This window comes from Cornus florida, unplaced genomic scaffold (genome assembly GCF_030987335.1).
Source record: "Cornus florida cultivar Cherokee Brave unplaced genomic scaffold, ASM3098733v1 CherokeeBrave_3.0.0_Hap2_Chr07, whole genome shotgun sequence".
Classification (NCBI taxonomy): domain Eukaryota; kingdom Viridiplantae; phylum Streptophyta; class Magnoliopsida; order Cornales; family Cornaceae; genus Cornus; species Cornus florida.
In genome coordinates this window covers 27736779-27808867 of record NW_026775577.1, presented here as the reverse complement: position 1 = coordinate 27808867, position 72089 = coordinate 27736779, and the positions used below count along the sequence as shown (strand labels likewise).

Below are 72089 nucleotides of genomic sequence, written 5' to 3'. Positions count from 1 at the left end.
TTATGGACTTGTCGCTATCAAATACACTCCACACAAATATAAAATGCCTACAACCACTTAACTAAAAATGTCCAATGATAAGTAGGGTCGAATCACGCATTCAAGTGAGTTTTTGTTTCCGGACAAGAGATTTTAAAACATTGATTTTGGAGTGTGTTATTAACTAGAAATGAATATGGGAAAACAAATATTTAAAGCAATATTAGAATAAGAAAATTCATGTTTATAAATTGAGAGCAAGAAAATGATGAGTAATATGACAACAATGCATTAATTGAGAAGAAAATTACAATTAAAATAAGCAAGAAAAACTCTCTACGAGTCTATTCTATCTATCTCTATCTTTACATACTCTGTTTTGTGCAAAAGGGTGACCTATTTATAGCCGGATGTACAACACAAGTGGTGTGTGGAACCACTTGCCTATTCCAACTTCTCCCATCATAGGAAATTCCTTTTCATTGCCTAATCTGACATGTTGCTTCCTTACATGTAATGACCTGGTCATTTCCTTCCTTTCCTTTTCCTCAGATTTTATGGATAATTTTTTTTTTTTTTTTCCGTTGAAATTTCCTTTCTGAGTTCGATTTCTCGTCACTTAGTGTCGTCTCGAGTGCTCGAAAATGGTTTCTGAGACTCTTTTTATTGGATTGACAACTTCATTAAAGGACTGCGTCATTTCCACATTTTTCATTTTTTGACACTATTCATTTTGCATTTTGGGTCACTTATTCAGTTATCCTTTTGTGTAGGGACCTTTGTGCAATTAATGAAAGTTAATTGCAAAATATCTCTTTGGGGCTTGGATCCTCGTAGGGGATTCATTTTCATATTTTGTCGAGTCGTGTACTCTTAGAATTGTCTTGCGGTCGAACCCTATAGTTTTCGAGTTTCGGCCCCAGTTAGCACCAAACTTATTTGAGGCATATCTCTCTACTCGGGACTCAGTTTTCGACGTCGTTTCTTCCGTTGTTCATATTTTCTCATTTTGGTTCTTTTTCGTTCACGGAGTTTTTCCGTTTGAGCGCGTCTGCTCAAATTTCACTTTTCTGAATCAAGTGGGACCCGTTCAGGATGCTTTTAGGGTTTTTCTATAAATAGGGATCTCTAAAATGAAAAATGAGATATTTTCATCTCTTTCCCCTCTCTTGGCCGGATTCCATGGCAACCAAGGGCTGCCACATTCTCTCTCCTCTTTTGAACCTCTTTCCTTTAGTAAAAAGTGGTGATGCCTTAATGTTTATTGTTCGCCTTGACGAGGCCTTCGATTCCAACCGATTGGAATCCCATTTTGGCCATTTTTTGAGTTCAGGTTTGAAACCAAGTTTGGATTTTGGTGTGACCTCCTTAGTGTTTAATGATCACCTTGTTGTCCCCGACAAAACCCCGAAATTTCGTCAGATTCGGAACAGTTTCATTTCGGTGGAGATTTGAGATTTTCATCTCAAATTGAGGTAGGAGATGTCTTAAGTTTATATTAATGTTGTATTGATTATTTTATAAACATATAAAACTTGTGAGCATGCCTTTGTTTAAGATCTAGAATTTAATTTAATTATTTTATATGTTTAAGATTTAATTCTCATGATGGTATGTACCTTATAATTAAATTATGACATGTTAGTAAGTTAGGCTTTGATATATTTATTAACATGTATTAAATTGGAAGCATTTGAATAAGAATTGCAACTTTTATTTAATATTTATATTTTATGAAAAATTAATTCATATAATTGTATCAAGCATGAAATCAACTTGTAATATGATATTAAAGTAGGCCTTGGTGAGTTCTTTAACCTATATTAATTTGAGGACATTTGGAATTATTTAAAAATCTGGAGAAAATTAATTAATTAGCTTAATTAATTTTATTTTAAGTATTGTAGTCATTTAAATGGATATTAGGTATGATATATGTGAAGACCATGTTATGGCCTTTAACTTATATTAATTTGAGCCTATTTGGAATTGATTTGAAATCTAGAGATTTTTTTATGTTAGGTTGATAACCTCTTGAAACTTAGTATGTTTCATTACTGTGTGAGCATATTACTAATTAGATGTTGAATTAGTATTTGTAGCATCTTAAAATGGTAATTAGACTTAGCATGATATATGATATCATTTTCTTGCAAAGCTTGTTTAAATATATCTTGTGTAGGCATATAACTTGCTTACAATATTAAAATTGATTTGAAAACTTGATACAAAATTGTAACTTATTTAGTACTTGTGGCTTAGGATGGTAATTTGGTTCAATTGTTGTAAGATGTTCTTGTTTTGTATATAAATTGCATATTGAGAACTTGACATATCATATGCAACTTAGACTTGAATTCTAGGACATGGTTTGTGTGGATTCAACCTTGTTTGTGCATGAAGGATGATTTTTATGCATTATATGATTTTGTATAAGCTTGTTTTAACTTATTGATTTTACATAAGTTTTGAACTTATTTATTTTTGGAAACTTGTAAGGATATGAAAAGGTGATGGCTAGGGTTTGGCTTAGTACGGAGACAAGAATCTTCTAAATCATAAGTGTGCACTAGGTAGTACCTTGTGGGTCGTAATTACCCGGAATAACTTGTATGGTCTTGTGGCCACATATCTTAGTCTTTCCACTATTTGATTTTGCATTTAAATTTCAAGTTGTTAGTCATGGATTACTTGTAACTTGAGAATTGATGCTTATCTTGGGTATTTGAATCCTATTTAGTATACTTGAACTTGTATACTTGCTACGTGAGTTTAAATTTCATTTAGTATGTTTGTGCCATATATACTTGTCTTATGTGTATTTTGTTTAGCTTAGTATACTTGTGCTTGTATACTTGATTTATGAGTACTCTACATCTATCGAATACTTGTGTAGGCATGTTAGATATTGCTTATCTTGTTTAACATGATTTAAGGTACTTGAACATATATGCTTGTATGTCGTGTATCATGTTTTAATACGGTTTAGTGTACTTAAACATATATACTTGTATGCCGTAGTTCATTTCAATTGCATGAGTAGCTTAGGATGATCCCTGAGTCTCACTTATAACATAGACGTTAGGTAGCATGATCCTTTTGAATTGCTTCATGTAAAGGTAATAACCTTGTAAAAAGTTAGGTCTATGCATGGTCATTCCCTACGACTAACTTGTTTACTCACCCCAAAGTTATCGGGTTATTTTCAAGTACGGATGCCTTGGTTTGGGATGCTCAACATCCCTAGGTTGTTTCGGTGAATTGAAGTTCTTTAAATGTTTTCTTGTTCACATGCAAGTGTTAGCATGTTTGATTTTTACTTTTAAAGTTGTATTGTATAATTAGGCCAAAATGTCATTTTTGCCTTGAAACTTGTAATGTGTACCTAAGTACACCTTTTGACGCTTATTTTGTATGTATGACATGAGGCCGAGGGCCATTAATTTTAAAAGTTCACAATTTTGTTTTTAAACTGTTTCAGATCATTGGAATGCATGTATAGCCTTAGGTTGGACCTAGCACTTCACCATGCATTACAACAGCAGCTTTTGTTGCTTTCTGTCTCGTCGTTCGGCTGATTAGTGCTTTCTGTTTCGTCACTCGGCTGATTGTTGCTTTCTATTTCGTCGTTCCGTAGTCAGAACGCCTGACCATGTAGGTCAGAATGATCGACCTTTGAAGAGCGCCGAACGCGCGCTCAACGTGGAAGAGCGCCGAACGCAAGCTCAATGTTGAAGAGTGCTGAATGGGCGCTCGATACTTTTGCTTTAGACAAACGCTCATCCATGCCTCAGAACCTATCTTTTCTTTTGCTTTGATCATCTTTCGCTTCTACATTTCGAATCTGTTTTCGGGTCATCTTTTGGTCATGACGCACCGAGTTAACAAACCTTAGGCCGTCACATTACACGCCATGACTCTTCACTCTTACCACTTCTATATCAACCACTTCTTCATCTTTTCTTCCTACCTTCTGACTACTTCTTCACCTTTGCTGACTTTTTACTACTACAAATTTGGGTTCTTGCCACAAAATTTTTTGCCACGCATAAAATTTTGTGGCCAAAAGTATCTTTTGGCCACAAAATTAACTTCTTGTGGCTAAATATCAGTATTTTCCATGGAGTAAATTTTTCGTGACAAATACTAGGTTCTTGCCATGAATATTAGGGACGACCTAAAAATTTGTGGTAAAATGTCAATTTTGCCACAACGAATTAGGGACGACATACAAAGTTGTGGCAAAATGCTATTTGTGCCATGAATTTTTGTATGTTTTGTTTTGCCACGTATATATTTTCGTGGCAAAGCGCTTTACAATTTGCCACGATTTTATTCTCGTGGCAAAAATATTTTTTTGGCACGAAGTTTTTTTCTCGTAGCTAAAAGATAGATTCTACCACAAATTATTAGTCATGGCTATGATATGCTCTATTGCCACGTAATTATTTTCGTGGCAAATCTATTAGTAATTCGCAATGATGTTTTATTCGTGGCAAATAGTATCTTTTGCCATGAATTTTCAATCCTTGTGGTGAAATGCCATTTTTTCAACGAATTTGTTTTCGTGGCAATTAGGAATTATTTTGCCACGTAATTTATATTTTTGTTGACTATTATTAATTATTTATTTATTTAGTTTTTGTAATTCCTTAAATAAGGGGCCTTAAACACCAAATCCCTAAGCAAATTAATTAATTGTTAATAAAACTTCAAAATGACATTTCCTTTAAATTTGACCCTTTTTAAATACCACTCATTGTCATACAGAAAAGATTAAAAAAAAAAAAAAAAACCATACCAAACATTCTTATATTGAATTTAAATTAATCATTACATATATATATAAATCCATAAAGCAATATTTTTAAGTAATTAAAAATTAAAGATATAATAAAAAAATATAGATTATATATCAAATCTTGAATAAATTTATAACTACAAATTTTACTTCTATTTAGTAAGTGTATAAATAAAAGATTTAGTAATTTAGGAATTAAATGGAATAAAAGATCTTAAAAGTACGTAAGACTTGATTATATTTTTTTCTTTTAATTGCTAGTAATTTCATGATTTTAATTTTTAGTCCTTAATCAAGGTAAAAGGGCATAGGTTGGGCGCTTGGCATGACACTAGATTAAGGTATGAGTCTGACTTTGATACCAACTATAACGAGCCGAGTACGTGCTTCGCGATCTGACCCAAAAGTTTAAACTATTAGATGGAGCTAACATCCAGCCCATATATACCCATTTACTTTCTCATCTGGATCCAATGTGGAACAAAGCTCCCTTTGTAACATTATACTATAACATGTCGAGTGCTTTGTATTCTGACCAAAAAACTTAAGCAATTAGATATGGCTAACACTCAGCCCATATGTACCAATTTATTTCAGTTTTCTAATAGATAATGAATAAACTTAAATTGGTGTCACTGAGAAGAAGACTTAAGGTACATATTCCATTAGACATGTGACAGCCCTAGTTTTTAGGCCAATACATCAGTGATGAACCGAAAGGATGATCCGATAACGGATCCGAATACGGAAGTGAAAACAGAAAACATGACTCTAAAAAGTTAAAGTGACCTTCCATGAGGTCATGGAACTCAACAAGAACTGATGCGGAAGTAAAAGATCGAAAATATGACAAATAAGCTCCCAGGGGCAAAATAGTCATTTCTAAAAACTATAGATTCGGGTGCCACCGAGCACACCACTAGAAGGACAACGAAAAACTAATCAAGATGGACTCAAGAATCGCATGATTCGGAGTCCGGACGAAGGAGAAATGGCCTGACAAAGAAAAACGAGCACTTAAGGCTAAAAGGGTAAACTGGTAATTATTCAGGAAGATCCGGGTGCAACCAAACACACCGTTGGAAAGACAGCGAAAAATTAGTCAAGTTCAAAAAAAAAAATTCACTTGAATCGGAGTCCGGACGAAGGAGAAAAGCCCAAAAGAAGAATTGACGTCGCGGCGGCCCGACGAAGGGCCATGACAGCCCCATGCGCACGCCCATGCGCGTGCCCATACACGCCGCACGCGCGCTTGGTGCACACATGGCTGGCAGCAGCCCATAAGGCTGCTGTATGGTTTTTTTTTTTTTTTTTTTAGAAAAATCCGGAACAGATGCTGAATTTGGAGGCCTAGATGATTTTTTTTGCAAAAATACAAAGAAGAAACCCCCCTCAAAATTGAGTTTTCTACGTGACATGGGTGAGAATTCAAAAAAAAACTCACAATAAAAATACCACCGATGCAAAATCCGATCCCCCAACGGGCAAAAAGGCAAAGATGAGCAAGAAAAGGGAAATTTGAAAACCAAAATTAACAAATGATTTCAAATTACCGTTTAGCCCTTGGCCACACTTCATACATTATTAATGAGACCCTATGAAAGAATAAAAATGGAATTCCCACACCCGATGCAAGCAAAGTGAAGCAATGACTCGGCATTTTTTAATTTTTTTATAATATTTCATGAAGTTAAAAGTTACATAGGATACAAATTAGATGTCATTGGCCTATGGCCTCATTTCATACATGTTAAATACATTGTAAAGAGTGTACTTATGTACACATTACAAAAATAAAATCAAATTTACACATTTTGACATATAAAGCTATAAATGGCATTTCAAGCCAACATTTACAAGAAATGAGAACTTTAAGTCTACAAATCATCCAAGCATGATGTGAATCCCGAATCTTGATCCCGGTACCTAAAAAATGTCGCCACTACGTGGGTGAGTAACATAAAGCTACTCGTAGGAGATGAGCATGTATCGACCTAGCGTTTTACAATTATATCACCTTAAGGTGAAACATGTCAAAAGGGCTCATGCCACCTAACGTCTATGTCAAGTGAGACTCGGGGATCATCCTAAGCTACTCATGCAATTTAAAGTGAACAACGACATACAAGTATACATGCTCAAGTATACTAAACAATGTTAAACATGTTATACAACATACAAGCATACATTTCCAAGTATACTAAACCACATTAAGACAAGTCATGCAATGTCTAAGCATATTTACACAAGTATGCATTTTATATGAAAATAATCAAGTATATCGACACAAGTATACTAAGCTAAGAGAGATACGCCTAAAACAAGTATAAAAACACAAGCATCCTAAATGAAATCTAAACTCACAGAGCAAGCATACAAGTTCAAGTACACTATATGAGATCTAAATGCACAAAACAAGTATACAGTTTCAAGTATACTAAGTAAGATTCAAATATCCAAAACAAGCATTAATTCTCAAGCTACAAGTAATCCATGATTAATAACTTGAAATTGAATGCAAAATCAAAGTAGAAAGACTAGGACATGTGGTCACTAGACCAAGCAAGTGTTTCTGGGTAATTACGACCCACAAGGCACTACCTAGTGCGCACATGCATAAGTTATTCCGGGCAATTACGACCCACAAGGTACTACCTAGTGCGCACTTATGACTTAGAAGACTCTTGTCTCCGTACTAGAGCCAAACCATAGCCATCACGTGGAATATGTCCTTATAAACTTTCCAAAATCAATAAGTCCAAAACTTATACAAAAATCAATAAGTTAGACCAAACTTATACCAAATCCACTAATGCATAAAGCCATCTTTCATGCACAAATAAGGTTGAATCCACACAAACCATGTCCTAGAATTCAAATCTAGATAGCATATGACATGTCAAGTCTCCAATATGCAATTTATACACCAAAACAATAATATTTTACAACAATTGAATCATATTACCACACTAAGCCACAAGTACTAAATAAGTCCCAATTTAGTAACTAGCTTCCAAGGTAAACAATTGTAATATTCTAACAAGCTATACACTCACACAAGATATATCTAAACAAGCTATGCAATTCAATGATATTCTATATCATGTTAAGTCCAATTACCATTTCAAGATGTCTCAAGTACTAATTCTACATCAAATTAGTAACATGCTCACAAGGTAATTAAACAGACTACATTTCAAGGGATTATCAACCTATTACCTCCAATATCAATTTAAGTGACCAACACACTTAAAATAAAATTAATTAAGCTCATTAATTAATTTTCTCTAGATTTTCAAACATATCTAAATGTGCTCAATTTAATATATGTTAAAGAACTCACCAAGGCCTACTTTAATATCACATTACAAGTTCATTCCATGCTTGATACAACTAGGTGAATTAAACTTTCACAAAAGATAAATATTAAATAAAATTTGCAATTCTTATTCAAATGACCCCAATTTAATATATATCAACCACCATACCAAGGCCTAAATTTCTAGCATGCCACAATTTAATTCTAAGTTACCTAGTATCATGAGAATTAAATCTTAAACAAAGAAAATAATTAAATTAAACTTTAAAAACTTGAACAACGCATGCTCACAAGTTGTATATGCTTATAAAACAACCAATACAACAATAATATAAACCTAAGACACCCCCTACCTCAATTTGGGATGAAAATCTCAAAAGCCATCAAAACGAAACGGCTCTGAATCCTACAATACTTCGGGGTTTCGTCGGGGACAACGCTATGAACGATAAACTCCAAAGAGGACCCATGAAAATCACAACTTGAGTTCAAAACCAAACTCAAAGTTTGGCCAGAAATGGGTTCTAATAAGGGTGAAAGAAGCGCGTAGTCAACACGAACACAAAACGCAAAGGCCCTACTATGTTCTGACAAAGAAATGAAGTTCAAATGAGGAGAGAGAAGGTGGCAGCCTCCCTTGGTCTGCCATGGAAGCTTCAGGTCGTGCAAGAGAGTAGGGAAGATGAAAAAATAAAATATCTCATCCCCCTTTTATAGAAATCTCAAAAAGTGCCCCGAACGGGGCCCCGCCAGGTTCGGAAAAGTGAAATTTGAGCAAACGCACTCAAATGATGAAACTCTGTGAACGAAAAAGATTCAAAATGAGAAAATAAGAATAACGGAAGAAACGGCGTAAAAAACCAAGTCTCGATCGGAAAGTTATGCCCCAAACAAGTTTGGCGCAAACCGGAGCCAAAAACCCTGAAATTGGAAAACATCGACCAGAAGGGACTTCTAAGAGTTTACGACTCAACAAAAAGTGAAAATGAATCCCATACGAGGATCCAGCCTCAAAACAAGATAATTTGCAACAACTTTCATTAATTGCACAATGGCCTCCACAAAAAAGGGTTAACTGCAAAACTGCCCCAGAATGAAAATATCGTCCAAGATATTTTCTTAGATACCCCTGAAATAAAATATCTTCAAAAGATATTTACGAAAAACACCCCAAGAAAAGAAATTAATTTCTAAAAATTATGCATCCATGCCCCTATGGACACCGGGAGCAACCAGAATATTTTCCTACAAAAGTAAAGATAAGTATTTCGTGGAAACCACTCACAATAAAGATACGTGAAGTCAAAAACCAACTCCGAGTACAAAAAGTGAGATTTTGCCAACAAAGTGACAAATGGGGAAAAGACGAAATAGGGAAAAGGACGAAATAGGAATAAGGACAAAAAGTGAATAGTGTTGAAAAACGAAAATTGTGGAAATGACTCGGTCCTCAAAGGAAATTGTCAATCCACGGGAAAGAGTCTCAGAAACCATTTTCGAGCACTGAAGACGACACTAAGTGACGAAAAACCATCCACAGAAAAGAAAAGACAACAGAAAAAATTTATCCGCAAAATTTGAAGAAAAAGGAAAAGGAAGAAAATAACCGGGTCATTACAACCTTCCCACCTTAAAGGGATTTCGTCCCCGAAATCTAGCCCTAACAAAACAAAAGGCGAAACTAGGATAACTACGGAGTACATCTCTGAGTACCCCACGACATGCTACGAGAGCAATTCCAAAACTAGAAGACAACACGCAAACCAATGCCATTCGCACCCATGTGCTTACAACAGGACAACCTCTCAAAAGAAAGCCGCACGACAAGTCAAAGGTCACTCACAGAACCCAACGTCAGACAAAGGAATGGAAGACAACAACCGTAAGCATTTCTCCTGATGAACCATCATACCGATCCAAAAATAACCCCCAAAAGAACTCCAAGATAATCACGTATCAAATTAAGGTACAGAACAAAGACAACATGGCAGTACGAATAGCGACCAGAACCCGCCCACGACGTACTCAAATGTGTATTAGCAACGATAGTACCTAGTGCCCCCCCATACTTACTCGTCAGTAAGGTAGCATCGACGGCAACTAGCACTCGCCCACAACACACAACTTTGTACGGTAGCATGACACTATAAGGCACTTGTTCATAACCTGCCCCCCACTAGGTCTACCCATGAAACCTTTTGATACCAATGACATCAATGTCGTGAATCATCATTACCAAAAGTACTACGGAAACCAGGCATCTTGTGAGAGTTGGGGTAGCAAATCCCAAAGCTCTGACAATAATGTCACAGGTATCGCTACGCTTAAGGCCTTAAATCCTCAATACCATAGAACCAACAACTCCAATGTCTTAAAATTCCAGATATCATCCTAAAACAGATCAACTACAAAACCACACCAAAATCAAACATCGGATTAAAATCCCTATCACGGATGACTAAATCCCCGAAATACAAGTCCACTAAGCGGTACACACATCAAGTCCTGACAACCAAAGTCACAAAATGAATCTCTCAAAACCGTGCTTGGCATTACCAAGCTAAATCAAAATCCTTTAATTTCAATGCACAATCAATCATTGGAACAACAATTCCTCAAAATTACGCCTAGCCATAACTAGGACGAGAAAACTCCATAAACAAGCCAAATCCAATAGCGATCTTTCAAAACCTCTCCTAAGAGTCAACCACATCCAGGTCTCCAAAAACCAAAGCAAGTCTCCAAAAGACATTCTCAAAAGAGCATCGAGCTCACCTCATGAATCAACCAAATCCTCAATCAAATGGACACAAGTCACCGAAAATGATCTCACACAAATCAATTCATTTTGAGCACCACAACCCCATCTCTGAAAGAAAGACAATAAGGTCAAAGACTTCACCCCCCCCCCCCATGGAAGTAAGTCGACCAAAATCCACCAAATCCTCACCAAGGACTCAAAACGACAACAATGATCCTCACGGACCAACCAACCCCAAATAGTGCATAAGGCAACGAAGAGAAGAGACTCACTCCTTGTGAAGTCCCAAACACAAACCAAGAAAAGGTGAGAACCCTATCTCCCCCCCCCCCCCCAAGTGTCAACACGACGAACACGAAAAGGAAACATTCTTCCTACCTTAAAGAAATGGACAGCTTAAGACAAAACAAATGTGACAACAACCTATCTCAAAACAACGTGAGCCCTTACCACACTGGTAAAACTCTAACAATCCATCTCCAAATCTAAAGGTGACATTACAAGTGACACTAACGGTGTAATGCTCTCACCAACCCTAAACGTCAATCAATCAACTTGATCCCAAAAGCGTCATCACGCAAGGAGAACTCAAAGAAACCGGCAACTATTGACATACCAATAACAACCAAATCAATCACTATGATTGATCCCCAACACAACATCATCATCATCGATTAAAAGGATAACGCCTATCAAAACAAAAGCCAAAGCTGATTCCAGCCGAACTGCGCTCGTAGCTAGCCAGCACGGTAGCATGACAGTGCCATGCACCCGCCCACAACGTACACCGTCTACGAAAATTGCAATCTCAGAGGAACCTTCCAAAACAACCAAGGTGCCCAAAAGGTCCAAAACCTAATTATGGCCCAAAATCAACAAATCCAGTACTACGGTTGTGCCTAATGGCTCACCCCACGAGAGCTTAAACAAAAGGTGACTCTCCACCTATCCAAAGTTAACTCTAGGTCAACAACAACCCAAACTACAATGAAACTGTGACTACAATCACCATCAACCTCAACTCGTGCCTCAATGACCAATCCCGTGTCATGCCAAATATGCAACACAATCATGCATATACAAATCTAATCTAGCATAGATCATATGTTATGCTCTTTACATTAAAACCAAAACAAGCAGCATAGCACATATAGCACGTAAGCACATAAACATGTTATCATGAAGCATATTGACGAGGCCGGTTGTGAACGCCAAAATAATGTAGTGAATGTGCGGTTCAAGAAAAGCCTTTTGGGTCAAATTTAAATTTATAAAAACCACTACCAACACTACTACTAACGTAGCAAAAGTGAGTAGGGATCGTCCCAAGGGACTGTGAGGATCGAGCAATGTCATGGAATCACAATTAGGGCTAGTAGGTCGAGTGATCAAACAATTGGTTGGTTGGTTGATTAAAGAGCAACTAAATTAAACTAAGTAATAGCAAAAAAGTGCAATTAAGAGTAAGTAAGTAAGAAAGAGAGAGAAAGAGATCTTGGGGTTTAGAGATCACCACCAAACAATGCATTTCTATATCATTGACAAGTGATTAATGAAGGCAAATAGTGGGTTGCAATATTGGTGTGAGGGTATTTGGTTGATTCAACAAGCAAGGATGACTAGTTAAGCATGTATTGTCTAAACATCATGTGAAAGGCACAATATATCTAAGTTATGAAGCATATATTGTCTAAACAACATGTGAAAGACACAATAAATCAAAACAAGTCATTAATCCTTTCATTAAGCTCACAATCCAAATACAACACAATGATAGTGACATATGCTAATTGCATTCAAAAGCTTGGATCATCAAACAACAAGCATAGATTGTCCTCCCATTTAACACTACACTATAACTACACTACATCTACACTACTAGCATGAAAAGAAACTAGGGAAGAGGCACAATCCATCAAGAGATAAGCATGAACCATCAAGAGAATCACAAAAGCATTCTTTTAAGCACAATGTTTTGACAATCTTTAAATCTATAGCATCAATACACATAGACATGCATCAATAACACAAAATCTAGAGATAAGCACATGAACATCTATTCTAGCATGCATAGACATATGGATAGAATGAAATGACCAATTGGAAGCATTAAACTACATAAATCATTGAATAAACAAGATTTATATATATCAAAGTGTCAAAACATCAATTACAACACTAATCCCTCAATAATACACAAGATTAAGATATAGAAAGCATGCTTGGGGCTAACTCTAGCCCCAAGAGGATGTCTAGCCACTCATGGTGATAATGGTCCAACCCTCAAGGGCTAATTCCATTGTTGAAATCTGCTCCTTGTTGATGAAGAGTCTCCAATGGTGTCTCTAGCCTCCTCCTCCCCTGAGCTTCCTCTCCAAGAGATGATATGAATATATTGTCTCCTCCCCATCCTTTGTAAAAGCAATCCTTATCCTTATATAGGTAGGTCAAAATGACACCCAAAATGAGCTGGGGTCGTGCACCCAATATTCCCTAATGATTGGATAAAGGACAACTTTCAATGAGATGGTATTTTAACTTTTCCGCACTGGAGGAAGTTCGATCGATCGAACTTTGAACTTGGATTGATCGAAAGTAAGTGAGATCGATCGAACTTAGGCTGGATCGATCCAACTGGCTGAGCTTTTTGGAAAAAGACAAATCCGAGATATTTATGGGAGATATTTATGGGAAAAGGACAAAAGTGGTTAGTGGGTGAACAGCTATGGATAAGATCAATCATTTGGATAAGGACAATGGTGTTCGATCGATCGAAGAATGATGTTGGATCGATCGAACTTTTGGAACTTTATGCTTTTGGGTCAAGGCTTGGATCTATCTTGAAGTGCTGAGATCGATCAATGTTGGATCGATCGAATTTTGCTGCTTTGCTTCATTTTGCTTCTTTCTTTCTCTACTTTGCTCATTTCTTTGATTAATCCCAGAATTGCTTCAATTAAGCTCTTATTTGGCTGAGTTAGCTTATTTTCGGGATAAGTGCCTGAAAATGGAAATAATACGAAATCAATCTAAAATGGTAAAGTAAGATAGATAAAGGTACTATAATGCCCAAGCTTAAGGGGTTTAAATACGCACTTTTCAGTGCTTATCACACCCTCAAACTTAAATATTGCTAGTCTCTAGTAATGAATTAGAAAGAAAATGAATGAAATAAACAACTATACAAGTATGAATCTAGAAAATAATAAATGGATAACACCACTTTCGTAGGGAACACGATTGCGTTTAGCATATGCAACAAGCCTTTTAAACCCCTAGGTTATCCCTAGTGGATGAGTGAAGTCTCGTGAGGGCTTCCAGAAATGGTACCCACAAACATTAAGCTCATTCTTTCAAAAGAGGCACCAGTATTGCAAACAAGTCTTGGGAGAAAACTACCTCAAATATGCAATGTTTCAAACATTTCTAAGCAATTTCCCAAAATTTCAACATCAAGCAAGCAAGTATGGTCCTCCACACATCAAGAAAATGATTATGCAAATCAAAACAACTCTAGAATCCTTTTGAGTGGACCGGCATCAAGTGTGTTGCTATCTAAGCTAACTAAAAAATTAATCACATCCTTACCCTCAAATTAGCACACAAATCTAGTACCGATCATCAAGACAAAAAGTGGACCTTTTATTAAAACTTTATTGTTCTAGGTGCGCTTATTATTTTCACTCATTCATTTTCATTTTTTTATTTATATTTTTTTTTATTGAGGATCAAAGATGGAAGTATAGTGCAATGTGTTGATCCATTAAGCATCCTAGCGATTCATGAGGTCGAGCGTTGGGTCAATGACACCCAAACCAGACGGCTTTAGGGGACTAGGTGTTCAAACACCCCTATGGACTTACAAGCTTAAATCAACTAGGTTACAAATTAAGACAACCTCCATCTAATCATTTCCCCACTTCTCACCTTTTTGGGAGAAGTCCTCACTTTTTTTTTTATTGCTTTTGCAACCCCTTTTTTTTTTTTTTAATACAATTATTAACTTAGAGTTTGGGCCCTCCACCTTTCGGCACGAGAAGTTCAGTGCTTGATGAGGCTAGAATCCCGGCTACTTAGTGAAAAGGGGTTATTATCTATCTTTATCAAGAATGAAAGCTTTCAATGCACTACTAGCTCAATTGGGATATAACCAATTCAATAATTAACAAAGCTTGTACCCCACAAATGAATGCTAGTGTGCGCCGGTGTTAGTGTAGAAGACTAGAGTGAATCTTAAAACAATCACAAAATTAAAATGATGTGGACCACAAATGCAAGCAAGATATCAATCTTTCAAAAAAGTTACTCCAAAATGGCTTCCATAAGGTATACAAGGAGTATTGGCCTCTAAAGTCAAGCAATTTTTAAATTTTAAGCAATATAGTCCTCAAAAGATCAAAATCATAGCTAGATATGGACCAATCATAGAAATATCCCTCAAATACACAAGTCATGCTAAAAATTTGAATTTAAAACTAACACTGTAGAGCACCATTCCCCCCAAACTTAAATTGCACAATGTCCTCAATGTGCAAAGAGAATAAAAGAAAGAGTATACTAGTGCAACTAAGCTAGAATAATCGGGACTGAAGTATCCGAAGTGGGTGGCATTGCCCCCCCCAAACTTGGGATGAACTGTGGCCCTGAAAATTGGCACTTGGATAAACTTATCAGATAACAAAATTGGATAATCAGTGCACAGTGGACATGCAAGTGTAAATGGGATAAATAGATAAAGAAATGGGAGAGATATAAAGGTGGTCCTGGAAATTGGGTAGCACTCTCTCACTGAAGTTACTGTGATGCACCTGATGGAGTCAAACATACATATATGAGAATACAATCATATGACATCTATAGCAAAAATAGATATATAAAATAGAGAAAGTGCAGGTACAACAAAAATATCAAAGCCGACAAACCGGCTGTAAAAATAATACAGTGACAATAATAAAGTATCAAAAGGAGAGAGGGATCATAAGATAGAAACGACTGGGAGCTCAGGAAGATGAGGTAGGACGAGCAGGTCTGGCTCTGCAAATGTCTCTGAATAAATCTCTGAACATGGTCGCGACATCTATGCGGAAGGCAGCAAACTCAGCTCTGTGGGCTGTGAGGTCAGCTCAGATGGTAACAACAGCATCCTCGAGCATCTGTAGACATACTCCAAAGCCGGGGGTCATATCTGGAGTCTCAGGCATAGATGAATCAGAAAAAAGCTCCTGAGTCTGCTCCTGCTCATGAATGGGCGACTTGGCTGGAGAGTCCTGCTCTGCATCGTCTGCAGAACGCTCTAAGTCGATGTCTAAATGCTCGGCAGCTGGATCGACTGGTGCGTCGTCCGCTGCGGAATGTGCTGCTGCTGTCCCTGCCAGTGCCTCTGCCGGGGCCTGTGCTGTCGCCTCCTCCTCTAACTCCAGCTCTGCAGCCGCTAGTACGGCATGGACCTGCAGGCGAGTGATAATAGTTCTGTAGCTCTTGTCCCAGTCCTTCTTGAGGAAGTGACAAGAACCTCTCTAAGGGTGCTCCTGCGGGTGGATGGGATAGCGCTGGTCAATGAGAATCTGGGTGATGAGGTGGCTGAATGGAAGAGACTTGGACCTTCCGGGCGCCTCCTTGCTGACGTACTCATCGTAGAGCTTCCTCATCACGCTCCAGATAAGCGCAGGAATAGACAACCAGTGGCTTATATAGAAGGTGTATAAGGCTGCTAGATAGTCGCCCCGCCTCTGAATCTTATGTCCCACCATGTATATATTTCGGTAGAGCACCGAATCTGAAACCACAGGTCATTCGGCAAGAATGTCCGGGTGGCGAAGGTCTCACCACCTGCATGGTGACCTGTGAGAAAAATCACCATATCGGCGTAAGAAGGCCTGTGGAACCTGGGATATGTCTCCTGTAGCTCGGCCAAGCACCGATGTGGACAACTAGTCGAACGGGCCAGAGTATCCACTGTAATGGTGATCTCATGGCTATCGATAGAGGTGATGAGCTCGGTTGTAGTACGCGGCGACGGTCGGAGGTTCTGGTAGAACAACCGTACCAGTCGCGGGTAGATCGGCTCTGCGACTGGGGCAAGAATAGCTGAGAGGCCCCGCTGGATGATGTCCTGATAGGCAGATCGAGTCAGCACCGATCTGGAGAAGAATGCGGTGTCAAATGCTAACTCATGCTCGATAGTCATGTGTGCATATCAAGGCGTGAGTCTGTCACGCTGTAGATGAGCTGGCTGAATAGGTGGAGCCGGCTGAGTTGGTTGCGATGGTAATGGAGTGAATGCTGGATGAGTCGGCGACTGGGGTGGAGTAGGGTGTAATGGCTCCTTTGTATGAGAGGGCTGCGCAGTCTCCCCAGTCCGCTGTCGGACTTTCCTCTGTGTGTGCTCGGGGCTAGGATCCCAGACATGAGATGGACTGGCCCCGTCATCAAGTCTGCGGCTGGAGCCGCGACGGTGTCTACGTGCTACCGTTTTAAAGCGAGCCATAGTCCGCAAATAGAAATTCAAAAGTTAGTGCCAGCATATATAAAATATAAAGCACAATATAAAAACATGTATGTCAAATAAGATAGACAAAACAAAATATTGCATGATTCTATGCAAGTGGCAGAATATGAAACATGCTAAACAATGTGAGTATGAAATGCATCCAATGTGGAATATCACAAGCATTGGGCATATATAAGGTAGCATGAACATAAGATAAGATGAATGAAGTGTGTATATGAGATCTGTGAAATTCGATCGATCAGAAAAAGAATTGAGATCGATCACAAAAGTTGGATCGATCGAAGGTTGGGTTGGATTGATCAAAGATTGAGTTGGATCAATCACAAAATTTGGATCGATCGAAAATTAGTTGGATTGATCACAAATCTTAGATCAATCGTAAATTTGTTCGATCGATCGAACAGTGCGACGATGAAACCTAACAGTCACAGATCTGTGACTTTTGAAGCATGGGGCCCACACGAATGAGTTCGTAGGCCCTCCAATAACATAAATCAAGCCTAAATGCACTCCAAACGTGTCCCAAACACCCAAATCTAACAAAATCTTGAAAATCTATGCACACATATACACACACACTTATATATATATAGACATGGATGCTAAAGCATTGAGAATGAAAGATTCAACATGAGAGCAACATAATTACGATATTTGAAACAATTATTGATGCATGAGAGTTCAAATCTAAGGAAGGATGTCTCGGATCTTACCTTAAGAGAGCGAGAGAATGGAGGATGAATTGAGATGATCTCAGATGAAGAGGATGGAGATGGACTGAGATTCGAGATGCTTAGATCTCGCCGGAGGAGTTGCCCGAGCTAGGAGAGATGATTCACAATGAAGAGGGACGAGAGGCTAAGGTTTGGTAAGTGATGAGTGAGATTGATCCAAATTATCGATCTTAAGACCATTGGATCTGTTTTTTAAAAACATTTCCGGACTAGTTCGATCGATCGAAGATGAGTTGTGATCGATCGAACTTTGATGAACTCCTTTCAAAGTATTTTTGGATTTTGGGTTTTTTTTTAATTAAAAACTAAATAAATTAAAATATTTTTGAATTTTTGAAAACTTGTTGAAAACTAAAACAAAATAAAATGAGAGTAAAAATAGAATAAAATAAAAATGAAAATATTTTTGGATTTTTGAAAAGTTGAAAAGTCAAATTAAAGTTAAAATAATGAAATGAAGATATGTGATCGATCGAAACAAGCCTACGATCGATCAGACAGAGAGCAACAATATGCAGGTTTTTGGTTCAAAAAAAATTGGCTAAGTGTTGGAACATGAGATCGATCGAACTGGAAAGTTGGATCGATCGAAGAACTTTTAGATCGATCTTGGAATGTTTCGAACGATCAGACAGAGAGCTGAAATATGCAGGTTGATGTAGGCTCAAAATTTTTCTAAGTGTTGAGTCATGAGATCTATCGAACTTGGAAGTTGGATCGATCGAAGGTCTCTTGATCGATCTTGGAGTTGGTTCGAACGATGGGACAGAGAGGTGATTTGGATGCAAGTTTCTGTAGATCGAAAATTTTTCTAAGTGTTGGATGCAGAAAAAAGTTCGATCGATCGAACTCAAGTTTGAGATCGATCGAACTTTGCAGAATGCTCAATAATGACATGAAAGCTTATGCAATCCTCACCAAAGTTCCTTGAAATGTATATGAACCAAAAACAAGTATCTAGACTTCGAAAGAAATGAAATGAAAGATAGAAATGGGGGAGGAATAGGGTTTTGACACCCTACGAATGCTTTTGCTAGTCTTTAATGTCTTTAGCAAGACATTGGGCTCTTTTATCCCGGATCAAAGATCTTATAATACATCCCCTCCTTGTTGGGCTGATAGATTCTTTGAACTCCGCCCAATAAATGGTTCTTTGAAGAACTTGTTGGATTAAGCTTAAGGGAAGTCTTTGGTCCCTTGTCTATGCAATTACAACCTTTGGGCTTCCATGCCCTTTCAAAGCAAGAGTTTAAAACAAGACTTTTAGAATGCAAGGTTGAAGATGATCCTTTGGAAGTTTTGGTTTTACACAAAAGCTCATTTCCTTGGCATTGAAGATCATGACATTCATCTACAACATTGACTTCTCCTTCATATTTGTCAAATGAATTGGGTGTAGGATTAAAGATATTCAACTTCACCTTCATGTGGCCAAATGAAATCTTCATTATCCCTGTCCTACAATTGATGTTGGCATTAGCGGTTGCCAAAAAAGGACGGCCAAGGATAACGGGAATTTGGCTCTTAGGATTGGGAACCGGTTCCGTGTCTATAACAATCAAATCAATCGAGAAGAAGAATTTGTCAATCCTTATCAAAACATCCTCAATTATACCCTTGAGCTTCTTAATGGATCGGTCGGCAAGTTGTAAAACTACCGACGTCGGTTTCAATTCACCTAAGCCCAATTTGACTTAAATTGAGTATGGAAGAAGATTAACACTTGCTCCTAAGTCAAGAAGCGCCCGATTAATGATATGATCACCAATAATGCATGATGTAGTGGGTGAAATGGGGTCCTTAAACTTTGGAAGAGTGTTATGTTGCAAAATTGAGCTTACTTGCTCGGTCAAAACCACTTTTCTTGGTGCTTGGCTCTTGTTCTTTTGCTTTTGGGTGCACAAGTCTTTCAAGAATTTGGCATAAGCCAGAATTTGCTTGATTGTATCCAATAGTGGAAGATTAACTTTCACTTGCCTAAACATTTCCATGATTTCATTGGTTTTTGCCTTTTGCTTGTCTTTTGAAATTGATCCTTTTACCGGAAATGGAACCTTTGGTTCAAACACTTTTTCAAAATTTTCTTTTGAACGCTCTTCAACACAAGAAGTTTTCAAATCATTTTTCAATAAAACCTTTTCAACATCCTTTTTCAAAACTTCTTTTTCAAACACATCTTTTAAGACTTTCTCATCTCCAAGGTCATGTATATGCAATGAAGGAGGAATGGGATGTGAAACGGGATAGGTGACAACTTAAGGTTGTACCAGTTCACTCTCTTCATTAGACATTCCAACTTGATTATTCACAATCCTACCACTCCGCAAGGTAGTCACCGTATTAACGTGTTCAATGACGTGGCCTTCAGATGAAGAATGGGTTTCCACAACACATTTTTGTTTAGGTGGAGCATTTATAGGCATCTTTCCCTTCTCTTTTGCATTGAGAGTGCTTGCTATTTGCCTTACTTGGGTTTCTAGCTTTGCAATAGATTGAACGTGAGAATGAAGTAATTGAGTGTTAGCCTCTAAAGTACCCAAAGCATTCAAAACTTTCTTTTCAAAGGCGGGACTTCTAGTATTACCTTGGGAATAGGATTGGTTGGGAAAATGAGAATTAGCAAATTGATTCCCTTATGATTGATAGGGTCTATAACCTTGAGATCCTTGGTTTTGAAGTGGAGGTGGAATGTACTTCCCTTGAAAACCGCCTTGGGAAGGGTTTGAGCCCTCTCCTTGGCTTTTCCAAGAGAAATTCGGATGATTCCTCTAACTTGGATTATAATGAGTATCATAAAGATTGTTCCCTTGGTTCACAATAGCCGCATTAACTTGTTCATTAGGTTCAATTTGCACTTGTCCTTGAAGACAATGAGAAGTAAAATGAAGAACACTAGAACAAGTCATACATTTTTCATTTGATGCATGATGAGAATGGTTAGGGAAAGAAGATACTTGGTTCGTCGAGTTTTGGTTAATCAAAAATTGATCAAACCTTTGAGATAAAGACTTCATTTCGGCGGCTATTTCATTTGAATGTTCGACTTGATGTAAGCCAACACTCTTCCTACCTTGTGAATTTCTACCATTCTTGGATGATAGTGTTCTTTGCAAAGAATTTTCACTCATACTTTCATAGAGATGCCACACATCATCCTCATGCCTATCAATGTATATGCCACCCATCGAAGCATCAACCATACCCTTATAGTTGTCCGATAAGCTCTTAAAAAAATATTGAACTAATTGCCATTTGGGCATGTCATGATGTGGACACTTCCTCAGCAATTCATTAAAGCGTTCCCATGCCTTATGAAACGTTTCTCCATCCCCATGTGAAAATTCTCGAATTGAGGTCCTCATGGCATTGGTCTTAGAAACCGGATAGTACTTTTTCAAGAACTCTTGTTGCATTTCTGCCCAAGAAGTGATTGAAAAAGGCCTAAGGTTGTTGAACCAATATTTTTCCTTATCTTTTAAGGTGAATGGAAAAAGTTTGAGTCTTAAAACCTCTTCTGGCATGTCCGTATATTTTATGGTGGAACATACTTCAAGAAACTCATCCAAATGCTTGTAAGGTTCTTCACTTGGAAGTCCATGATAGTTAGGAAGCATTTGAATGGTTTATGGCTTAATTTCATAATGATATGCTCTAAATTGAGGCAATTGGATGCATGTAGGTGCATTGTATTCATTAGGCACATAGTGATCTCTTAAAGCAAGAGGTGGATTAGTTACTTGAGGTGCAACATGAACACTTTAGTTTTGAATTCCTTGATTGTTGATGGGAGGTTGTGGAGCATACATTGGCCTTGGCATTCCATATGGAACTTGGCCTTGTTGTTGTGGTGGTTGGTGAATGAATGGCCTAGGCATGCCTAATGGTACTTGTATGTTCTCATTGTGCACATTGGGATGAAGGATACCTTGTTGGTTTATGTGACCAATGTCCTCAACATGATTATCATTATGGTCATCCATTGAAAGATTGGCTCTATTTGAACTTCCTCTTCCCCTAGGATTTCTAACGATAGATTCAAGATACAAATCAAGAGGGGCAAGAGTTGGTCTTAATGAACGACACCCATGCATGCACAATACAAAACACAACAAACACAAAGAATGACAAACACTATGCCTTCACAACAATGCAATTAGACTTCTTCCACAAACATTAAATTCATACTCCCATACTTTAACTCAATGATGCAAGACAATAAAAAATAAGCCTCCACACAGGCCGACGATTTAACTAAGGGATTGAGTAAAGAAAATCTCACAAAGGACCTTTAGCACTTCAACTCCAAATTTTAAAGCTTAGCTTAGCAAATTTTTTTTTTAAGTTTTTAGCATTTTTCCTTTCTTTGCTTAGCTCCTTTGCTTGGATGCTCATTTGCTAGCCTCTTGCTCAATGCACCTTATTAAGTAAGAACAACACAATAAGTAACCAAAAAGAAAAATAAAAATAAAGTAAAAACATGATCAAAAAAGTACTAATCCTAATCAATTCCACAAATCTGATATTGCCAAATCTAATCAACAATCCCCGGTAATGGCGCCAAAATTTGACGAGGCCGGTTGTGAACGCCAAAATAATGTAGTAAATGTGCGGTTCAAGAAAAAGCTTTTTAGGTCAAATTTAAATTTATAAAAACCACTACCAACACTACTACTAACGTAGCAAGAGTGAGTAGGGATCATCCCAAGGGACTGTGAGGATCGAGCAATGTCGTGGAATCACAATTAGGGCTAGTAGGTCGAGTGATCAAACAATTGGTTGGTTGGTTGATTAAAGAGCAACTAAATTAAACTAAGTAATAGCAAAAGAGTGCAATTAAGAGTAAGTAAGTAAGAGAGAGAGGGAAAGAGATCTTGGGGTTTAGAGATCACCACCAAGCAATGCATTTCTATATCATTGACAAGTGATTAATGAAGGCAAATTGTGGGTTGCAATATTGGTGTGAGTGTATTTGGTTGATTCAACAAGCAATGATGACTAGTTAAGCATGTATTGTCTAAACATCATGTGAAAGGCACAATATATCTAAGCTATGAAGCATATATTGTCTAAACAACATATGAAAGGCACAATAAATCAAAGCAAGTCATTAATCCTTTCATTAAGCTCACAATCCAAATACAACACAAGGATAGAGACATATGCTAATTGGATTCAAAAGCTTGGATCATCAAACAACAAGCATAGATTATCTTCCCATTTAACACTGCACTACAACTACACTACTAGCATGAAAATAAACTAGGGGAGAGGCACAATCCATTAAGAGATAAGCATGAACCATCAAGAGAATCACAAAAGCATTCTTTTAAGCACAATGTTTTGACAATTTCTAAATCTATAGCATCAATACACATAGACATGCAGCAATAACACAAAATCTAGAGATAAGCACATGAACATCTATTCTAGCATGCATAGACATATGGATAGAATGAAATGACTAATTGGAAGCATTAAACCACATAAACAAGTTGAATGACTTACGAATGATTAATTTATTATATAAAGGAATGGATTAATTAAAATGTTAAGTCTTACTTATATTCAAGTCAGGTCAGCTGAACAAGTTGAATGACTTATGGAGGATTTTCATACTAGATAGGATGGTTACTAGGTTATATATATATAAGTATGGTGCCATGATATGAGTTTGAGTCTCAGGATCAGTGGTTAGGGCGCGTATATCGTTAGGGATGTGTAGCTAAATATAGTGTAGTTATATATCCTGGTAGGTCTAGGTACTCATGTCCACTATATGTGCGTTTTGCATGTTGCTTACTATTCAGATTGAGACAACCCTATAGTTTAGTGAGGTTCCTTTAGTGTGTATTTATATATATACGGACTACTAGTTATTGTTGGATTGACTAGGATGTATACGTATATCGAATCTCTGCTTGGACTGTAGTAGAGTAGAACTTGTTTGTGGGCCTGACCCACCATTTTTTTTCAGGTGTTCATCAGGAGTAGAGGTTGTTCATGCTGAGCAGGGATCAGTCTACTTCACTCTTCCGGATTTTTTACATAGGAGTTTTTTTTACATTTCAATTTTCTGATGTAGACAGTTATTGCTATCACTTGTTCAGATGGGATTATCTAGGGGTCCACATGGTGTGGATTCCCGAGTTGTATATTTTTGGAGGATTAGTTGTATCAGAAGAGTTTATTAATTAATAGAAATTTATTCTGAGTTTTATTATTGAATTATTATTTAGTTTCTTTTCAGCATTTTATTTATTCTTCTTTATTCTTTTTGTAATCTGTGTTCGTTTATTGCTGATTTGTTTTTTATATCCCCGGGCGTTCAGGCGTGGGCCTGGCCAACCCGTATTCGGAAATCTGGAGGTATTACAAATGGTATCAGAGCCTGACCTAGCCAGAAGTGTGGCGACGGGGACGTTGGGCCTCCAAGTGGGGTGGATTGTGATGACCTTATGGGTGGGTGTACTGTGGGCGGGTGCGAGAGACACTGTTAGGCTACCATACTGGCTAGTTACGGGTGCACAGTCCCACATCGCCTGGGTAGAGGAAATGTGAAGTGCTTATATGTTAGTGTGTCATCTCTAATTTGTATGAGGCCTTTTAAGGTGAAGCCCAAGAGCAAACCCATGCGGGCTAAGGCCCAAAACGGACAATATCATACCATGTGGTGGAGTGGGTCATTACAAAACTGTGATACCCTCGGATTTTCGAATGCGGGTTGGCCAGGCTCACGCCCGAATGCCCGGGGATATCAAAAACAAATCGGCAATAAACGAACACAAATTACAAAAGAATAAAGAATAATAAATAAAATACTGAAAAGAAACTAAATGATAATTCAATAATAAAACTTCAGAATAAATTTCTATTAATTAATAAACTCTTTTGATACAACTAATCCTCCAAAAATATATAATTTGGGAATCCATACCTTGTGGACCCCTAGATAATCCCATCTGAACAAGTGACAGCAATAACTGTCTACATCAGAAAACTGAAACGTAAAAGAAACTCCTATGTAGAAAATCCGGAAGAGTGAAGTAGATTGATCCCTACTTAGCACGAACAACCTCTACTAATGATGAACACCTGAAAAATAATGGTGGGTCAGGCCCACAAACAAGTTCTACTCTACTACAGTCCAAGCAGAGATTCGATACACGTATACATCCTAGTCAATCCAACAATAACTAGTAGTTTGTATATATATAAATACACACTAAAGGAACTTCACTAGACTATAGAGTTGTCTCAACCTGAATAGTAGGCAACATGCAAAACGCACATATAGTGGGCATGAGTATCTAGACCTACCAGGGTATACAATTACACTATATTTAGCTACACATCCCTAGCGATATACGCGCCCTAACCACTGATCCTGAGACTCAAGCTCATATCATGGCACCATACTTATATATATATAACCTAGTAACCATCTTATCTAGTATCAATTAATCCTCCATAAGTCATTCAACTTGTTCAGCTGACCTGACTTGAATATAAGTAGGACTTAACATTTTAGTTAATCCATTCCCTTATATAATAAATTAATCCTTCGTAAGTCATTCAACTTGTTTAGCTGACCTGACTTGAATATAAGTAAGATTTAACATTTTAGTTAATCCATTTCCTTATATAAAATAGGTAGGACTTAACTGATAAGTTAATCCGTCCCTAGAATGCCACTGTCCCATACCGGTGCATTGAATCACACAATTCAACAATTGATGTAACGATTAAGGAAATACATCAAACAATCCAGAAATAACTATGATAATATGATATCAAGTTATCACAAAATAGGAATGACTTATTATTTATTTAAGTTTCCTATATCATATGTCCTACACAAACTGAATCTTATACATGAGAATATTTTATTATACCGTCAAATAAGTATTCTCCATATCCAATTCATCCTACACATTTAATCTCAATTGCTAAAACATTTTAAAAGACTAAATCCATTCGTTTTTTTAAAACATTCAAAATAGCAAGTATCATTATGATTGAGTTTATTTAAATTTATTTAAACCCAAACCTAGTTCCTATTTAAAGTTCAGGAATCCTAGGCATGTTTCTACGTTTCATCATTCCACAAATATGAAAAATATATAATTTAAACATGTAAAAATGCACACTAGAAATTAAATCAAAATCATGCATTTATCAATTCATAACACAAGAACAGATATGAACCAAATTCATAAAACCTATATTCTAATCCAATTAAACATGCATAATTATTTGGTTTTATGTGTTTAATAAATCCTGAAATTTCCTAGGCATGTACAGAAATACGAATCAAAGGGAAAGAGATAGAAGAAGAACTTGCCTTAAACTTTCGGATCGAAAGTTTAACTTTTTCTTCCTAGATCCTCTTCTCTAAAGAGTTTTCTCTTCCTTTTTTCCTCTTCCTCCTTCTCTCTCTAACTCTCTCTCTTTAATATAAAATCACATACTATATTTTTGAATCCTCCTAAAGACTTATGTATATATAAGCTAAAGAAAATTAACCCTAATCCTAATTTCATTCTAACTCAACTTAATAAAGAAAAATTAAAATTAAAATATAAAAATGTAACGTAAAATATGTTACGTATATAATTTATGTATATCCTTATTAAATAAATAAATTATATATATCCCATTATTTATTAGCAGATTATCTAATAATATTTTAGTTACCATAATATTATAAGGTAACTAAAAACATGATACGAATATAATTTATGTATTTCCTTATTAAATAAATAAATTATATACATCCTATTATTTATTAGTAGATTATCTAATAATATTGAAGTTATTATAATATTATAAAGTAACTTAAAACATAACACCTATCAAATCTATGTATATTTTTATTATTTAAATATAAAACATATACATCAAATTAAATATTACTATCTAAGTTACCATAAAAGTAATTAATAAATTACTTTCCCTTTTATATATGTATATAATATATATTTATATATATACATACACACCTACCCATGGGTAATAATCCATACCCATCCAACCTCCTATCCAAGTAATCTATGGGACCTAATTGGTTGCCCATTACTACTAACCAAAACCATAAAAAAAAAAAATAATAATAATAATAATAAAAGAAAAGAAAATATTTAATTTATAATTAATCAAAACACCATTTAAGTACATAATTTAATTAAACAATTAACACATAGACAAATACAAATAACACGTAGTCACATAATCAGATAATCAAGTAATACCTAATTCAATTAAACATATAAGTAATTAGTCAAATAATCAATTAAGTAATTAAAAATACAATTAAAACAAATAAATAAATACCTAGACTATCATTTTAAAATTAAGGGTATTACAAAACTTACTTGTCAAATAAATGCACAGACTAGATAGAAAGATGTTATGGAAAGAAGCTGAAGGTAGTCTTATACTTGATACTTTTAACAAGTCAGTCAATATGATTTTGTGGTTTCATTCATTTGGCAATAATTTAATTTGCTTTAAGTTTCCTGTTTTCTGCTGTGTCTAGATTAAACTTAGTGTGATTGTTTTCTTTTGCAGGCACATAGTCTGAAGAGAAATATAGGCCAGTTTTTTGGATTTGCCTGGATTGAAAATCAGGTGTTTTATGGTTTTTGGAGGGTCATATTTATTTAATCATTTATCTACTTCTCATGTGCAAGAGTTTCTTCCCTATTGTATTTTTTCACAGATATTTATGTGCATGCATAAATAAAGACATGATTGATTTTGTCCCAAAAACATATATTTATCGGTTTATTCTTATCTTCAGGAGTAAAAACAGAGGACAAAAGTTAAGGAGAAACTTGACAAATGTGTTAAAGAAAAACTGTTGGATTTTTGTGATATCCTCAATATTCCAGTAAACAAAACCACTACAAAGAAGGTGAGTTTCCACAAATGATGTTTCTACTTTTTATGCGGGACAATAGAATGACCAATCAGTCTGAGATATGTTTTTAAGAAGAAATTTCAGTAAAATTACTGGAGTTCTTGGAATCTCCTCAAGCTACAACTGACACATTGCTTGCAGAAAAGGACAAGGTAAGACAGTTATGATTTCTTTTACCTTTTTTTTATTGGCTTATATTAATCTTTATTTAATAATTTATTCTTGTGTCTTGTATTCTTGATGGCATTAAAATGTTTGTGTAGTCATCTAGGTGTGTGTTCTTATTGCAATTTATTATTTTCCGGCAAGGTTTATTACTGAAATTTGATATTACATCTTTTTTTTGTCAATATTAAGAAATTCTTGTTTTAATTTGATTTCTTTGTCAGTTTTCTTATATTTTTCTGCTTTGTTAGTAGTAAGTTAGCCAACTATTTTAATTGCTAATTTTGTGATATCCTTTAACGGTACTCGTTTAGACATCTGAAAGGAGAACGTTTAAATTGTTTAAAAAATTGTAGGTACTTGATTGTTGAATATTTTTTATTCAAAACTGCTAGTTCGTGTAGTCCGACTCTGTGGGGCTTCTGATTTTGGTTTTGTGGGGTTTTTGAGTTTGGAATTGACTGTTTTCAACCATAAACTTGATTACAAGAGTTTTTAAGCAAGCTCCATGAGAAATTCTAAGTTTGCACCACTTCTTGTATTTAACTACCAATAACTATAAACAATGATCGTCTACATTGAAATTCAGAACAACTTTGCTGAAAATCCTTTTGAGTGTTAGATTGAAGGCGTAAAGGTAAAAATGGAAAAAATTGAATTATAAAAAAGAAATGAAAACAAGCCTATGCAGCTCATGATTTATGAATTTCTTATTGCATCTTGGAAAGGTTCCAATAGAAAGCTGGTAGAAAACTAAGCTCATGTAGACCAAGGATCTCAGTGAAAAGTTATATTTTAGACTCCTTGAAGACGGTCTGCTAAATCTTGGATAGTTGTTCATAAATGATTTTCTATAATTAATATGTTGGGTACTTGAAGAAAAAAAACAAAGGAAAAAAAGAAGCAGCTAAAACTAGCTAATGTCATCAAAAAGAGGTCTTTCGTAAGGATTAATACTATTGTAGAAAAAAGACAGAATAATAAAGTAATACATTCACAGAATATCAAAGTAGGCATTTATTTAGAAATAATAATAATAATAAAAGAATCATAAATCTAAGATGTTTAGGCCACGTGTCAAGATATTATTACATTAGCATGATAAAGTTACTTGATCAAAGTTAAGGTGCAAAGAGGACATGAGAATATAAAATTGAAAATGAATTGAGGTTTTTAGGAAGGACATAACTTAGACGAGTATATGGCCTCGCAAGTATGAAATTGAATTTAGGCTTATTCAGTTGTGTTAATGAGGGATATTTGTGGCTAAGTTAACTAAAATAAGGTGATGATATATGTAGAAAAACATATATGGATGAAGATAGAATAAAGAACAGTTGAATGCTTACTAGAAGAGAGGAGATTCTCCTTGTAGTGCTTTTTCTTAAATTGTTAGAATATACTTTTTAGTTATCATTTGTTTATCCATTATAGTGACTCCCATAAGAAAGAGGAAAGGAAAATATAGATGTGGAGGCATGATTGTTAGTACATAGCAATGGCAAATGCATAAAAGACGTACCAATGAGATATGACAAGTTGTGGGATTTCGAAATATATACCATATAGACATTATAGCAAGTGAAGGTTTCCTAGGGGTCATATATATTTTTCTCATGGAATAGATTAAGTACAAGTGAATTATTTAGGCAACATAGTGACGATAAAAAAAAAAAAAAAATTAAAATCGAAGGTTCTATATACAATAAGATTGAGAGAGATGCAGAATTGTGTGCACAAAGTGGGAGACCGGAAAAAGGGCTGGGAGTTAAAAAAGAAAAAAAGAAAAAAAAACGGGAGTCTAAGTGGTAAAATTTAATAAAACATTAACAAGGGTCTAAAAGTGTTGTAGACAAAAATAATTGGAGCATCTTACAAAATGTAACTAATTAACAACACTGGACTATGTATCTTGTAAATATCACGTTAATAATCATTTTTGTTGCAGTGTAGCAAGGAATAACATAAAAGTAATATGATTAGTTTTGTTTCACAAAGTAAATATTCTTACATGTTGAATTTTCAAAGCTTAACTTGTCGGTGATAAATCTTAATAATATTCTGTCTTTTTTATTTATACTTTTCCTTATCTTTAACGAGTTGATTTATCTTTTCTATTGGTGTTCTTTTTTTCTATTTATATTTTTTTTTTCATGTAGCATATTTTGAAAACTTAGCTTTGGGTTCATTTTTTGTCATAGGCACTAATTGTATTTATTCATTGTTGGTTTTGCAGATTGTTGGATGAGCTCATACTATAAGAATTCAAGCTCTTTTTCTTTAAGACGGTTTAAGTAGTTTATGTCTAGATCTTTGAATCATTTGTTTAGGATTCTATAGCTCATTTTTGTCTAAGATCTCGAAACATTCTATTTAGGATATTAGCTTGTTTTTGTCCAGATGCTAAGACTCCTTTTTCACGCGATGGGCTATGTTGTAAACAATACTTATTTGGTTCGTGTGGCTTATGTAATATCAATTATTTATTTATTTGCATAATCATTTTGATGTGTTATTAAATTTTATTTTTCATATTGTTTATAATGTTAATAATGTATAGGTTATAATATTATAATTGGTGCCATATTAATATGTTATTAATATATATAAATTCAAAAAAAAATAATATATTAAAAAAATGGGTACATTTTCCACGAATAAATTTTATGGTCTATTTTGGATATTTGTCATGACATATATTTGTGGCCAATTAAAATTATAGTCACGAATAAATTCCGTGGCCTATTTCGAGTATTTGCCACGACATATGTTCGTGGGTAATTAAAATTATAGCCACGAATAAACTCCGTGGCCTATTTTGGGTAGTTGCCACGACATATATTCGTGGATAATTAAAATTATGACCACGAATAAACTTTGTGGCCTATTTTGGGTATTTGCCACGACATATATTCGTGGGCAATTGAATTTATAGCCACGAATAAGTTCTGCGGGAAAAGACTTATTTTACCACGATAAATATTTTCGTGGCAACATGATTGAATTAGCCACGATTCATTCCTATATCGGGATTGCTATCTGCCACGAAAATATTGTTATTTAGCAACGAAATAGCTTGAGTCAATAGAAGGTATTTTACCACGAGTTCAAATATGTGGCAAAAGGTCCATATTTTGCCACGAAATTTTTTAGTCGTGGTTATTGGCATTTTGTGACGGGGCTACACCCACGACTGAGCAACGAGCTATTTCTTGTGGCTAAAAGGCTTTCGCCACAAAATTTGAAAGTTTTTGCCCTGTTTTATCTCAGACCAGTTCGGGTGTTGATCGGGTGTTGTCTCCTATCACGTCCTGAATCATACGTATAGTTCCTAGCTTAATTACTGGACTAAATGTCTCGTAGAAGTCAACCCCTTCTTGTTGGCTATATCCTTTTGCAACAAGTCGTGCCTTCAGTTTTTCCAAACTCCCATCTGATTTAAGTTTTGTTCGAAAAACCCATTTGCAGCCCACAACATTCATGTCATGGGAACGTGGAACTAGTGTCAAAGTATGGTTGTCATTCAATGCTGTAATCTCGTCCACCATAGCAGTTCGCCATCCTGGATGTTTTAAAGCACTTCTGATGCTTTTTGGCTCAATCGGAATGGTAGAATGAATAATACGGTAAATAAACTTAGGATTGGGTTTGTGAATACCTGACTTGTTTCACGTAGTCATTGCATGAGGAGCTTGTACCATATCACCAGGTCTAGTACTTTCAAAAGAAGGAGAAGGCAGATTTGATGATATCTGAACAATAGGTCTTGGTAGGTTGGGCAACAAATGTGATTCAGTAGCAACTTCTTGTGTTTGAAAGTCATTAAACATTCTAGCTCGATCTTGATCTGTGATAGTAGGTGTTGAGATTTGTGTGTCATCACAGGGATTCATCCATTCATCAAATACAGAAAGATGTTCATTTCCCTGCTCAACAAAATTCAAGTTAGATGATGAATTAAAGGGAAATTTTCTTTCATCGGAAACCACGTGTCTAAAAATAAAGACCCGATTTGTAGAAGGATAACGACAACGATATCCTTTATGCTTATCACTGTAGCCCATGAAAATGTAAGGAAGTGATCTTGGATAAAGCTTATATTTACTGTAGGAACGAAGGTATGGAAAACATAAGCAGCCAAAAGTTCAACGCATAGAATATGAAGGAGTTTTATGAAGCAACGTGGTATAAGGACATTCCATGGCTAACATTGGAGAAGGCAACCTGTTTATTAAGAAATTAGCAGTGGAAAATGCTTCAACCTAATAATGTTTTGGAACTAATGCTTTAATCAGCATTGCAAGCCCTAACTCTACAATGTGTCTATGTTTTCTTTCGGCAACACTGTTTTGTTATGGAGTTTTAGGACATGACATTTGATTAATAATTCCTTTATGCGGGAGATAGTCAAGGAACTCTTTTTTTAGAAATTCAGCACCATTGTCTGACTGAAAATTTTTAATGTTCTTGTCAAATTGATTTTCCACCATTTTATGAAACGCTACAAATGTTTCAAAAAAATCAAACTTTCTTCTTAGTGGATAAAACCAACAAAAACGAGAAAAATCGTCAATGAACACTATATAATACCGAAATCCTTGAATTGAAGAAACATGAGCCGATCCCCACAGATCATAGTGAATTTTATTCAAAGGTTCCGCACACCTATTATTTGTAGAATAGAAAGGAAGCTTACAACTTTTTCTAAGTTGACAACTCACGCACAAGCCATGAGATTTCTTATTAACAGAAATCAATTTATTAGATTGTAGATGCTGTAATACTCTTGGTTGAGGATGACCAAGCCGCATATGCCAGACATCTGCATCAGTGGTCTGAAAACAATTTGAGAAGAAGGCCTTGGTCCTAGATTCCTCATAGAGTACTTCATGTTTACTCCCTGAGGCTAATGTCTCATTTGTCTTTCGATCCTTTATCACAAATCCAATGTCATTAAAGTGAAAAGAACAAGGAGAATCAGTTGTAAGTTATGATACAAATAATAAATTTTTCTTAATATTTGGAACCAATAAAACATCCTTTACTGGAATAGTTTTTCCATTACCAAATATTTTCCCCTCACCTGTATGTGAGATGTGTAGCCGCTCACCTTTCCCACCATGACAAAATCTGACCCCTTGTAAGGAATTAATTTAGAGAGCTTACCTGGGTTATCAGTAATGTGTGATGTTGCTCCTGTGTCAGGTAACCAATTTGTATCTTGAGCCTTAGAAATTTGCATTACAGCTAATGCCTTCGGAATTTCTTCATCTTGATAGCTATTGTTAAACCAATGCCAACATTTAAGAGCCTCATGCCCTCTTTTCTTGCATATTTGATAAACAACCACATTATTGTTGTATCATGGTTGTGTTCCTGAAGTTTCTTGATGTCGATTGGATAAATCTCCATCTCGAAAAAATGACCCACGTTGCCCAATTTGTTGGAAACCTCTTCCTTTTGATGTAAAGGATTGTCCACTACCACGTTTATAATTTTTTTTTATTTTCAGATTTTTGACTAAGAAAGGCCATTGCATGATTAGTCACCTCACTTTGATGCCCCTTGCTTCTTAATTCATGGCTTTGAAGAAGACGTATTAAATCTGCAAAAGTTGGCACTGGTGGCTTCAACATTGTTGTAGAAAATGCTTTATACTTTGGTCCTAGCCCACTTAACAACCAAAAGACTTTGTTTTGATCAGACACAGGTTTACCAATTGCATTCAACTGGTCACAAATGGATTTAAAATCTCTTAAGTACTCAACTAGGGAAGAAGTTCCCTTTTTCATATATTGAAGCTTTTGAAGTAGCTCAATTTCTTTTGCTTGCGAGCTTTGTGAAAAGGCATCAGCCAGAGCTTTCCAAACTTCAACAGCTATTTTCAAACCAACAACGAGTCCAAGAACGTCTTCTGTTAGAGAAGCCGTTATCAAAGCTCTCACTAACTGATCAGTGCGTGTCCATGACACAAAATCAGGATTTGCAATCCTTCCTGTTCCATTGGAACCTTCAATCTCTCTCTCTAAAAGAATTATTTCTCCTGTGATGAAGCCAAGCAAGTCTTGACTTTCAATAAAAATAGAGTACTTGTGTTTCCCACAACAAATAATTTGTTGAAATAAGCTCCAATGAAATGAAGTTTGCAACATTGAGGTTGGAAGGGTAAGGATATTTGAGAGTGGATGCTAATGCCATTGTTACTGGCTCTGCTACCATAAAGAACTTTTGAATACAAGTATTTTTGATAGAAAACTCTCTGCTCTTTACATGCCGTAGCAGAAGAGAATTTATATACATTTATTATTATTACAAATTATTTTGAATAATATTGTATAACAGATCAAGATAAAATAAAATACAAAATCCTCTGAAATCAAGGTGGATAACTCAGTTCAAAAGACTTTGAACTTTCTCCAATATTCTTTGTAGGTATCCATTTATCCAAGGAGTCTGGTGCAACAGTTTTTGAATTTAAACTTCGATTCAATCATTTTCCAGGAAGCTTATCCAACGCAATATTTGGATAATTACTGCTTTCTATAGCTCGGTCTGTGTTGGTGTTCTTTTCTCCATCTCTTCGTGTCTGTTCCAGATCCTTCTCCTACTCAATTATGTATTGTAAAGAGAATTTTGTTGGGATTTTACGTATAACATAAGTATGAAATAAAGTACGTATTGTTTGGGATTACGTATTGCTTGGGATGTTAAGTAGATTATAATTTGAACTAGTGTTTCTCCGAGTCAACGACTATAATCTAGTACGATTACTGTGATTAAAATTTAAACTAGTGTTTCTCCGATTAAAATCAATGATTATCATCTAGTAGGGTTATGGTGTTTTTCCGGTTAGGGTCAATGATTATCTTCTAGTCATCTAGTAGGGTTATGGTGTTTTTCCGGTTAGGGTCAATGATTATCTTCTAGTAGGATTATGTTGAGATGTTACGTACAACTTATATTGACTTAAATTACAAACTGCTAGGATGTTATATACAAATAATTTGCTGGTATTTTATGTAACTGTTTGGGATGTTATGCAGTACGTACACAAATAATTAAACATAAATTACAAACTGCTTGGGATGTTATGCAGTACCTACACAAATAATTAAACGAAAAAACAAAAAAACCATGCCATTGCTATGTTAATTTGGAATAAAATGACCTAGTATACAAATAAGAAAGGGAAGGAAAAATTTATGGAAACAAATGAATGAAAAAATAGATTTATTATTCGTTTTGGAAACAAATTAAAATATGTTTATTTTCTGGGCCAATGTTGCTCTATTCCGATGTTGCTTTGTTAATTTGAAATAAAATGACTTAATATACAAAGAAAGGGAATGAGAAATTTATGGAAACAAAGGAATGGAGAAATAGATATGTGATTTGTTTTGAAAACAAATCAAAATATGTTTATTTCCTGGGCTGATGTTGCTCTGTTCCAATATTGCGTTGTTAATTCGGAATAAAATTGCCTACGAAGAAAGGGAAGGAGACTTGTTATATGAAGAAATAGAGTCCTACTTCTATTTGGAAACACAGGTAGGGAGAAATAGAGTCCTACTTCTATTTGGAAACAAATCGAAGCATGGAAATTTTGGGAGAGGATAAAGGTTGCTTCTATTTGGGAAGAATATTTGGAGAGAAATGGTGATTGGATATTTTGAGAGAGAAGAAAGATGGCGGGATTTGATTTGAAATGAAATGGGTTGCTGAAAATAAGAGAGGGAAGAAGAATACGTTATTTGTGAATATTGTATATATATATATATATATGAAAATTGTGTATAAAACTAATACAGATTTTTACCCTCCTGAGTTAATACTATCCATTTACTAAAATAGAGGAAATGGACAACTGTTCGATTGGGCAGGATCATGATACTGAAATCCTCCCCATTCCATCCTCGGCCTTGCCGACTTTTCATGGCAAAATTTCTTCATCTTCTTCAAAATGAACCCGTAGGAAGGTCAGAAATCCTCTACGGAAAAGCCCTCATCTTCTTCTCATTTCACCCGAGAACAAGAACACTCCATCATCGTCTCGGCTCTCACGCACGTGATCAGCGGCTGTGATGGTGATGATCCCACCACTGATCTACTACAAGCCCTCCACCAGCCTTCCGAAAGTGGCGGCACCAACTTCTTCCCGCCAAATAATGAAGAGGAGAAAAAACAGATAAGTGAGAGCAAGAAGAAGTACCAAGGAGTACGGCAGAGGTCGTGGGGGAAGTGGGCTTCGGAGATCCGAGACCCCAAGCGAACAGCCCGGGTGTGGCTTGGCACGTTCGATACAGGGGAGGAAGCGGCGAGGGCTTACGACAAGGCCGCCATTGAGTTCCGCGGTGCCAGAGCCAAGTTTAACTTCCCATTGTCAGATTATACAGACGGATCAAACTCAAACTCGGAACCAAACCGAGAAAATGAAGAGCTTAATCCGAATGCAATTGACAGGGAGACGCCACAAAGCTCACAGTCTAGCAACAATGAAGCGCTCGGACCCAACTCGTCGGAGATGAAGAGTAGCGAGATAGAGACAAGTAAGGAAGAGAGTGAAGAGTTTTGGAAAGACCTTCCTCCACTATAGATATATAGTTAGGAGGATGAGGAGCTAATACTAATATAAATAATCACAACCTACATTGCATGCATTACGTACAATTTTACGGAAGATCATCATGTTGATGCCATTGGGAATTCTAGATTTATGAGTTAGGTGTCAAATTCAGCCAATATTTAGAGCTGCTTTGCTGGGTTAATTTTAAATATGCACACACATATGTGTGTGTGTTGGCAGTAGATGGGAATTGTGAACACTTGAGTTGACATGGTATGAACATGTTTCGTGGGGTCGTTTGATGTTTGAAATAGACACTAATATGCTTATGCCCTTAGTTTAGTTGATTCGAAAACAGTCCCCAGATGTTCCAGAAAGTTCCTATACATCGTCAACAAAAAAATAACAAAAAAAAAACCAAAAGACAACTAATTTTTGTGGAAAACATCTTGTTACTATTTTATAATAATAATACTAATAAAACCCAATGAGATGTAAGAAAATGATTTCCATTTTTCTCGTAAAATAAGAAATGAGTACATTTCACATGTTGAACTTTGAAATTGGCTCTGTTCACGAATGTGCATAAACTAGCGTGAAATTTTTTATCAACGTGCATGGTTAGAATTGAATGCATGATTTAGATTTTTTGGCGCGCTTGGCACTAGAGAGTCAAATATTGCTTAGAGCAGCTACATTAGTGCTCCGTTTGGCGAAAATGGAGTAGCTTTTGGAGATTGCATGTTCCAATGGAATATGGAAAAAGTGGACCCCAAATTTAGGCTCTCCATGGAGGTCGCCAGAAAGGGCGACTGGGAAGGCGATAGGGCTCACTTTTTGTGGGCCCATTTTTGTATTATTTTATTTATTAAATTCAGGCCAAAACACTGTACGAGCCTAGAACACATTTCCTAAAGGCATGTTTCACTGAAATAAAAGCTAAGGCCTTGCTTGGATTGCATTTCAGAGAACTGTTCTTGAGAACAATTCTCAAGAATAGTTTTCAAAGAACAGTTTTCAATTTTTTCAGATTTCAAACCTGCTTGGTTAAGAGAATTTGCAAAACAGTTTCCGGAAAACAAAAACTCATAAAACTACTTGGTTATATGAGTTTTTGAAAATAGTTTTCTGAACTAAGAAAATAAATAAAAATATTATTGTACCTCATTTTATTTTTATTTCTTTAATTTATGATATTAACTATTAATGTAAATAAGTGTTAGAGGTAAATTCATTTTAGCTAATATTCTTAACTTAAAAACAGTTACACAAATACATATATTAAGTTTAATTACAATCCTCTTTCTGCATAACTCCAAAATGGAGGTTCTGTTTGGTGCTTGGGAGCAAGCTAGCGTCCAAAGATCTCTATTAAGTCATTGAAGTGTACTTTTGGAGTTATGTAGAAAGAGGATTTTGGAGTCCAAGTTTTGAAGTTTTGGTTAGTGCTACTGTGCAAGCTGGTGTTGAAGACATTGTTGTGTCATTTTGAATTATATTATCCTTAAAATAAGGACTTTTGTTTGTATGGTTGTATTTGTTTCCCCTTCATGGGACTCCATGTACATTCTTCCTAAATTTAAATACAATAAAAGAGTTACATCAAACATTATAAATTAAATCATAATAAAAGGTGCACTAAAACAAAGTTTTCATAACACAAAACATAATAAATTGTCCCCCACATGAATATAACATAAAGTCACATGCATAGGAAAAATAAATAAATAAATAAAAATAAATAAAATAAAAATATAAGGCATAAGGAAATTGTTCAATAACACATAAAACCAAATATGTGTTTCAAGTCACATGCAACCAAAAACTAAACCCTGCATTCAGTAACCATCCAAATCAGTCCAAGCTCTTCAACCAAGCAAACTTCAAGTCAGTCCAAGCTCTTTAACCAAGCAAACTTTAAGTCAGTCCAAGCTCTTTAACCAAGCAAACTTCCTAGAAATACTCATTTTAATGAACAATTCTCTATAGTGCAATTCCTTGCACTTTTCAGTTGCCTTCAAATATGTGTCATCATCTATCTCATCAAGACCCTCAAGGCATTCAATACAATTACGTAGAGAGTATGCATCTGGGCTAGTTGCCTTTTGAGTATGTTTCATTTTCTTATACGTCTTCGCCTTAGCTAATGAAGCTTCAGTCCTTGCTTTGGAAGCTTCAGCAATACAAGCAAGAGTATTGCTAATGGAATCTTTTTTACTCTCCTTTTTTGCACGACGATTAGAGGATGTGGATTTACGACGACGAGGGTTATTGTCTTCAACTAGAATATTATTTGAATCATCTTGACCTTCAGTAGTTGAATTGTAACGACCCGGTTATTTTCCTTCCTTTCCCTTTTTTCTGAAATTTTACGAATAAATTTTTTTCCGTTTAATTTTCCTTTCTGAATTCGGTTTCTCGTCGCTTAGTGTCATCTCGAGTGCTTGGAATTGGTTTCCAAGACTCTTTTGTATGGATTGAAAACTTCCTTTGAGGACCGAGTCATTTTCACATTTTCACTTTTCGGACACTATTAACTTTTTGTCCTTTTCCCTATTTCGTCATTTTCCCTATTCTGTCTTATCTCCGTTTGTTAGTTTTTGGCACAACCTCACTTTTCGTGCTCGGAGTTAGTTTTTGACTTCACATGCCTTCATCTTGAGTGGTTTCCACAAAATACGTATCTTTGCTTTTGTAAGAAAGTACTCTAGTTACTCCCGGTGTCCATAGGGGCATGAATGCACAATTTTTCAAAATCTTTTTCTTTTCTTGGGGTGTGTTTCGTAAATATATTTTGAAGATATTTTATTTCAGGGGCATCTAAGAAAATATCTTTTGGAAGATATTTTCATTCTGGAGCAGTTTCGCAGTTAACCCTTTTTGTAGGGGTCATTGTATAATTAACGAAAGTTATTGCAAAAATACCTCGTCTGGAGCCTGGATCCTTGTACAGGATTCATTTTCACATTTTGTCGAGTCGTGTACTCTTAGAATTCCGTTCTGGTCATTTTTCTCTAGTTTCAGAGTTTCTGGACCCGATTGCCGTCGAACTTGTTCGGGGCATATCTCTTTGCTCGGGACTTAGTTTTCGATGCTGTTTCTTTCTTTGTTCATATTTTCTCATTTTCAATCTTTTTTGTTAACGGAGTTTTGCCGTTTGAGCGCGTTTACTCAAATTCCACTTTTCCAGACCCGGCGGGACCATTTCGGGGCACTTTTTGAGATTTCTATAAATAGGTTGCCCTAATTTTTAAAATCAGATTTTCAGACCTTCTTCCTCTTCTTGGCCGGCAGCCATGGGAGCCTAAGGGGCTGCCTTCAATCTTTCTTCTCCTCCACTTGATTTCCTTAGTGAAAACCCTTCGGTCTTAACGTTTATTGTTCGCCTTGACGCCGCGCACCTTTCCCCCTTATTAGAAACCATTTTTTGCCAAATTTTGAGTTCGGGTTTGAAGTCAAGTTGTGATTTTCATGGGGCTTCTTGGATATTCTTGTTCACCGTGTTGTCCCTGACAAAACCTTGAAATATTGTCGGATTCGGAGCCATTTCATTTCGGTGGGGATTTGAAATTTTCATCTCAAATTGAGGTAGGAGGTGTTATAGATTGTTATTCTTGTTATATTGCATGCTAGTGATGTTTATGCAACTTATTTACATGCTTTGGTAACAAATCTAGAGATTTTATTATTTATTTTTCTTGTGGATGATTTGATTTTCTCGATTGATTATAGCTTTGTTTAAGTATGTGGTATGGAATTTTATTACCCCTTGATATGGTCATTGACATATATTAAATTAAAAATTTTTGGACAAGTAATGAAGATTTTATTTAATATTTTTCTTGAGTAAATATTTAATTCATGTGGCCTTATCTAGTTTGAAATCAATATGTGTTAGCATATTATGTTAAGCTTTAATACACTCTTCAACATATGTGAAATTGAAAGTAATCGGAGATATTTTGAAATCTAGTAATTATTAATTAATTTGATTAATTAATTTGCTCTAAGTGCACTATTCATTTCTTTGAAATTCCGACTTGATATTCTTGATGTGCATGCCATATACTTTCACACATATTAAATCTAGAATATTTGATTAGGTTTTGAAACCTTTCATTTAATTAATTTCTTTGTTTGAGATTTAATCCTTATGATGATATACAACTTGGAATTAAAGTGTGGCATGCTAGTAATTTAGGCCTTGGTATACTTGTTAACATATACTAAATTGGAATCATTTGAATGAGAATTGCAACTTTTATTTAATATTTATCTTTGGTGAAAGTTAAATTTACATAGATGTAACTTGCATGAAATAAGCTTGTAATGTGATATTATAATAGGCCTTGGTATGTTCCCTAACATATGTTAATTTGAGAACATTTAGATGAGTTTGAAAATCTAGAGATTTTAATTAAAAGGATTAATTAAAATCTATTTAATGGTTCCCTTGGCTTAATTAAGTTTTTAGCTTAATATTTGTAATGACCATGACTTGTTTACTAGCATATAAGTAATTTGAGACCATTTGAAGTTGCTTTAGAACCTTGGGATTTAAATTAGCATGATTTAATTAAAATTCCACTTTATTGCTCTAACAACCTAATTGAGTTTTAGAATGGATATAAGTGATGACCATATTATGTCCTTTAGTATGTATTAATTTAAGGTTATTTGGAATTGAATTGGAATCTAGAGAATTTAATTGTGTTTATTTAATTAAATTCTATCTAATTGCTCCATGGATTTAATTGCGTTTTGGAAGTTGTTTCCATGTTTAAATCATGGACTTTGACTTGTTGTGTATTCACTTGGTTACATTTGAGCATTTGATAACATTGTTGTTATATTTAAATTCATGAGCTTATGTTTTCAATGTTAAAAGATATTGTTATAGTGTGTAACGAATCGCACACTGAAGATTCGACATTTGTCATGCCATAATAGTTGTGGCCTTAGTACATGTATTGTATGTGTTTCCAAATTCGGTTGTGCTTGGTAGATAGTTGATATCTTGTATATACATGTTGATATATACGTTGTTGCATAACTTGTTGATTTTAGAAACTTGGGGATGTCGTTGTTTGGCTACGGCTAGGACTTGGTTCTAGTACGGGAGATTGTCCCTCTATATAGTCTAGTGCGCATATAGGGAGGTTACCCGTGGACTAGTAACCCTAAAGTAACTATGGTGTCGGTCTGATCCGGCGTGATATCCAAGTATCCACTTTGGTTGATTTCACATTTCTTTTCAAGTTGATAACTAGATGATATCGTAACTTGTTATTCTTTGTTTGATTTACCATTTTAAGTTGTAAGATTTTAACTTTGAGAAATCATGCTTTATGCGTTGTATTGGAAGTTCCAATGTTAGTTAAATTGTATCGATATCATGATTTATGTTTTGATGTTCAAATATAATTTATGAATGATCCTATATATTCATTTTGAACATAGACGTTAGATGGCATGACCCACTCTTATTGTTTTCGTATTTTAGGTTTCAAGTTGATGACTTTGAGAATCTATATCTTGTTGCTTTGTATAACATGTTTCTATGTTGTTGAAATGCATGAAAGATGTGATTTATGCTATAAACACTCTAAGGTAGCTTAGGATGCTTCCTGAGTCTCATTTTGATATAGACGTTAGGTGGCATGAACCCCTTTAACATGTTTCACCATAAGGTGATAAAATTGTAAAATGCTAGGTCGATTCATACTCATCTCTTACGAGTAGCTTTATGTTACTCACCCACGTAGTGGGGACATTTTTTAGGTACAAGAATCAATGCTGAAATTCTCATTATGCTTGGATGATTTGTGGACTTGAAGATTTCCATTCTTGTGAAAGTGGGCTTGAAATGCCATTTGTAGCCATTTTGTCAAATGTGTATATTTGATTCCAAACTTGTATTATGTGCTTAAGTACACTTTTTTTATATTCATTCTATGTATATGATATGTGGTCAAGGACCAAACTTCATTTGTAATCAATGTATATTGAAAAATATAGAATTTTGCCTTTAATGAGAAAAAAATGAAAACTTGGGTTTCAATATGTCATTTTCGCACCGGTGTGTGCATCGTGTATGTAATTTATCCTTTAGCATTCATTTGCCATATGTGAGGTGTGGCCAAGGGCCAAACACCATTTAGTGTTCATTTTTACATTTTAGTTCACATATTACATTTCTGGGCTAAATAGTAGAAACCGAGCCTTTAAGGGTTCATTTTCAAATCGGGTGGTGTAAAGTGTGTTCCGGCACCTGTACTAGGTCTCATTTATATTGTATGAAGTGTGGCCAAGGACCAAACGGTCATTTGAAATCATTTCCTAATTTTGGATTCCATATTTTCTATTTCAAGTTCATTTTCGCCTTTTTGGCCGTTGGGGGGTTGGATTTTGACTCGGCCATTTCCGGGAGCCGCGGACCATTCCCGCGCGCTCAAAATGATCGTTTCCGAGAAAAACCCTTTCCTTTGTGATTTGAGCCTCCTATGGAATCATTTTTAAATTTTCTTGCATAATCTGATTTTAGGGCATTTTGGGGTTTTCCTTCGGGAAATAAATTCCTGTCTTCACATGGTCACTTAGAAAATGTGATTTTAGGGGGGGTTCCTTCTTCGTGTTTTTCCAGAAAATGTCGTCTTGGTACCGGAAATCCCTCGTAAAGTTTCAGCTTCCAGTTTTCATTTTAACAGCCTTTTAGCTCTCATGACCAGATTTCTTGGGAGGGCATTTTGGGGATTTTAAAGTGAGTTTTTTTCATTTTCTTTAGCGTGGTTGGGTAGAAAATTTGATTTCGGAGGGGTTTCTTCTTTGTGTTTTTCCAGAAAAATTCGTTTGGTAGCCCGTTTTCAATTTCAAATCTTGTAGTAGCTTTTTGCCCTCTTATCCAGTTCTGATCTAAGGGCATAGTCGGGTAGAAAACTCGATTTTAAGGGGGTTTCTTTTTCGTGTTTTTCTAGAAAAATCCATTTCGGACCTCGTTTCGGCTCTCAGTTCTGGCTGAATTTTTTTCTTTCCTAGCATGTCATGGTGCATGCCATTGGACGCCAAATGGGGCGCCGGCTTGGGTGCCGAGCGCGCATGGGGCACGCCATGGCCTTCGTCGGGCCGCTGCGACGTCACAACTTCAAACACTCGTTTCTCCCTCGTTCGGGCTCCAAATCGAGTGAACTTTTTTTTTGTACTTGACTAATTTTTCGCTATCTTTCCAACAGTGTGCTCGGTTGCACCTGGTTCTTCCTGGATAATTACCAGTTTACCCTTTTAGCCTTAAGTGCTCATTTTTCTTCGTCATGTCGTTTCTCCTTTGTTCGGACTCCGAATCATGCGATTCTTGAGTCCATCTTGATTTTTTTTTTTTTTTTTTTTGTTGTCTTTCCAGCGGTGTACTCGGTGGCACTGGAATCCACAGTTTTCAAAAATAACTATTTTGCCCCTGGGGGCTTATTTGTCATATTTCTGATCTTTTACTTCTGCGTCAGTTTTCTTTGAGTTCTATGACCTCATAGAAGGTCATCTTAGGGTCTTAGAGGTGTGTTGTGCCTTGGGAGACAATTTTTTTATTTCTTGCTTCCGCATCAGGATCCGTTACTGGGTCAACTTTCGGGTCACCATTGATGCACCGAGTTGAATAAAACCTGGGTCATTACATGAACTAACATGGATACCTATATTCATAAATTGATCCTCCTGCTCTCGTTCTTCATCTGTATTAGGTGGATCTTGAGTGGATGCATAGTGAAGTTGCCCAGTAGTAGTCGACGTATTAAAAAGAACTCCCAAAAGTTTATAATTTTCACAACCTTGTTTGCGAAAACACTTAGCATTGGGATGAGCCTGAAAATATATATACATATATATATATATATATATATATATATATATATATATAAAGATTGTTAAGAATAACCATGTTTAAAAATTAAACTAACTATTGTAAAATAATTAATTAAATACATATTTTACCCGCAAATATGTTTGCCAAGTTTCTTCATCAGTAGTCACAGTGTTTGTTTCCGCATCCCAACCAAACCTAGTTGTCTCGTTTAGAAGAGTTGAAAACTCATGATGCTTTGTACGTAATCGATTAAATTTTGCCTTTAGTTACTTCACATTATAAACGTGATTAGTCTTATTTTTGAACTCCTCCGCAATCTTTTTCCAACACTTGGAAGTAAATATCCCAGATGGCATGTTCCCCTTGTTAACCTCCTCAACCATTATATCAACAAAACATCTCTCTAATTGTGTAGACCACAAAGCTGACTCCTCAACATCAGCAATTTGAGATGCCATCCTTTATTTGTGCATTAGGCAAAGAATTACAAGTAATAAAAGATTTTCACACAACTCAAATATATATTATACCCATAAAGTTACTCCATCTCTGAATATAATTTCTAATCCAAATTGATAATGCTAATCCAACAGTTAAGAATCAAACAAGCTTTAAATATTTAGAAACACCAGTAAAATATTTAGAAGCTATACACACACCATTCCAGTCACTGATTTAATTATGGCCTCAGTTTCACACGTGTATGATGAGATTCGACCACAATGATGCTGGGAGGTCGGCCTGCTCCACCCAATCTTCATGTATAGTATAGCTCTATATAAATTATTGCATAACAGTATTTAGGGTGATGAAGAGTTGAATTAGAAGCTTCAATAAAAGTTACCTTCAAGCACCTTTTTGGATTTTATATTATGCATGTTAATTGAAACAATGAATTCCACGGAGAGACTCTTGACAAGAACTCTGAGCTTGACTATGAACTAAATTTACAACAAACCAATTTCAAACAGAAGTTGGTCATGAAACTAATACTACTGTAATTGAATTTTATGTTTGCAGTCATTTCAAGTTCTCAGTTGCAATTTTCTCTATAAAGTAAAACGGAGATAGGCACATCAGGATATTCCTAACAAGGGTCTACAAACAAAAATGAAGAGTTGGCTACTGGTTCATGTGTGATAACTAGTAAACAGTGATATCAACTTAGAGAACTAAATAGATCAGGTTAAGCTAATTCAAATTGAAGCACAATCTACTTTCTACTTTACATATATGATCACAACAACATCATATAAATTATAAACAAATTTAATCCATTGATCACAAATAGAGAATTAAATAACACTAAAACAAACAAACAAATTCCTTCAGATACCTTTTGATCACTTTATGATAAACAAATTAAAACGATTATCAGTAGATATTCACATGAAATTACACCAAACTGTAGTACAGAATCATCCCCAAGGCCCAAAGATCTTGATCACAGCATAGCAGAATTATACACATGTTACATCATGCTAAACAATATAGGAAATAGAAGACAAAAATAAATAAATAAATAAATAAAAAAAATAAAATAAAATAAAATGTTAAAATGGATGTCCTCATTTAATAGACTTGAAGAAAACCACGTAAACCCCCCCCCCCCCCCCCCCCTCCCCCCTTATGACGAATCAAAGTTCATCATTCTTAAGCTCTCTCAAGCTCATGACCTCCAAAAAAAAAAGAATCTGTTCACTTATGTTGAAACATTCTAGCCACACTACATCTCACACATAATTCACAAGAAAAGAAAGAATTGCTTTCACACCCTACCATCTGAGAGATCGGAACATAAAATAAGAATGAATATTTATTTAAATGGGAGTTTGTATTTCATCCAAAAATAGACAAAAACAGAGACCTATATATATATATATATAGTTCAATTTTAATATGATAGTACTTGCATATCTTTTATATATGTAGTTTAATTCAAACCCAGTAAAATATATTATACAAAAAAAAAAAAAAAAAATTAGTAAGAATCAAACACAAATCACAATTAAATATGGCCACTACACAATTTCATTCTTCTACTGCAGAGACGGAGCACCCTTCACCATCACATATTATATGATTCACGGTCCTTTCACAAAGTAACAGAAATTGCAATGTTAAAGAAGAAATTACAACCGTATAGATGCAATAACGCAAATCATAATTAAATATGGACCTCAGCATGGAATCTGAAAATTGCATTTTGGAATTCGGATTATTCTCCCATAGGGACTGTTTGTTTGAGGGAGTGGAAATTGAGGCAAAGGGGACCATATATATATATATATATATATATATATATATATATATATGTATGTATGTGTGTGTGTGTGTGTGTGTGTGTGTGTGTGTGTAGACTAATTTATACATACACACATCAAATCCCTAAATTGAAAACCAAATCCCTAAACTGAAAACCCTAAATCTCCAAACTGAAAATCAAATCCACAGTAAAACTCACACAACCAACAAAATACATAATCAAATCTTGATACCATACTCATCCAACCAATCAAATCTATAACCAAATCCACAAAGAAAACAAAATCCATAACCACAAAAACTTGCTACAGAAAAAATGAGTGATTTGTGTTTACCTCAACAAAATTTGAGCAAGAGTTGGATCTAGAGGAAAGAAGTGCGCGCAACGATCTTGCAGAGAGAAGCGGTGGAGAGGAGAGAGAAGCCGTAGAGAGGAGAGAGAAGCGGAGAAGTCGTAGAGAGGAGAGAGAAGAGAGGTGTTGCAGAGCCCATTTTGGAAGAGGCGTAAAAGGTCTGTTATGTCCAAGAGCCGCTTCCGTTTTTTTTTTTTAAGTGCACAGTGTTCTCCACATGTTTTCAAAAACTCCCAAAACAACATTTTGTTGTTTTCACAAAACTGATACTCATTGAACTCAGTTTTATGAAAACAATTTTCATAAAATAGGTTCCAAGTAGACTAAAAATTTGAAGAACAATTTTTTGTATCTCCTAAAACATAAAACTGTTTTAGGAGATACATTCCAAGAAGGGCCTAAAATTCAAAATTTTGGTCTACTTTGGTTTCTCTTTTTTTCCCCTCAAAATAATTGAACCAAAAAGCCGTTAAGGCACTATTTTAAAGGTTTTTTTAGGCAAAAAAAAGTTTTAAAAAATTGAAAAAAAGTGATTTTTTTTCGTTTTCAAAATTATCAATATTCCTATTGACATTATAGCCGTTTTAGGTACTATTTGGTTGACCCAAACAGTGCCTTAACGGCTATATTGGCTAACCAAATAATTTTAAAAATATTAAAATATTAATATTTTTGGAGAGCGAAAATGCACCATTGGAATACATGCGATAGCTAAAATTTGGAGACTCTAAAATGCTGATGTGGCTATGGGAAATGCTGATGTTGCTATTAAAAAATGCTGATGTGGCAAATTCGTAGAGCCTAAATTCGATGAGCTCATTGGAGATGCCATATCAGCATTGGTCAATAGCAACGTTAGCATTTCCCATAGCCACTTAAGTATTTTAGAGTCTCCAAATTTTATCTATCGGATGTACTCCAACGGTGCATTTTCGCTCTCCAAAAATATTAATATTTTAATATATTTTAAAATTTTAATATATTTTATTTTTTAACTTTTTCCTAACGGCTATATTTTTAAAACAACTATATCATAAAAAAAAATTAAACAACACAATATTTGTTATTCAAAACAATACGATACGACATAAATTTAAACAATACAAATTTAAACGTACAATACAATAAAAATAAAAAATAAAAAACAATACAATACGATATGAATTAAAAACATAACAACTAGGAAAACCATAACAATCATATGGAATGCTTGAAATAATCATATGGAAAGCTTGAGTTACCGCGTACGCATATAGATGCTAATATTTCATTTTGGCGTTCAATTAACCACGCTTTCTCGGTTTATGTTGGCATCGATTCTGGATCTTTTTGCATGATTAACATCTCTTTAGCTCTTTGTTTGTTTTCAATCTTTATTAGTTTGCTTTGAGTCTCAAGTTGTCTAGTTTTTTCTTTATCTGCTTTGTGTGCCTCTCATGCTATTTGAGCGGCCTCAAGAGTTTCAGATTGTCTTTGATAAAGGGCTGTTGCATGATCGAATTTGCTAATGAAATCATTCTGACTTTCAGATTGTCTTTTATCCTTATTTTGCCTCTGTTTCGCTGCTTTTCATCCTTGTGGTCGCTGTAATACCCCGAATTTTAAAAGGATAGTCTCAGTATTTATTTATTTGTTTTAATTATATTTTTAATTATTTAATTGATTATTTGACTAATTGTTTATGTGTTTAATTGAATTAGGTATTACTTGATTATTTGATTATGTGTCTATGTATTAGTTGTATTTGTCTATGTGTTAATTGTTTAATTAGATTACGTACTTAAATGGTATTTTGATTAATTGTAAATTAAATGTTTTCGTTTATTTTATTATTTTATTTTATTTTTCTTTTATGGTTATGGTTAGTGGTAATTGGCCAACCAATTGGGTCCCATGGACTACCTGGATAGGAGGTTGGATGTGTATGGATTATTACCCGTGAATAGTTGTGTATGTATATATATAGATATATATTATATGCATATATAAAAAGGAAAGTAATTTATTAATTACTTTTATGGTAACTTGGATAATCATATTGAATCTGATGTATATGTTTTATATTTAAATAATAAAAATATACATAGATTTGATACGTGTTATATTTTAAGTTACTTTATAATATTATGGTAACTTAAGTATTATTGGATAATCCATTAATAAATAATGGAATGTGTATAATTTATTTATTTAATAAACATATACATAAATTATATACGTAACATATTTTACTTACCTTTTTAATATATATATAAAAGATAAAGTAATTTATTAATTACTTTTATGGTAATTTGGGTAGTAACATTTAATCTGATGTATATGTTTATTTAAATAATAAAAATATACATAGATTTGATACGTGTTATGTTTTAAGTTACTTTATAATATTATGGTAACTTAAATATTATTAGATAATCCATTAATAAATAATGGAATGTGTATAATTTATTTATTTAATAAACATATACATAAATTATATACGTAACATATTTTGCTTACCTTTTTAATATTTTTATTTTTATTTTTTTTTAGTTGACTTAGATTGGGAAAAGGGTCAGGGTTATTTTATTTAGCTTATAAATATATAGCTATAAGTTGTAAAAGGGGGTTAGAAATATTCACGTGATATATACTGGAGAGATAGTGTTAGAGAGGGAAGGAGGAAAAGGAAGGAATGAAGAGAAAAACCCTATAGAGAGAAGATCAAGAAAGAAGAAGTTTAACTTTCGATCCGAAAGTTTAAGGCAAGTTCTTCTTCTATCTCTTTTCCTTTGATTCGTGTTTCTGTACATGCCTAGGAAATTCCAGAATTTATTAAACACATAAAATTAAATAATTATGCATGTTTAATTGGGTTAGAACATAGGTTTTATGAAATTGGTTCATATATGTTCTTGTGTTATGAATTGATAAAATGCATGATTTTGATTTGATTTCTTAAGTGAATTTTTACATATTTAAATTATGTATTTTTCATATCTGTAGAATGATGGAACGTAGAAACATGCCTAGGATTCCTGAACATTAAATACGGACTAGGTTTGGGTTTTAATAAATTTAAATAGACTCAATTATAATGATGCTCACTATTTGAATGTTTTAAACAAACGAATGGATTTAATCTTTTAAAATATTTTAGCAATTGAGATTAAATGTGTAGGATGAATTGGATATAGAGAATCTTTATTTAACGGTATAATAAAATATTATCATGTATAAGATTCAGTTTGTGTAGGACATATGATATAGGAAGTTTAAAGAAATAATAAGTCATTCCTATTATGTGATAACTTGAAATCATATTTATCATAGTTATTTATGGAATGTTTGATGTATTTCCTTAATTGTTACATCAATTGTTGGATTGTGTGGTTTAATGCACCGGTATGGGACGGTGGCATTCTAGGGATGGATTAACTTATCAGTTAAGTCCTACCTATTTTATATAAGGGAATGGATTAACTAAAATATTAAGTCCTACTTATATTTAAGTCAGGTCAGCTGAACAAGTTGAATGACTTATGGAGGATTAATTTATTATATAAGGGAATGGATTAACTAAAATGTTAAGTCCTACTTATATTAAAGTCAGGTCAGATGAACAAGTTGAATGACTTATGGAGAATTATTTTATACTGGATAGGATGGTTACTAGATTTTATATATATAAGTATGGTGCCATGATATGAGCTTGAGTCTCAGGATCAATGGTTAGGGCACGTATATCGCCAGGGATGTGTAGTTAGATATAGTGTAGTTGTGTACCCAGGTAGGTCTAGGTACTAATGCCCACTATATGTACATTTTGCATGTTGCCTACTATTCAGGTTGAGACAACCCCATAGTCTAGTGAGGTTCCTTTAGTGTGCATATATATATATACGGACTACTAGTTACTGTTGGATTGACTAGGATGTATACGTGTATCGGATCTCTGCTTGGACTGTAGTAGAGTAGAACTTGTTTGTAGGCCTGACCCACCATTATTTTTCAGGTGTTCGTCACGAGTAGAGGTTGTTCGTGCTGAGCGGGGATCAGTCTACTTCATTCTTCCGATGCTACATAGGAGTTCCTTTATGATTCAATTTCCTGTTTCAGATTACTGTCATTTGTTTAGTTTGGATTTTCTAGGGGTCCACACAGTATGGATTCCCGAGTTGTATTTTGGAGGATCAGTTGTATCAGAAGAGTTTATTAATTAATCGAAATATATTATGAGGTTTAATATTAGATTATCATTTTAGTTTCTTGTCAGCATTTTATTTATTCTTCTTTATTCTTTTATACTCTGTGTTCGTTTATTATCAATTTGTTTTGATATCCTCGGGCATTCAGGCGTGGGCCTGGCCAACCCACATTCAGAAATTCGGGGGTATCACAGTTGGTATCAGAGCACTCCAGGTTCAAGTGTCCTTAGGAGTGTCTTTCGTTATGTGACTTCCGCGTTACGTCTCTTAAAACTTAGAGCCCATATTAGGATTCGTTGTACTTTATTTACGGTTTGTTAGGAGGAGCTGATGTCAATTATATTCTTTAGTCATAAAATGGTTGGCACTAGAAAAAGGATGGGTTCAAGGCGAAAGCAATAAAGACCCAAAGGAGTAGAAGAGTATGTTATCAATTTCGTTGCCAAAAGGCAGAGTTAAGGATTGACGGTTTAGGTTCGTTTGGCGTTACTTTAAAAGTATAAGCCAAGGAAGGATTTAGGTGTACGTGATAGGTCACCGCATATCGTGACCAAAACGACTTCAGTTGATCTCAAAAAGGAGACAAGCAAGGAGTAGGAGCCGAAGAGGATCCTAATGGAGGAGATTTATGTGTATCCAATAGAGAGGGTACTAAATCTTGAAGAGCGATGATTGCACGAGGTGATCTGAATTGCTAGTAGTATAGCGAATGTTATTAGTAGAATTGGGGTTGATCAATCTACAAATAATTAAATCTTTCTTATCATCTCTAAAAGAGGTATATAAGAAGTATTGTTCAGGAGTTTAGGGATCGGATGTGTTCTTATCAGAACAAAATACATAATTTTTAAATCACATACAAAAAGGCATTAGTATTATGTTGTGATGTTCTAATTCGATTTATAAAGTCAAGTAAGACAGTTTACATTCCGCATATAAGGAGGATGAAGGTTAAGCCCTTGGTATTTGCTTAAGAAAATATTTGTGCTTTTAAGCGATGTTTTAAAGGATATGTTTTGAGGTTGAATGATTATTTACGAAACTATAATAGGAAATTTTGAAACAATCTAGTAAGGTTGATTTCAAAGGAGACATTCTTTTCTAGAAAGAACGATGTCCTAAGTAGGAGTATATTTTGTTCTATTATGTTTATCATACATGTTTTATTTTATTTTTTTTGTTAATTACTCGGGATTTGGTATGTGGTTTAGTTGGGGACATAAGTGTGTGATCAACCAATTATTGTTTTAATAACATGGAGTCATAGCATTATTTACGCTAAATTTGTGAGCATACGGTCATAGGATTTGGTAGATACACATAAATATAACCAATCTATTAGACCTGGACATATGTCATTATGGTGTGTTTTGGGATGGGATAATTAAACCATCACTACGAGTCAAACAATCTAGAACGATTAATTTAATATACTTTACGTTAGGTATGGATTCGTATCATATTACAACGTCATGATATTGGTGATTGTTAATGTTTCGGTATGCGTGAGGTAGTGGTAAATAAAGATCACTAAAACGCCATGATGATATATCAGAGGTGCTGGATTTGCTGAACATCTTCTTGAAAATTTCAGAAGTTATTACCGAGTCAGAAGGAGGATTTAGTACTGGATTAAATACTTATTGGAATGACACCGAGTGAGGATAGGAGACTGAATAAATATTCATCAGTAAATTCTTAATCAAGAATTTATTCAAGAAGGTGTGTCATTGGGAGGAATTTGCCGGTGTTGCACATGGAGGAGGAAACTAAGTCTCTTCATTTCCATAAATAATATGGAATTATTTTTTAAGTCACAATTTGCAACAATTAACTGTTGCAAGGAAATTGATGACTTATGTAGAGGATGGGAAAATTTTATATTCTTTTGAAGTTAGATAAAGAAGTCGGATTGTCATTAACTTGTCTTAAAGAAGCAGGGTGTGTTAAAGACAAGATGGTGAGACCAAATACTTATATAAAGATGAGGTGCATGGTATGTATGGAAAGGTCGTAGTTTGTTGACTTTTGTTGAGTTAAAGTCATGGTTAACTATTGATAAATTGAATTACCGATTGATTTTTAATATCGGCAAGTTTATCACGGATCAGTGGTGGATAGATTTAGTTATAGAATTCGCTTTTGAAGATGCTCTAATTTAAACAATGGGTACAGACGAAAGCTAGTGGTACCGGACTAACGGTACTTTCTGTAGACAAATTTGATGGAGGATGCAAGGATTGAGTTTCACAACTCTTAGTTCTTTATTCACCCTAGTAGAAACATGATGCTTCACAGTATGAAGCAGATGTTTGGAGGATAGGCAGGAAGAGAAATATAGTGTTTTTTTCTCTAAGTCTAATATTTATTAAATAGTAGAGATGGACCATCAGAGATCATTGGATTCTTGCAGCTATTTTCTATACTGAAGTGGAAATGACAGAGCATTTTCACGAATTTAGTTGAGGGATTGCTGATTTGATGCAAGGGTCAGGATTCTAGATGGGATATTGGTTGACTGATAAAATTAAATCAGTTTCATTTTGTCTATTTTGATCGAGCTGGTAAGATATCAGTTCATACGAATATAACTGATCACGAGACGGCTTAGATGGATGCAAAGTGTGAATAATAACACTTGTTATTACCAAGGTAGTTCAGGAGGTCAATTTTGAATATCGGAGTTGACCATAGAGAAGGTGTTACCTTACTCAGATGGAGTTTAAGGTACCGGAGGAGGAGCTAGTTGTTTCTATAAATAGTGATATGACTGTCAGGCGACTGAGATGCAAATTTATAATTTTTCTTGATACACCCAGACGGTTAGAAGGTACATCACGACATCAAATGTCAGTTTTGATGAACAGGTACGGATAGGGACGTGTATATAATTGCCCTAAGTGTAAAACCTGCTACAAAGGTGGAAAGTTGATCATTAGATATCATAAGAATCTTTAGCCACTTCCTATAACAAATATGGAAGTTGAACTAAACAGGAGTGATAGTTGGTGGGAAGGATCGACATTGATTTGGAATTTCAATTTTCCATATGGAATCCGAGTGGTGGATTGAGAAAGATCGCTTGAGGACAAAAATTTGAGTGATGCTTATTTTAGAACTTCATAATAGTTATATAGTTCAGTGATAGTGGTGTTATAGCATGTGGATGTCCATATTAGTGGATGCAAAATGCTATTTCGAAGGAGCTTTATGAAGATTTTGGAGCAGCAGCTCTACTTCATATATATAGACGGAGGAATTAATCGAGAGATTAAATTAGACCATAAAGGATATGTTTGAGGCGTATATCCTAGATTTTCATGGACTGTTGTAAGTGTTTACTTCACTTGTCGGAATTTTGTCTGTGATATTATTGGCACAAGGAGGTTAGTGTGACAACTTTGGAGGTTTTGTATCTTTCACAATGCATACCTTTCATTTGTTGGTTAGAAATGGAAGTAAGGGTTGTACAATCAGACCTCGACTTCATTTAAAAATATGTCAGAAATAGATACTTCCCTTTATATTGAACTGCGCGCGGTTGGGAGGCAACAGTAGGATGTTGTAAATAATTGAACTCGTATACTAGAGTTTTTCTATCAGGGAGTAGTTTGCTCGTTCTGTTTTCTATGTAGGAAGAAAGGCGATTTTTGGAGAAAGGTCAATTTTACTTATTACATTGACTTTTAGAAGATTGTGTTTCGCAATTGAGGCAGTCACCTCTGAATTAGCGTCTATTTGGGAATATGAGGATGTTTTTCGCTCACAATTTCCAAGCATAATGGAAGAAAGTAAGGGCGCATTTCGAGGACGGAATTCCTTTTATTAGGGGGGAAGAATGTAATACCCCTAATTTTAAAAGGATAGTCTCGGTATTTATTTATTTGTTTTAATTGTATTTTTAATTATTTAATTGATTATTTGACTAATTGTTTATGTGTTTAATTGAATTAGGTATTAATTGATTATTTGATTATGTGTCTATGTATTATTTGTATTTGTCTATGTGTTAATTGTTTAATTAGATTACGTACTTAAATGGTATTTTGATTAATTGTAAATTAAATATTTTCGTTTATTTTATTTTATTTTTCTTTTATGGTTATGGTTAGTGGTAATTAGCCAACCAATTGGATCCCATGAACTACTTGGATAGGAGATTGGATGTGTATGGATTATTACCCGTGAATAGTTGTGTATGTATATATATAGATATATATTATATACATATATAAAAAGGAAAGTAATTTATTAATTACTTTTATGGTAACTTGGATAGTAATATTTAATCTGATGTATATGTTTTATATTTAAATAATAAAAATATACATAGATTTGATACGTGTTATATTTTAAGTTACTTTATAATATTATGGTAACTTAAGTATTATTGGATAATCCTTTAATAAATAATGGAATGTGTATAATTTATTTATTTAATAAACATATACATAAATTATATACGTAACATATTTTACTTACCTTTTTAATATATATATAAAAGATAAAGTAATTTATTAATTACTTTTATGATAATTTGGGTAGTAATATTTAATTTGATGTATATGTTTATTTAAATAATAAAAATATACATAGATTTGATACGTGTTATGTTTTAAGTTACTTTATAATATTATGGTAACTTAAATATTATTGGATAATCCATTAATAAATAATGGAATATGTATAATTTATTTATTTAATAAACATATACATAAATTATATACGTAACATATTTTGCTTACCTTTTTAATATTTTTATTTTTATTTTTTTTTTAGTTGACTTGGATTGGGAAAAGGGTCAGGGTTATTTTATTTAGTTTATAAATATATAGTTATAGGTTGTAAAAGGGGGTTAGAAATATTCACGTGATATATACTGGAGAGATAGTGTTAGAGAGGGAAGGAGGAAAAGGAAGGAATGAGGAGAAAAACCCTATAGAGATAAGATCAAGGAAGAAGAAGTTTAACTTTCAATCCGAAAGTTTAAGGCAAGTTCTTCTTCTATCTCTTTTCCTTTGATTCGTGTTTCTGTACATGCCTAGGAAATTCCAGAATTTATTAAACACATAAAATTAAATAATTATGCATGTTTAATTGGGTTAGAACATAGGTTTTATGAAATTGGTTCATATCTGTTCTTGTGTTATGAATTGATAAAATGCATGATTTTGATTTGATTTCTTATGTGAATTTTTACATGTTTAAATTATGTATTTTTCATATCTGTGGAATGATGGAACGTAGAAACATGCCTAGGATTCCTGAACATTAAATAGGGACTAGGTTTGGGTTTTAATAAATTTAAATAGACTCAATCATTATGATGCTTGCTATTTGAATGTTTTAAACAAACGAATGGATTTAATATATTTAAAATATTTTAGCAATTGAGATTAAATGTGTAGGATGAATTGGATATAGAGAATCCTTATTTAACGGTATAATAAAATATCATCATGTATAAGATTCAGTTTGTGTAGGACATATGATATAGGAAGTTTAAAGAAATAATAAGTCATTCCTATTATGTGATAACTTGATATCATATTTATCATAGTTATTTATGGAATGTTTGATGTATTTCCTTAATTGTTACATCAATTGTTGGATTGTGTGGTTTAATGCACCAGTATGGGACGGTGGCATTCTAGGGATGGATTAACTTATCAGTTAAGTCCTACCTATTTTATATAAGGGAATGGATTAACTAAAATATTAAGTCCTACTTATATTTAAGTCAGGTCAGCTGAACAAGTTGAATGACTTATGGAGGATTAATTTATTATATAAGGGAATGGATTAACTAAAATGTTAAGTCCTACTTATATTAAAGTCAGGTCAGATGAAAAAGTTGAATGACTTATGGAGGATTAATTTATACTGGATAAGATGGTTACTAGATTTTATATATATAAGTATGGTGCCATGATATGAGCTTGAGTCTCAGGATCAATGGTTAGGGCACGTATATCGCCAGGGATGTGTAGTTAGATATAGTGTAGTTGTGTACCCAGGTAGGTCTAGGTACTCATGCCCACTATATGTGCGTTTTGCATGTTGCCTACTATTCAGGTTGAGACAACCCTATAGTCTAGTGAGGTTCCTTTAGTGTGCATATATATATATACGGACTACTAGTTACTGTTGGATTGACTAAGATGTATACGTGTATCGGATCTCTGCTTGGACTGTAGTAGAGTAGAACTTGTTTGTAAGCCTGACCCACCATTATTTTTCAGGTGTTCGTCACGAGTAGAGGTTGTTCGTGCTGAGCGGGGATCAGTCTACTTCATTCTTCCGATGCTACATAGGAGTTCCTTTATGATTCAATTTCCTGTTTCAGATTACTGTCATTTGTTTAGTTTGGATTTTCTAGGGGTTCACACAGTATGGATTCCCGAGTTGTATTTTGGAGGATCAGTTGTATCAGAAGAGTTTATTAATTAATGGAAATATATTATGAGGTTTATTATTGGATTATCATTTTAGTTTCTTGTCAGCATTTTATTTATTCTTCTTTATTCTTTTGTACTCTGTGTTCGTTTATTATCAATTTGTTTTGATATCCTCGGGTATTCGTGCGTGGGCCTGGCCAACCCACATTCGGAAATTCGGGGGTATCACAGTCGCTAATATTCTTCAACATTCGTCGGATCATTTTCGCCTACGTGCACCGATCGTTTAACCGAACTTGGTGTCGTTGCTTCATTACTTGATGGACTAGATGGGTTTGAGTGACCAATAGGCTCACTATCCCTCACTATTATCAATGTGGATTCCAATCCTCTTCTTCGGCTTTTTTTTTTTTTTTTTTTTTGGACGTCAATTCTTTTTTATAATGTAAATGCCACTTATTGTTACTCTGTAAAATGTTCCAACAATTGTCAAACTTAAATTTGGAGTTATTTTAACAAGTAAACAACTATTTGGCTGCTGTCATCTAAAAATATAAAAATCAATAATTATATTTAATATAATAAATAACTTATCTTGTGCTCATTGTCTTGCCCACTGGGGTAATTCCTTTCGATCTGGGCTATGCATCCAAAAAATTTGGTAATCATTTGTTGCATAATGGACCAACGATTTAAGCAAGCGATATAATTTCTTTTAGGTGTACCAGCACCACTAACGTGTTGCTCAAAACTTTCTTGAATTCGGATCCATAACTCTATCTTTTGTTGGTCTGAATCGATGACTGCATCAGTGCTAATGGCCATCCACGCATAACATAAAGCCTCATCTTCAACTGTGGACCAATTGGGAGGCCAAATAGCCTTTTGCTTTCTCGGAGGTTGGGAGTTACTGGATTGTGGCACTTCAATAAGGTTGATGAGATGGAAATTGAGATTCATCTCCAACAAATTAAGATTCTTCTCCTACAAATAAGAAGGGATCAAAATTATCATTTGATTGGTTGAGTTGGGAGTTGTAGCTGTAATATGGTGGTGGAGGATTCATGGAATTGAACTTGAGTAAAAAAATATAACTAAAAGATTGAGAAAATGACTTAGTGGTTATAGTTATAGGTTGTAAACTAGAAAAGATGGGTTGGATATGAGGTAAATAATAGTAGGGTTGATGTATTTATAGAGAAAAAATGAATATATATATATATATATATATATAATGAATTTTTTCAAATAAAATTTCAAAAAATAGATTTTTGTGCCAATATAGCCGTTAAGACACTGTTTGGGTCAACCAAACAGTGCCTAAAATGGCTATATGTCAATAGGAATATTTTAAAAAGCAAATTTTTTTAAATAAAACACTTTAAAAAAAGACCTAAATCCTTTAAGACACTATTTGGGTTAGCAACTTTTTTTTGCTCAAAAAAGCTTTTAAGGCATTGTTTGTGTCACCCAAACAGTGCCTTAACGTCTCTTTGGTTCAATTATTTTGAGGTAAAAAAAAATAAGAAAAAAAAAGACCAAAATCAGCCGAAAAAACTGATTTTTTCCTCTTTTTTTTTTTATAGGCAAACATGCCCTTAGGAACAGTGTTTTGGGCTAAATGTCAGTTTTGGGCCAAAATAAAAAAAATTAAAAGAAAATGGATGCGGGCCCATATGCCAGGCCTGCGGCTCGCCAACAGGGTCGCAAAATACCGCATCCCATTTCGCAATCCATTGGGTGGGACCCAATTTTTGACGACCCCATTAGAACAGTCCAATATCCAAACCTGGCCCAAAATCGCCAAATTTTTGTCCATTGGACCTACTCTTAATGGGATAGATTATCACTATTTATATTAATTTAGAATAGTGGATTTAGAGAAATGTTTGAGAGGAAGTGAGATGATTGTCTAGCAATTTGGGCTTTTTATGGAACCCACATGCATCAACGCTATTGACACGTATAACTCTATTCAAAAGGTGAAAATACCAAGATATCCTTTTACCCTTGCAAGTGACTTTCGTGGCATTATCTCAATAATGGTGATCATTAGGTTCAACCTACTACTGCAAAAATATACAATATATATATATATATATATATATATGTATATATATGTATATATATACATATATTAATACGTAATAAAATAAAAAATTTCTTTCATGTTGTAATTTAGTGGGGTCTACTTCATGGTCCTCTTCATTTACTCAATGCATGAGTGTCAAAGCAGAGGATGGTGTGCTTTAGTAGATAATGTATTGCAGTGGTTTACGTGCCTTGTATAAGAAAGTATGATGAGCAAAGTACAGTACATTAGGTGGTAAAACTCTCTATATAAGGAGTGTAATGTATTGCGAATGGAGATATCAGAACAAAAAATAAGAGTTCTCTTACTTTCTCTCTGTTATATCTGTCCTTCTATTGTATTCTCAATATTACTCTATAAGATTTACAAAATGTTATCAACACGAGACTCTGCCAACTGCAAAGAAAATTTTATTTTTCTTTCTCACTTCAAAGGGTAAGAAAAATAATTATTTATATTAAACTGTTCTTGTTCAAACTTTACAGATAATTAAAATGGTTGAGCCTGCAGTCTCACAAATACTTATTTATTTATATTAGAATATTTTTGTTCATTCTTTATAGAAAAGTAAATTGAAGAGTCTGAAGTCTCACAAATACTAAATTATTTATATTTAATTTGCAAATCTGAAGTTTTGCATGTATTAATATACTCTTCGTGAGCCTGAAGTTTCACGAATATTTGGTATTCTTTTGCGAACCCAAAGTTTCTCAAAATTTGTTGGTCTAAAGTCCAAGTGAATCTGAAATTCTTTGACCTGAAGTCATTTACACTGAGTACCCTTGCAAACCTGGAGTTTTGCAAAACGTAGAAATATAAATTATATACTATTAAAAAAGAAAAACAAAAAAAAGTACGTGCCTTTGATTACACACACACACACACACACATATACTATGGGACTTGTTCAAGTATGACCAAAATAATAATAATAATAATAATAATAAATAATAATAAATAAAAATAAAAGGTATGAACAGTGCAAATATTCAGTTTACTTTTCGTAGTTCTTTACCTTCGTTTTGTCTTTTTCCTTCCATTTGTATACTTAAACCTTTAGGCACTATATGTTTATATATACTAGTTCATTGATATATGGATATACTAGTTCAGCTAGTACTAGTATACAGTGAAATAAGTATAGTTCGGACTTTACTTCAATTGGTTACATTTTTAGTGTGAACATATTTTGTCTTTTTGCCATTGTCTTTTACTGAAACCACATAATTAACTTTTTGACATTGTACAGTATATTTACTGACAATTCATATTATATTTGCTAAATATCTACTTACAATCTTTTACATATTACTTCATGTACATTACTATACATATAACTTGGCTCAGATTTGAGTACGTGAAAACAAAACGAAAAACAAAAAAGAAGAAAAAAAAAAATTACCACAAGATTCGAACCATGGCCCTTTAATACGCAAGTTGAGTTAACGAGCCACCAAGCCACTTGTTTTATTGTGATTATAAATTGACTGTTATTTATATATATGGTATCACCACTATGCAAATCATATTACAGTGACTGCAATATTTTTATAATCTCAAATTGATTATTTTTTTTATGATGCATACCTTAGTTCGATTATGATGAAGTAATTCTAACTGTGTTATTTTATCCTTTATAGTTCCTTTATAATGTCAAATCTTACCAAGCTTGAATTTGTTGCACTTGATATCTCGGGAAAAAATTACTTATCATGGATCCTTGATGCTAAAATCCACTTGGATGCCATCGGAGAGACAATTAAAGAAGAAAATAATGTGTCCCTGCAGGACCGCACGAAAACGATGATCTTTATTCCCAATCACCTCCATGAGGAATTAAAAATAAAGTACCTCACAATCAAGGATCCACTTACACTGTGGAAAAATTTGAAGAAACGGTATGAGCATCAAAAAACTGTGATCTTTCCAAAAGCTCACTATGACTGGATCCATCTGCGATTACAGGATTTTAAAAGTGTAAGTGAGTACAATTCAGCCTTGTTTAAAATAAGCTCACAATTGAAATTATGTGGAGAAAAAATTACTGATGATGATATGTTGGAAAAAACATATTCCACATTTTATGCCTCAAATGTGCTCCTGCAGCAGCTATATAGAGAGCGAAGATTTACAAAATATTCTGAGCTGATTTCTTATTTGTTGGTGGCTGAACAGAATAATAAGCTTTTGATGAAAAACCACCAGTCCCATCAAACTGGATCTGTACCATTCCCAGAAGCGAGTGTGTCCTCATTTCACGATCGTGGATGTGGACGCGAACGCGGACGTTATGGTGGTCGTGGAAATGGTCGCAATAGAAATAATTATCATAATCGTGGTGGTCATAATTCCTCCTTGGTTCCCAGAAGGAACTCCACACCATTCTACCAAAAATGGAATTCAAATGCGACCAAGCAGGCAAAAGGAAAAGCTTTGCCATATGACGGCCCAAGGTTTTTCAACCCGGTGCGTCAGTGATGAACCGAAAGATAACCCGATAACGGATCCGAATTGCGGAAGCAAAAGATGAAACGACATCCCTAGGGACACAACATGTCTCTAGGACATCAAAGAGACCCTTAATGAGATTACGGAACCCAAAGAAAACAAATGTGGAAACAAGATTTCAAAAATGGACAAAAAGGAACCCAAGGGTAAAATGGTCATTTCCATCCTAAAAGTGAGTACTACCAAGCACACCGTTGGAAATACAACGAAAAATAAATGAATTTAGACTCAAGAATCACTTGATTTGGAGTACGGACGGCAAAGATATCAAGTCTTGAAGTCGAAGGAAGAAAAGCCCTATCCCGGTTCGACCCAAAAACTGACATCCCTCCACTAAAACTTGAATAACTTGAGTTACCAAAAGAATCTGAAACTCTAATTGGTACCATTGGAAAGCTTATTTCGATGCGGTCAGTTTAGACTCAAGAACGAGGAAGATATGACAATTTGAAGTTGGAGGTGCAATGCTAAACCAAAACACACAAACACACCCTATGAACAGTACTTCGAGCACTCGAACTAGGACTTTGAGCACTCAAATAGTACATGCCCGAGACCAAAACTTTCTGCCCAAACTTCGAGATCTCGAACTCCCATTTAGAGCGCTCGAACTCCTGTAGCTGTACCTGAAATGCAACCTTGAAGTGCAATTTTGAGGACTTTTTGGGTTTTTTTTGGAAAAAAGTTGTGAAGTAACCCCCCTTAAAATCATGTTTTTTGGTCAACTATGTCAAGACCAACATTTATTTTTTTAAGTGAAATACCAAAAATGCCCTTGAGGTCTCATTTAGCAAAAATATGCAAATGAATGCTACTCTAAGTGTTCATTTCATCAATAATGGTGTAGTGTGTCAAAGTGAACATGCACACATATGTAAAATGAGTAAATACATGTGTTCCAATAGCTCATGGTCACATAACATGTCATATACAAAATACAACCTGTCAAACCTCGAATTCTCATCATTTCATAAGACAACTATGGGATTAAACTAGCATACATGTGATATAAATGTACATGGCACTTGGCCTCATGTTATACATACAAAATAGACATCTTCAAGTGTTCTTAGATATACATTACACATCAAGGAAGCCATCTTAGCTTCTACAATACCATACATCCATGGTATACAAAATTTAACATCCAAAAGGATGGCATGCTAAACAAGTGCATGTCAACATACAAATATGCTTTAAATAACTCAAAATCTTCTAAGGATGATGAGCATCCAAGAACATGGTCTCTTTACCTGAAAAACAACCCAAACCACTAGGGTGAGTAATCAAGTTACTCGTAGAAGAAGCATATGCGTATACCCTAAAGTTTCAATATCATTGCAAGATCAATATAGACGAATACAAGGGAGCATTCCACTTAACGTCTATGTTCAAGGTATGCTAAGGGATCATCTTAAGCTAACTTAAATGATTCTTAAACAACACATAACAATGTCAATGTACTTAACAACATTAATTTGCAATCAACCAAAATTACAAGTTACAATTAAACATTGGTTGTCAACTTGAAATTTAATGCGAAATCACATAATGGAAAACTTGGACATCTCGTTTTGGACTAAACTAAGATCAATATGGTTATTCTGGGCATTAACCCGCTGGGAAGACCACCCTAGTGCGTACTATCTCAATTGGGGAGAACTCATACCTCCCGCACTAAAGCCAAACTTTAGCCATGTCACTTGTAACACAATGTCCCAAGAGAATCCAAAATATATCAAGTTCAAAACTTATATATCATAATTTAAGGCATATAAACCACCTTCCATGCACAAGTATCTTTGAAACCACACAAACCATGTCTTAGGGTTCCAAATCTATAATGGCATAATAAATGACAAGTTCTTAACATGATATAATGTGTAATATAATACCACAACTCATCAATTTAAACCATGTCTCAACAATAAGCTTTATATACTAGATTACAACATTTATAGTATTAAGCTTCTAAAATAATTATAATCACCAATAGTAATCAACTTGAATGTAGAATTATCATCACAATAGTATAGTAATTCAAATCAATAAGAGTTATATACAACATCAATAATCCTACACAAGATACATACACAATATACATGCTTAAATCAAATAAACCCTAAGTCAATCATAAGGATTTCCTATAATATGCAAGACTATCATATTAGAAGCATGTACACAATCTATATTAAACCCCAAAGGATTATAAAACACTTAAAATATAAACATACTACCACCCCTACCTCAATAGAGAATTGAATCTCTATAATCTAAGCAACCAAGCACTAAATGGAAAACAAGCTTAGGGTTAATGAAGAGGAGAATGAGAGGAAACTTTTACTAGTTAAGGTTCTTAGTCTAAGATAAATAGAAGGGCACCAAAATTGAAGAAGAAAGCTATTAACCAAGCTTTTCTCCAATGGTGGCTAGGTTAGAACTTTGAAGAACTAGGGAAAATGAAGAAGATAAGTGAAAAATGGTGAGTGGAAGGGCTAGAGATCCTCCACTCACTATGTGCTCTTACACTACCTCTCACACACACACAATGCAAGACTAGATCATGGCCTTACACTTGTTACTAATCCAATGCCTCTTCCAAGACTTAATCCTAAGCTTACACTTGTCAACAATCCAATGGTTACATGTGCACCAATCTAAGGCCAACACATGGATGAATCTTCACCCACTAAATGTCAAGAGGTCATGGTGCCAAGTCTCTTCACCTAAATGCCAACAAATGGCTCCATGAGAGTGTGACACTTGTCACACTTTCCAAAAATTACAAAATGGTCCTTTTTCGAAATATCTTCTAAAATAAATTGCAAAAAGGTCCCCCAAACGAAAAATAATAATTTTGCATAATTACACTAAAATCCCAAAATTATGAATAATTACACTAAAGTATGCATTCATGCCCTTTATGAAAAATAAAAGCAACTAGCATGCTTTTCAACAAAAGTGAAAATACCAATGTCATGGAAATCAAGTATCATGAATGTATGCAAAACCGGAATCAAATTCGAACACCCGAAGTGAGGTTAAGCAAGGAAAAATGATAAACGAGTAAAAGACGAAATAAAAAAAAAAGAATGAAAAAAAAATGAAAAAAAGAAAATCATCGAAAATGGAAAAGGAGGAAAAGTCTGGGTCATTACATGCCAAAACAAAGTTGCTGAGATATATGATGACAAAACTTGCTATAGGTATGGAATGAAAGGGCATTGGTCGCGTACTTGTCGTATGCCTAAATATCTAGCCTATCTTTACCGTGCCTCAATGAATGATAAGGGAAAAGGAAAGGATATTGAAATGAATTTTGTTGATGATGACATACCCGTTGATATTACTCACCTTGATGTTTCTGACTTCTTTGTTGATCCTAGTGGTAGTATTGATCATTTGATTGGTGATGAAAATGTCTATACCAATTAACATGTCCTTCTCTATTATGTTATCCTTTATATGTTTTATTTTGTCTGTATCAGTATGTTTAAATTTTTGTTGTATCAGTATGTCTCTATCTTGGTTGTACCAGTATGTTTTTATTTTGGCTATCTTGTATGTTTTTACCTACTTTATATTTCATGTTTGAAGTAATGAAATATAAATTTTGTGTATATGAAGAGGCATGGATCTCGCTAATGCATTGACTATACCAAAGATAAATGGTGAAGATATATGTTAGGCAAATAGTGCAACAACACACACTATCTCCGAGATAGAAAATATTTTTCACGTATAACATTAGTTAAAGCTAATGTTAATACAATATCGGGTCTAGCAAACCTAATTAAAGGCTCTGAAAGAGCTATCATTCTGTTACCATGTGGAACAAAATTAAATATTGATGATGCTCTGTACTCTACCAAATCCAAAAAAAAATTATTAACTTTTAAAGATATACATCTCAATAATTATCATATTGAGACTATAAATGAAGGAAGTGTTAAATATCTCTGTATTACATGCCAGAAGCATGTATTAGAAAGACTTTCTGCTTTATCATCTGGATTATATTATACAAATATAAGATCAATTGAGTCACATGCAGTGACGCACCAGAATTGCTCTGATCCAAATATTTTTATACTTTGGCATGATCGCCTTGGTCATCCTGGGTCAACAATGATGCACCGAATCATTGAAAATTCACATGTTCATCCACTAAAGAACCAGAAGATTCTTTTAGCAAGTGATTATCCATGTACCGCTTGCTCACAAGGTAAGTTAATAGTCAAACCATCACTTTCCAAGGTCGTCATTGAATGCCCAACATTTTTACAATGAATTCACGGGGATATATGTGGGCCAATTCATCCCCATGTGGACATTTCGATATTTTATGGTTTTAATAGATGCATCGACACGATGATCCCATGTAAGTTTACTTTCTACTCGTAACGTTGCATTTGCTTGACTTCTTACTCAAATAATTCGATTACGAGCACAATTTTTGGACAATTCGATCAAGACGATCCGTCTTGATAATGCCGGTGAATTCACGTCTCAAGCATTTGATGACTATTGCATGTCAATTGGCATTGATATTGAACATCCTGTTGCATACACTCACACCTAAAATGGTCTTGCAGAATCTTTTATCAAACGTCTTCAGTTAATAGCTAGACCACTTTTTATGAGAACTAAACTAGCTATTTCTACTTGGGGACATGTGATATTACATGCAACATCACTAATTCGTATTAGACCAACTAAATATCATAGTTTTTCACCACTACAACTTGTACTTGGTCAATAACCAAGTACCTCTCACTTACGAGTTTTTGGTTGTGCTGTATATGTTCCCATTGCACCCCCACAACGCACCAAAATGGGTCCTCAATGATGACTTGGTATTTATGTAGGTTTTGATTCTCCATCTATTATTAGATATCTTAAACCTATGATAGGTAATGATTTTAAGGCACGGTTTTGCTGATTGCCATTTCGATGAGGTTTTCTTCCCACCATTAGGGGGAGAAAAGATAAAGCCAGAAGAGCATTGAGTTATTAATTGGAATGTCTTGACTTTATCTCATTTTGATCTTCACATAAATTAGTGTGAACTAGAAGTTCAAAGGATTATTCATTTGTAAATATTGCAAATCAATTGCCAGATGCATTTACTGACATAAAGAAAGTAATGAAATCACATATACCAGCTATAAACACTACATCAATAATTGATAACCTTGTGGGACAGTCTGTTAGTGTTATTGCAAATGCATCTAAGACACACCATAAAGGTTGTAGACCAGTCAGTGCAAAAGATACTGTTCCCCGGAAGAGGAAAGTACAAGAGAAATCAAATAAAGATATTGGCACTCCTGAAGAAGCCACGCTTGCAAAAGGAACAACGAAAATAATTGATCAATCTAAATTTTATAAGCAAGTAGCTCTAAAAGAGATACATGCCCCGGAAGTGGCACTGGTACCTGAAAATAATGAGATCTCAATCAACTATGGAGAATTGTGGGATAGAAATACAGTTATTATTAATGATATATTCTCCTTTACAGTTGCACTTGATATTACGGGTGATAATGAGGATCCCGAACCTCAAAACGTCGAAGAGTGTCGACGTAGAAATGATTGGCCAAAATGGAAAGAAGCAATATAGGCAGAACTAAACTTATTAGCAAAACATGAAGTATTTGGACCTATAGTCCAAACACTTGAAGATGGCATGCATGTAGGGTATAAATGGGTATTTGTAAGGAAACATAATGAGAAAAATAAAATTGTAAGTTACAAAGCCCGACTTGTAGCCCAAGGTTTCTCACAGAGACTTGGTATTGATTATGAGGAAACATACTCTCCTGTGATGGATGCAATTACATTTCGCTTCTTAATCAGTTTGATAGTCACAAAAGGACTGGTTATGCGTCTGATGGACGTGGTTACAACTTATTTATATGGATCACTAGATAATGACATATATATGAAAATCCCTAAAGGATTTAAAATGTCTGAAGCAAATACCTTGAAACAATATACCATGTATTCGATTAAGCGACAAGGATCCTTATACGGATTGAAGTAATCCGGACGCATGTGGTACAATCGTCTCAGCGAGTATTTACTAAAAGAATGATATATGAATAATCCAGTTTGTCCTTGCATTTTCATCAAGAAATTAGAATCTGGATTTGCCATTATAACTGTATATGTTAACGATCTAAATCTTGTAGGAACTCCTGAAGAGCTCACCACGATGGCTAATTATTTAAAGAAAGAGTTCGAAATGAAAAATCTTGGTAAAACAAAATTTTGTCTTGGCTTGCAGATCGAGCATATACCAAGTGGAATTCTTATCCATCAGTCAACATACACTGAAAAAGTCCTGAAGCGCTTTTATATGGATAAAGCACACCCATTGAGTTCTCCAATGATTGTTCAACCACTTGATGTTAAGAAAGATCCTTTTCGTCCTCAAGAAGAAGACGAAGAAGTTCTTGGTCCTGAAGTACCATATCTTAGTGCAATCGGTGCTCTTATGTACCTTACAAATTGCACCAGACCTGATATAATATTTGCAGTCAACTTACTAGCATGATATAGTTCTGCACCAACTTAGAAACATTGGAATAGGGTCAAACACATTCTACGTTACCTTTGGGAAACGACTGATATAGGATTATTTTATTTAAGAAAATCAAAGCCCCAATTGATTGGATATGCAGATGCAGGTTATCTTTCTGACCCACATACTGCTCGATCACAAACAGGGTACTTGTTTACTTGTGGTGATACTACTATATCATGCCAATCTATGAAACAGACCATGACTGCAACTTCCTTAAATCACTCTGAGATACTCGCAATTCATAAAGCAGGTCGAGAGTGTGTTTGGTTGAGATCTGTGATACAACATATTCGGGAATCATGTGGACTCTTCTCAATCAAAGATAGTCCAACAATATTATATGAAGATAATACAGCATGTATTGCACAAGTAAGAAGAGGATACATAAAAAGTGACAAAACTAAGCACATGTTACCAAAATTCTTTTCCACACACAAACTCCAGAAGAACCGTGACATTAATGTTCAGCAGATATGCTCGAGTGATAATCTAGCAGATTTATTCACTTAAGCGCTCCCAACTACAACATTCAAGAAGTTGATGGATAATATTGGAATGCGTTGACTTAATGGTATTTAATGCTGAATGAGGGGGAGTAATTGGATTGAAAATGTATTGGCATACTTTACTCTTTTTCCATCGCTATGGTTTTTCCCACTGGGTTTTCCTAGCAAGGTTTTAATAAGGCAGTTTTAATCTGTGCAATACCATTTTCAATGACACAAGGATATTGTACTCTTTTTCCTTCGCTGGGTTTTTATCCCACTGGGTTTTTCCTAGCAAGGTTTTAATGAGACATATTCTTAGTATAGTGCAGCGGACCCCAAAGGGGAGTGTTGTAATTTAGAGGGGTCCACTTCATTTACTCCAAGCATGAGTGTCAAGGCAGAGGATGGTGTGCTTCAGTAGATAATGTATTGCAGTGGTTTACGTGCCTTGTATGAGAAAGTATGATGAGCAAAGTACAGTACATTAGGTTGTAAAACTCTCTATATAAGGAGTGTAGTGTATTGTGAATGGAGATATCAGAACAAAAAATAAGAATTATCTTACTTTCTCTCTATTATATTTGTTCTTCTATTGTATTCTCAATATTGGTCTATAAGATTTACAAAATTTCAATATATATTCTCTCTCTTCCTTATTGATATTTCATCCTTGAGCAAGGAGGCCCAACAACAGCAAGAAATGTGTCCTGACGTACGGTAGCAAGAGGAGAATAGAGACGTGGGTGTTTAAAAAAAATGGGCCGTTCAGTCAAATGAGTACGAGAAGACCATCCTGTCAAGTGATCCACGATACAGTTAAAAATAAGAGATGCCTGCAAGGCCTAAGTATAAGGAAGGAAATTTCAATATGGAAACAACTTACATAGTAAATAAAAAGTCTGAGAAGGACCAAACTAGGGTTTTTACTCTCTTAAGAACCCATTGAGAGCAAGCAATTCTAAATACTACTTCTTCTCCTCTAAGTTTACTTCTACTAATTCCTTGGTGTTGTTTTCTTAAGTGTTTGGAGCAAGTAATAGTTCGTTCCGCAAAGTTTTCTTGCACCTATATGCAAGGGCAGATCAGGAATTGTAAATGGGTGGACTAATATTAAACATAAATTTAGCTGACTTGGACTTATTTTAGTGGACTAATATTTAGTAGGCTAATACTAGTATTTTTTTTTTTTTTTTTTGAGCTAAAATTGCCTATATTAATAGATTTTGTTTTTTTTTTTAGCCTAGTCTTAAATCCGGCCACCCTTGCCTACATGGTCGAAAAATTCCAGTTGTGAATCGATTAAAATGTCAAGTACCTCAATGACTATGACCAAATTGCCAAGGTGGTCTTGGTGCTTTGATTATAATTTTTAATGTAACCATTCTTTGATTGAACTGATTTCTCTTCTTCTTGTAGTTATTCAACACCCACCATGAACACGGGCGGATGGCTATAACCCAGGTCCAAATTTTTAAAAAAAATTAATACTACTATTCTTATCAGCTCAATCTATATATAATCAATTTTTTAGTACTACTCCTTCTCTTCCTATCAGTCCAATTCAACCCAATCCATAATACTACTCTTCCTCTTTCAATCCATCCCAATCTATAGTACCACTCTTCTTCTTCATATCAGCCTAATCCATATATGATATGTAATTAATTTTTACTGCTCTTCAGACGTTTCATCTCAACACGTGTTGATATTTTCCGTCATAGGGTTTGGCATGTTTTAGGGTCTAGCAAGGAAATTGCAGACTTGAGAAGGGTTTAATTTATCATATTTTTGAACAAATATAGATAAAGAATCAGTGAAGAGAATACGTAGAAAGATAAGAATCTCTATGAGATCAAGAAACTCTATTTATAGGTAATTTTTAATTTTTATCCCTTGAAAAACTTAATTTGATATATGAGAACATCATCGTTTTTTTGGTCTATTTTTAAATATATATATATATATATATATATATATATATATATATATATATAACATATCTTTATTGAGCTAAAATTGCCTATATTAATAGATTTTTTTTTTTTTTTTTTTTTTGGTAGGCTCAAGCCCACCCTTAAATCCACATACATGGTCGAAAGAGTCCAGTTGTGAATCGATTAAAATGTCAATTAAGTACCTCAATGAGTGTGATCAAATTGTCATGGTGGTCCTGGTGCTTTGATTATAATTTTTAATGTGACCATTCTTCAATTAAACTGATTTCTCTCTCCTTGTAGTTATTTAACACCCACCATGAACACGGGCGAACCTTTTAATGGGCTAACTTGGGCTATAGCCCAGGTCCAAATTTTTTTAAAAAATTAGTACTACTATTTTTATCAGCTTAGTCCATATGTAATCAATTTTTAGCATTACTCTTTCTCTTCCTATCAACCCAATTCAACCCAATCTATAATACTACTCTTCCTCTTTTAACCCATAGTGCTACTCTTCCTCTTTCTATCTGCCCAATCCATATGTAATATGCAATTTATTTTTACTGCTCTTCAGCCACTTCATCTCAACACATGGTGATATTTTTCCTCACAGGTTTGGCATGTTTATGGTCTAGCGAGGAAATTACAGAGGCTTGAGAGGGGGTCAA

The 72089-nt window shown here is 34.6% G+C and overlaps 1 protein-coding gene across 1 annotated transcript; it reads left to right on the top strand.

Annotated features, from left to right (window-relative positions):
* The first annotated feature begins 35623 nt into the window (after nucleotides 1-35623).
* LOC132316508 (ethylene-responsive transcription factor ERF109-like) lies at nucleotides 35624-36782 on the top strand. The gene is made up of 2 exons (XM_059814981.1): nucleotides 35624-35737; nucleotides 36162-36782. Exons 1-2 carry the CDS (start codon nucleotides 35624-35626, stop codon nucleotides 36780-36782), a joined length of 735 nt encoding a protein of 244 aa, XP_059670964.1.
* The last annotated feature ends 35307 nt before the right edge of the window (nucleotides 36783-72089 follow it).

Excerpts from the sequence above, each read along its gene's own strand:
- LOC132316508 (XM_059814981.1), top strand. The coding sequence starts at position 35,624 with ATGTTGCTCTGTTCCAATATTGCGTTGTTAATTCGGAATAAAATTGCC. Across the intron at positions 35,738-36,161 it reads ACTTCTATTTGGAAACACAG|GAAGGTCAGAAATCCTCTAC; the intron begins GTAGGGAGAAAT and ends ATGAACCCGTAG.